This window comes from Lepeophtheirus salmonis, chromosome 3 (genome assembly GCF_016086655.4).
Source record: "Lepeophtheirus salmonis chromosome 3, UVic_Lsal_1.4, whole genome shotgun sequence".
In the NCBI taxonomy this organism is placed as follows: Eukaryota; Metazoa; Arthropoda; class Copepoda; order Siphonostomatoida; family Caligidae; genus Lepeophtheirus; species Lepeophtheirus salmonis.
Genome location: NC_052133.2, coordinates 1,365,443 through 1,437,531, shown reverse-complemented (window position 1 = coordinate 1,437,531; position 72,089 = coordinate 1,365,443). Strand labels below are relative to the sequence as shown.

The 72,089-nt window shown below is 33.0% G+C and overlaps 4 protein-coding genes and 1 long non-coding RNA gene across 8 annotated transcripts; 2 read left to right on the top strand and 3 right to left on the bottom strand.

The window, feature by feature from the left end:
- Nucleotides 1-16,556: 16,556 nt before the first annotated feature.
- On the bottom strand, nucleotides 16,557-18,152 carry LOC121114487 (josephin-like protein). The gene is made up of 2 exons (XM_040708464.2): nucleotides 17,376-18,152; nucleotides 16,557-17,090 (listed from the first exon to the last, which is right to left on the bottom strand). The coding sequence occupies exons 1-2, from the start codon at nucleotides 17,787-17,789 to the stop codon at nucleotides 16,983-16,985; spliced, it is 522 nt and encodes a 173-aa protein (XP_040564398.1). The 5' UTR covers nucleotides 17,790-18,152; the 3' UTR covers nucleotides 16,557-16,982.
- A 2,449-nt stretch (nucleotides 18,153-20,601) lies between these two features.
- LOC121114488 (uncharacterized) lies at nucleotides 20,602-22,098 on the top strand. Its single transcript, XR_011779135.1, has 2 exons — nucleotides 20,602-20,694; nucleotides 21,417-22,098. It is a non-coding gene; the product is annotated as an uncharacterized lncRNA (long non-coding RNA).
- A 1,588-nt stretch (nucleotides 22,099-23,686) lies between these two features.
- Nucleotides 23,687-65,171, top strand: LOC121114490 (protein angel homolog 2). 4 transcript variants are annotated; one of them, XM_040708466.2, is made up of 4 exons: nucleotides 23,691-24,135; nucleotides 24,208-24,911; nucleotides 25,558-26,027; nucleotides 64,780-65,171. In XM_040708466.2, the coding sequence occupies exons 1-3, from the start codon at nucleotides 23,941-23,943 to the stop codon at nucleotides 25,988-25,990; spliced, it is 1,332 nt and encodes a 443-aa protein (XP_040564400.1). In that variant the 5' UTR covers nucleotides 23,691-23,940; the 3' UTR covers nucleotides 25,991-26,027; nucleotides 64,780-65,171. The 4 variants fall into 4 exon arrangements, with proteins under 4 accessions (XP_040564402.1, XP_071742959.1, XP_040564400.1 ...); XM_040708467.2 differs by lacking the exon at nucleotides 64,780-65,171 and adding an exon at nucleotides 46,097-50,671; XM_040708468.2 differs by lacking the exon at nucleotides 64,780-65,171 and having other exon boundaries at nucleotides 23,687-24,118; nucleotides 25,558-27,435.
- On the bottom strand, nucleotides 45,291-46,466 carry LOC121114283 (uncharacterized protein K02A2.6). The gene has a single exon (XM_040708205.1). It carries the CDS (start codon nucleotides 46,464-46,466, stop codon nucleotides 45,291-45,293), a length of 1,176 nt encoding a protein of 391 aa, XP_040564139.1.
- LOC121114489 (uncharacterized) lies at nucleotides 50,494-56,622 on the bottom strand. The gene is made up of 10 exons (XM_040708465.2): nucleotides 56,449-56,622; nucleotides 56,039-56,376; nucleotides 55,658-55,965; nucleotides 55,277-55,580; nucleotides 54,812-55,206; nucleotides 54,313-54,750; nucleotides 54,148-54,230; nucleotides 52,084-52,395; nucleotides 51,971-52,024; nucleotides 50,494-51,899 (listed from the first exon to the last, which is right to left on the bottom strand). Exons 2-10 carry the CDS (start codon nucleotides 56,113-56,115, stop codon nucleotides 51,033-51,035), a joined length of 2,838 nt encoding a protein of 945 aa, XP_040564399.1. The 5' UTR covers nucleotides 56,116-56,376; nucleotides 56,449-56,622; the 3' UTR covers nucleotides 50,494-51,032.
- Nucleotides 65,172-72,089: the final 6,918 nt, after the last annotated feature.

Here is a 72,089-nt window from a genome sequence, read left to right as displayed (position 1 = left end):
GACAGTTACTCACGAAAGTGTCTGCCATTTTGGACATTGTGGGAAATTATTTAATACAGCAATAATTACTATTGCTGACTACCCTCCTCTATGTATTGTGAAGGAATTTATTTCCCTTGACATATCTGGACTACGGGATAAGTTCATAACTCCTCTTCTATTCGTGGTCACATAAAATGTTGCCAAAGCTCCAACAAAAAGACGTGCCTTGGACTTTGCTCTCTCGAGCTGTAAAAGTAGAATAGCTGGAATGTTAAGTGAAGGCGAACCAGTCAGAATGGAAGAACTGAGAGCTATTTTTATTGCAACCACTGCAAGGTATTCGGCATTCATTATCAAAATCCCTCATGGGGATGGTCAATCGTCGAAATGTGCGGAGGATCTTATTCGCTACTACCCTTCAAATTCGAATAACAACAGGAAGTTTCTACGTACCCTGAAACGCAATCATAGACAGTTTAAAAAGTTAGTCGCCTCAAAAGTTCAATAGTTATTTTTTTTTATTACCACTGAAACTATAGTATCTGTTTCTCTTTTTTTATTATTAATATTTTAATGTAAACTTGAAGGATTATTTGAACGTTTGTTTTATACCTATGGACATATTTTATAAATTTTTTAGGGAACATGCATGTAATAATGTACATTATCTGTTCACCATGTTTATAGTAGTCATGTTTTTTTAATTTAGGGATTTAATTATAAACTACAATGTTTATATATATATATTTTGCATATGTAGCTTCCCCTAGACGAATAAAGAGGGGTTGGCGCCGATTAATTACTGTTGTTGAAATTTGGATACAGCATGATATACCTGAAACAATAAAACAGTCCAAACATTGGAATGTAAAGATTTTTGTCAAACAAAGATACAATAGCCTTCATGAGGAATTATTTTGCAGAAAAAAAAAACATGGAGTAATATTTGGAAAGGTTATAGAGATGAAATTATCGCTTGGAGAAGTGTGTAGAGTAACAAAGAGACTATATTGAAAAATACAAATTCAGGGAAAAATATCTTGTATCTTTGTTAGGTCGGAAACTTTTCAGATTACCCTGATAATAATATAATATTTTTACATATTTGTATTGACAAAATATACTATTAATTACTTATATTTAGTATTTACAATACATATATTTAAAATAATATGAGTGTACAATACACGCACAATACACATAGATGCTTAATACAAAAAAATAAGTGGTTGTATTACCATTTTTTTTTTTTTTTTTTTTTTTGAAGTAGGAAAACCCATAGTGGACGAACATTCCTTAAAACTATCTGCCAGATTAAATTTCTCATTATTTATTAATTTTCTCCTCGTTTCCATTTTATGTGGACTCAAGGCATTGTTCACTAGAATTATTTTTCTCCATATATTATATATATGTATTTATTGAAAAAACTTTCCACTAACATAATAAAATAAACTACTAGGGGTCATTCAAAAATTCACGTAGAAAATTATGAGAGGTTCCTGAATAAAACCAAGTCTCTTCTTGACGGAGAGGGTAACTTAAATATACTTAAAAACATCTATAATAACGTGCCAAAATGGCATAAATGATGTCACAAGGAACATGGAACAAAAAATTGAAAAAATAAAAAAAAGATTATACTTTTGTATCAAAAGGTCCTTACAAAAATAGAAAAAAGAAATGATATCTAAAAAAAGGTCATGAAATAAAATATGGAACTGTTTTTCTAAAAAAAGGTCAGTATAAAAGTAAAATAATTATATTATATTTTGTTTAAAAAAAAGCCAAAAAGGGTCCTTATTATATTAAATTTATATCCTAATTTGCAATCTCATGGAGGAATCTAAAAAAAGGGGTTCCAGGTAGGAGGAAAAAGTTAGAATAATGTGAAAAAAAAAAATATGAATATGTAGTATATGAAGGTAAATACTATAATGAGCCTGGGTCTGTTTTTAAGTGATTTTTCTAGATTGATCTACTCGAATATTTTGGTTCAGATAGTCCACTCAAGTGTCCTTTTATGACTAAAACGTTATTTTCCCTCAAATATTTTATTAAAAAAATAAAAGAAATGTTGCAAACCCGTTTCAAGGGCGATTTTTTTTTTTTTTCTAGAAAAATTTTTACTATGAGACCAGTGCAGACCAAAAATAGACGAAACTAATTTACATTATAACGGTCTTTGATCAAACCCCGACACTAGTTAAAACAGTGTGCAGAACTGAACAAGCATAAAAGGTTTAAAATTGAGAATAAAGTGTAGAGTGTCACGTTTGAAATTTATAGGAAGGTTTCGTGATTTTATAAAGAAAATTTGCGAATAAGTTTTTTTTTAAATATTTTGTTTTGATTTCAATCATGGAACCCTTGAGTTTAAATACATACTGTAATAATACCGAGCTATATCAAGGGAAATTATTTGACATTGTGAGAACAGACAAGAAAAAAAAAGATAGTTGACCAAAACATAGTATTTCTTGCTATAAGCTCCAACATTTTTATAATATTGGTATTGTAAAAAATATCGGGTTTTAAGAAAAATAACTAGGTCTTTCAATCTATTATTCTGAATTAAACCATATATTCACACTAATTAAATCTACTGCAAAATGATATGCAACTTTAAAATTATATATATGGGAAAAATTGAAAGTGAGAAGATGCAAGGGACTCAGATCATACTCACAAAGCTTATTGAATTTAAGAATCAATAATTATTTATTCTTAAATTGAATTCTAATCAAAATTATCTTCCAAATGAAAAACCGAATACAATTATGTTCAAATATAAAAAGAAAATGTAAAATAATCTGTTTAAAAAACTTTATTAAACTATTGACATCTCTAAATTCATATAATTATGCTAATAAATTATTATCATTACAATAAACATTTAAAGAAATAAAAATATTTGAAGTGTCATCTATGTTTTTAACATAGCTATTACAATTCAAATGTTTTGGTGTACTATTTCTCCTTTTTAAATGGTGTTAACTATTTTTTCAGATTATCCCTCTATGTATTTTATTCCTATACATGGAACAAATAAAAAGAAAAAAGATGAGACTCTCTGTTCTTATTTCTTAGTATTAAAAATCTGTGCTAATTGGTATGCTATGGTTTTTGCTTTGGATTCTATCGAAATCATTATATTTGTTGTAAATAAAGTTACGCCGGATGCCCCCCCCCCTTCCAAAAAAATGACACATAACGCCCAATCAATAAGAAAAACTGTATATCCTTTAATATAAAAAAAATAATTATTGAATAATAATTTGTTCCATTAATTGTACATACTAGATGGAAATATATTCACTGAAATTAAATTAGTTGATTAAATAAATTGGCAGATAAAAGTAGATCTTAAATAATAGATATAATTGGAATATCATGATTCAATTACAAAATACATGCACATTGCACATATTCCTATTATGTCAGTCGTGACTATACAATAAATAATAATAATAATCTATACAGGTAGGTGTCAGATATTAGATATTACTTATAGTTATAAGATTATTCAAAAAATTGTTGATCGGGGAAAAAATTGAAATATCAAGTATGTAGTTTATATATTAGAGTGGCTCAAAAGTCTGATTTATAAAAATTAGGAACAAAAATATGAGGAAATTTGTGATAACATGAAAGACTATTCCATGCCCAATATAAGGACGTACTTTGGAAGTCCTCCAATTCAGTTGAAACTTTATGGATTAAATAAAGATTTTTTCGGTTATTATTAATTATGAGCAGAAATCTCATTGGATAATAAACCTATAATAATCATATGACTGAATATTTCGTTCTTAAGATGATAACCATATATACTTACAGGGTAAGGCAGCAAAACGTGGACTGTTATATTTTATTTTATCATTACTATGAAAAGGTTTAGATATAATTTTGGATATTTTGTTTCCGACGTTTTATTTACATAAACAAACAATACTAATCATTTTTGTTATTTCATCATCATGAGCGAGCAACAATCAAAAAGGCAGCGCATTTCAGATATCCTAAATGTTGGAGTTGATATGATGAAGACTACAGACATTGTTAAGAGTTCTAGGACCCTGGTTTTTAAGTTGGCCAAGATGAAAAAAAAATGGAAAATACCTCTCCAGGATGTCAGGAAGTGGAGGGCATCATTTAAAAAGGGATACAAAGTTCTTGTTAAGTATGGAGAAGAATAAAAAGGAGAATCCCACTAAATCGATTAATCCGCACGCCAACAACTTCTCAGTGGCTCCTAGGACCATTAAGAAGGCTATAAAGCACAACTTGGGAATAATTTATTTCACAAGTACCCCACACCACCTTTTTACAAAAGGGCATGAGACCCAGGAGGCTTGAGAGGTGCAAGAAAATCCTTATATGGATCAAGGCAAATGGGTCAATTATGAAAATTATGGAATCAGGACAGCGCTCCCTCTCACACGTCCGCCAAGTGCCAACAGTTATGTGCAGATAACACGGCTCTATTCTGGTCTATATGGCCCTCTTCCTCACCATATTTTATAACCCACTGGACTTTTCTATATGGGGCACTTTGGAGAGGGAAACCAACAAGACCTTACACCTAAGTTTGTACTCACATAAGTCCTCTATAATGGTTTCATGGGACAACTTGTATTAGAAGTGTGTTATCAAGTCCTGCATAGCCTTCAGGCGACGTGTAAAGGCTTTGAATGATAATGAAGGTACCCATATTGAGTGAAAAACTTTGGCAAAAACCTGTGTACATGTTTTGTTAACATTATATTTTGACAATTATTGAAAATATAAAAGTATTGATGTATTTCTCGAGTCCACATTTTGCCCCTCTACTCTGTTTATATTATGAGTGTACATGCAGTTAGATTATAAAAACGTTGCATATTATAATCTTCAGCCCTCAACAATTCTCGTTTATAAAATAAAGAGGCTCTATGATTTCAAAATGATCTTGTTTGAGGAAGAGATAATAATATATTAGTTGTTGTTTTTTCCAAATTTTATCTATCATTGTACTTTCACTCATATAAGCATAACCTATTTTCAATCAAAAAATATATAAAAACATTTGGAAATGGAGACTTGAGCTCAGACGATAGATCTAGTTACTCATATGTATTGAAAAAAAAAGTTATATGTCCCACAAGTTACGATAAAGTGAATTTTATAATAACTGTGTTGTGTCTGTCCTCATTTATTCGGTCCAGTCCAGTATTAGGAAAGGGCATTTGGATTGTCAGTACTAGAACTGATTAAAAACAAAGAAATAAAGTTTATGTGATATGCAGGACTGAACTGGACCAGACCGAGACTGAAGTGTTGTCTTCATTCCTAAATAAGAACCAACACAAAAATTATAATCACAAAATAAATTATGTATGTGAAAGTATATCTATTAAAAACGCATCTGTATTGGGGAACCTCTAATTTAATCAAACTATTTTGAGACCAATCCACAACTTTTCCCCAACCCCCATTTTCAAAATTTGAAATACTTGAATTAAACATTCTCAAAACGAAGCACCCTACTATAGATGCATATTTATATATACTCTTAAACCAGACACATGGAATGTTAGTATTTGAAAAAGGTGTGCATATTTCGAAGTGAGTAATTCCTTTGTTTGAAACCTTTAACAGATTCATTTAAATCATATTTGAAAAGGACGAACTCCAGTCATGTGTAATATAGAAAAACAAACGAAAAATACTATTTAAAAAAAAGATTGTTTGACAAAGAGTAAACACGGAATATGTCTTTTAACCCTTTCTTCTCCGAAATATAATGAAAGAAGACCTAAAATTAACTGTCTTCAATTGTTTCACTACTCTCTATTTAATAGTAGGAATATCCATGGCTTAAAGAAAAATATTATGTATTTAACAAACCAACTATCAGAGTATTCAGGGCTGATAAATCTACAGCTGACAAAAAAACATGAGAGTTGTTGATGTTTTGGGATGCACATTAGGTTGCCCCGTTGATGTATTTTTTTGAGCTATGCAAACACAAGGGGCATCAAAATTTGCTTAATTTTACACAAATTATGAAAATAGTAAAAAAAGAGTTCATCGTAGAGAGGACTCTACCGCACTTCAAAGTTTTGTAAAAATTTAATCTTCATAGATTTAAACTGAATGCCTAAAATAATACAAAAATGAATTTTGAGAGTTATTTTTTGGTTGAAAAAAGAATGGGCATTCTGTAGAGAACAAAACCTCCGCCAATGGTAATTTTTTTGGTATGACCTATACCTTGGTTTTTGACTTTGACCTCTCAAAAATGTAATGGTCTTTTACTGTGACCATACATAATCTTAGTACCAAGTGTGATCTGTAACTTTTATTATGATATTTTATTTAATTAAATAATAATCTGCTGCTGCTGTTGCTTTTGCAGTTTTGGCTGATTTTGGCTTAGTTTCTGTCAAAAATTCAACTCTGGTTATTGGTATAAACAAAATTCACAGAGCTTGTGTAGAAGCTTCAAAAGCTTTTTGAAGGATTTGTCATTAGAAGTATTTACTTTGATGGACGAAAAGACAAAACTCAGATAATAGGAAAATAGGGGACCGTCACCATCGCAAAGAGGTTATAGAAGATCACATCTCAGTTTCATCAGAACATGGATCCTTTTGTTTGGGACACACAACGACAAGTCATGTTACAAGTAGGGCTAAGTAGATCACAAGTTTATTAGAGGGACAAGGTTGGAATTTAAATGGCATAATTTCCGTTGGATGTGACGGAACTGCAACTAACACCGGTTGGAAAGGTGGTGTGATTCAATATCAAGAACTATTTAGAGAGACTATTACAATGGTGCATTTGTATGCTTCATGCCAATGAATTACCCCTTCGTCATTTATTTTTGAGTTTAGATAGTGGCACTTTGGATCCTAAAGAATATTCCGGACCAATTGGAAAACGACTGGCTGGCTGTTAAAATGAAAATGTTATTCCTTTTTCTGCCATGACTGGTAATTTGCTTAAATTGCTGAAGAATGTGGTAGATCAATTAAGTACAGATCAAAAATATCTGCATAAAATATGTCAAGCCGTTTCAAATGGTTCCTATACTCCTGAGCTGTAAATGTAAGCCTGAAAAATTGGCACACTAGAGATGGCTTACTACTGCTAATCGTTTACTCAGACTTTACAAAAGTAATCATAATCCATCAAAAAACTTGCAAGTCTTGTAACTACTTTCTTAAAGTCTACACTCCAGTGTGGTTCCTAATCAAGAAAAAAAAGGTATTTAAAAGATGGACTTATGCATCTTTTTGAACTGATTGTTTGCTCTAGATTTTACCAGAAAATCTTAGGTCTGTCGCGAATCCTGTTATTGAAAGAAATGTTGTTGTTTTTTTGTGCACCCAGAAAACCTACTTGTCAGTATGCGATGTCAAGTTACAGCACCCCCCAGTTCTTCCAAATATTTCTAATAAGGATCTCAAAACATGGCCAACAATAAGAAAGTACCTAGAAATGGTTGATTTTCCTTGTCACATACAATCAGTGGAAAGATGTGCTCAACTGGCAACAGATGCGTCACAAATTGTAACTAGTTTGCTAGTTCTAGAGATGGTTTTATAAGAAACATATTGCAATTTCGAGCAGAAATTCCAAATTTTGGACACAAAAATAAGTTTAAATTCTCAGTTTTGTCATGGATTATAATTTCTAATTTACTTATATTATTTTTCTATATTTTGGATAATTGGTTTTAATAATAAAATACCTTTAAATATTCATTTTTGTATTATTTTAGGCAATTAGTTTATTTATGGAAAGACGTACATTTTGACACAAACTCGAACACCGGTACAGACCTCCAAATGACACAAAACTTTAGAATAATTGATTTTAATAATAAAATGAAATATGATAATAAAAGTTATAGACCGATTTTGATGGACCTTTGTACTAAGATTATATATGGTCACAGTAAAAGGCCATTACATTTTGAGTCATAGAGTGTAATATTTGAAAAATAGTCCATAATGCAAAATCGAAAAAAAAATGGTCCACGCCCTGTTGTCGGGTATGCTTTGATGCTTAAAAGAGGAAAACTCTAACTTATAATAATTAATTAATATTTTAGAGGCAGGACGATTTAAAATTTAATTATTTTTTCTTAGAATTAGTCAAATATTTGACTTAATTATATTTTACTTCGAAACATTTTCATGCAACTTTACATTGCTTATTTATTAAATATTTTAATAGTTAAACTTTAAAAAATTCAATCTAAATCGATCTTTTTTTTTTTTTTTTTGCTAAAATATAAAATAATTGAAAAAAATATGAAACCAACATTATTTTCCATGTATGATCCTGTATCTATTGGATTTTTTATGATTGACGCATTTTGTAGGAACTGTATTCAAGATAACATAATAAATAATTACGCTTTTGAATGCTGGAATGTTTTATCAATTGTTATTACCATACATTATCATATATACTATTATTTTTTTTCCTGATATGGGTCTGAATCAAAATTATACTCAAAAATGTGATTGAAAAAGCTCTTTACGGCCAAAGCTACTGTAATTAAAAAATTTAATGGTCATTTTCGTGTTCTATGGCGTCAATAACAATAATAAATGTGACTTTTATCAGGTGGGCAAAAATACTCTTGCCATGTGAATTATCAATTTTTAGGTCAATTTTTTTTAAAATCTAATTTAAAATTCTAGTGCAGGGCTAGCAAGTAATATATATTGTAAGTATCGATACATATATCCATACAGGGAGTGGGGATCAAATTAACGCCAAAATATTTTTCTACAAAAAACAACACAAAATATACATTTTTTAACTTTTTTATTGAAAATCAAAACTATGACCAGCATATAGGTATAGAGTAGCCATTCATTCAATATAATCACCGTTGGCATCCATAATGGCCTCAATACGACCTCTGAACCGGCCGCAGGCTCTTCTGACCATCTCATTGTCCATGTTGCCGAATACCTCCTTGATGAGTCCATCAGGCTGTTGGCATGTCTCTCGACATAGCCCCAGACAAAATAGTCCAAAGGATTAAGGTCGGGAGAGTTAGGAGGCCACAAATCCTTGGTTACAACGTCATAACAGTTCTTGGTTAACCATGGCATGGAGATTTTGGACACATGGTAGGGTGCTGAGTCCTGTTGCCACACCCATGGCCTGTCTCCGGCCACCCCTTGGATCCAGGGCATAACCACCTTCTCCATAACATCCAGGTAGACCTCTGTATTGACCTTTGGACCCGTTTCAAACATGTGGGGAGGCATAACATGACCTTCACTGCTGACGACCCCAAACACCATGACCATTGCAGGGAACTTGGTCTTCATTACCTTCCTCGCATGGCTGGTACAGGTGGCTATCCACCTTTTGTTCTGCTTGTTGACCTTCTGATCTTGACAGAAATTTTTTTCATCAGAGAAAAACCACAGTATTCCGGGCTGCTTTGGGTGCTTGAGCATGTTGAGCAATTTTGTTGACTTCATCAGCCTGTTGTCCTTTGCCTTCTGGGTCAAGATCTGGCCCACCTGCATCTTGTAGCTCCTGCACCTTAAATCCTCAGATACACAGTCCCTTATTGTTTTCTCATGGCAGCCCAGATCCCTCCCCATGGCCTTCATGGACCTGGTAGGGTCATCCTTAACCATCTTCTTCACCTTGTCGACAAAGTCGGTGTCCCTGACCTTCCTGTCGGCGCCCTCCTCCTTGGGTACCCTCTTTATGGTGGCATCAACATCCCAAGTGTCCTCTAGCTTCTTACGGATACGCTGAACAGTCCGTAAATTCACTCCTAAGGTTGAAGCAATCGTTGAATTGGAGATTTCACCTCCATTATTAACCAATGCCATGACTACGGCGGAGCTCGAAAGCTCCTCGTTCCACTTATAGCTCTTTATCTCCTCATATGATGACGACATGATGCTAACTGAACTACATATCGTCAGCTGACGAGAATAGCTTTCCTATTTGGTAACCGGTCTTTTATTTGATAATGTCGTCTTCAAGCTATCAAGGTTTAAAGTAGGCGACAATTTGATCCCCGCTCCCTGTACATGTGGAGTCATCCATTTCCAAGAATTGTTCGAGATTGCGACTCCTTATCTCGCCTATACATGCATCCAAATATCCTCTCTGCTCGTCTAAGGGTAATAGGTGCATGTCTGTTGGCTAAATAATACCGGCAGAATGTTTGTTACCATGCTTTGAAATTAATAAAAGAATAATTATGTTCTACGAGTAAAGGGGCGGGCTTCAGAGATGTACCCACTCGGATTTTTCTCCTCGACTCCGGGGTGCTATTTGTAGCACTTTGAGCACAGATTTAACATTCTCGAACTTGTATCTGAGCTCCACAAATATTCTTTTCAGTTTTATGAGATTATCCTCTACTTTAGAGTATTCCTGTTGGTATGTAAGTTTTTGACAGAAACTAAGCCAAAATCAGCCAAAACTGCAGAACCAACAGTAGCAGCAGAACGCAGATTATTACATTTTAATAAAATAAAATGTAATAGTAAAAGTTACTGACCGATTTTGATCAAACTTTGTACTAAGATTATATATAGTCACAGTAAAAGGCCATTACATTTTTGAGAGGTCAAGTTCAAAGTCCAAGGTCACACCAAAAAATGACCTTGGCGGAGGTTTTGTACTCTACCAAATGCCCATTTTGTTTTCATCATAAAACAACTCTCAAAATTCATTTTTGTATTATTTTAGACATACGTTTAAATATGTGAAGACATAAATTTTTACAAAACTTTGAAGAGCGGTACAGCCCTCCAAACGATGCACAATTGAATTTTTTCATAATTAGTGTAAAATTACGCAAATTTTGATGCTCCTTGTTTTCGCATAGCTCAAAAAATAAATTAGCCAGACACCCAATACAAATATCAGTGACAAAAGGGCACAATTTTCGCAGGGGCGGCCAAGTTTAAATTTGAAGTATGTATTTATTTTTCTTTTCGCAGTATTTTGCTAGTGCATTTATAGATTTAATATATAGGCTTTAGTTATAGAGTAATTAGTGATACCCTCAGCGGCCTTTGTGTACAAAATGAATATCTTTAGCCAATTAAATTTAAAAAAAAAAAAGATTACATGGTTGTCGTCTCACCATCTAGCATTAGCTTTGGTTCGGGGGTAAAATATATCTATGCAGAACAATAAAAAAGGATAAAAAAATGATTGGCTAAAAAGTGGTTTACCCATCCTGTCAGGAGTATATGTTAGCAAAGTTAAAATTTGGTTATCTACCTATTTTGAAAGGCCACAAAAATCACACACGACGCTCATTTTGCGTTCATAATTCTAATAATAAATTAATATTATGTATAGATATTAATGACTTTAATTAAATTGTTAGAATGCCTATTTTAATTGTGATATGCTACGTGGGAGCCTTTCTTGGTATAATTGATTTGATGATAGATAATCAACCCATACAATGAAATTGAAGTCCTAAATGTCATGTTACAACAAGAACTGATCTGAGTACACTTTAGCAAAAAACTTAAGGTGCGGTTCAGAAAAGGGTATCAGCAGTTTTGGTTTCAAAAATAAATCCTTGTCGCTTATCCTACTTTATGTTTATTGCAAAAAGTTTTTGATAGCTTTCACATCTACGTACCTTGTGGAAATAGGCTTCAGTGCAGTTGCTAATCTTCTTACGAAAAAAGTCGATTTCAAATAACAGGTAGAAATGAGATTAAACCTCGCTAATTAGAAGCCAAATGTTGACAAATTGTTATCAGAGCATCAAACACATTAAATCATTATTTTCTGTAATTTTATGTAGGTAATAATCCTTCTATTTTTTTAATTTGATATGTTTTCATCATAATACGTTAACTGTAATTTTTTCTAAGTGTCTTTTTTGTTATAATTTTCCAATTTAAAAATAACTCTACCGAAGTGAGAATTAATTGATAAGTGGTCTATCGGCTAAAAAGGTTGGTGAAACTTTGGGCTAAATGAGCGTTGTTCAAATATTTTTTTCCGTTAATCGTTCAATTTGTTTTCGTTCAGGGGCTCAAAAAGGAACATAAATCATAAACAGCGCTCAATATCTATGTATTTATATGTAAATTAGTTACTAATTTAATAATAATTATTAAGTTATATTATTACATAAATATGACCATCTTGGTGAGGTTCCTCTTGGGAGTTCTTGCAATCCTTGCCTTGAATGTCTTGACGACTCCGAGCGTCCTTTTTGACCTTTGTCTGTCTGATCTTGGTCGGTCCTTGATAGATTGAGTCTCCTTGTATCACTCCGTGGTTCTCTTGATGAGCATGGGGTTGACTTCCAGGCTCTTCAGGTTCCATAAGATGTCTGATCAAGATTTCCCCATCATGTACTCCTTCATTATAGCCTCTCTCTTGGCTTCCATTGTGGTTAAAAAAACTTTTATTTTATTTAAAAATGTTTCTTTTGATCTGATTTCGACGCAACTAGATTTTTAATATAATATCTCGCAACCTTTCATATACAGGGTTCGGAAGCAAAACGTGGTAAATAATTATCAAAAAGTTTGATAAATAATTTTGATTTTTTTTTTTTAATATAACAATGAGACACGACTTTTGTGAACATGTTCACTCAATATGGCCGCCCTCAACAGAAATCACAGCCTCCACACGGCGGTGGAACGCCTTGCAGGAGTGTATGATAAACTTCTCTGACAAGTTGTTCCACTCCTTCACAATGGCGGCCTTCAGGGAATCCACGTTTGTATGAGATGTCCAAGCCAAGATGTTTTGGACGGAACACGCCCATGCCCTCCTTTGGTGATCCTCCTAGCCAACGGTAGTTTCGACAGTTAAGACCTGGCCCACGGTGAAAATCTTCTTGCCAGAGAAAATTTTTACTGTGGATCCCTTTGCCTTGATCCAAGCACGAACTTTCTTCCAACTCTGCAGTCTCCTTTCCATCAGAGTGTCCGTCAACAGGTAGCGTGGAGTTCTTGTGTTAGAAGACAACCCAAGTCCTCCTTCACAGCCCTCCTGATTGCCCCCTCGTCCACGTCAAACTCGTTAGAGAGGCGATTCATGGATTTTGTGGTGTCCTCCTTCATCTTTCTTCTTCAGGTCCCCCAGAAACTCAGAATCCCTTTTCAAGTTGGTTTCTCCCCCTTCCTTCTTTCCTTGAGATGTATTTTCCATCCTTTTTCATCTTTCAATCTCTTCCACCTCAATTTTGGCATCCAGAAGGTCTGAGATCCTCTGCCTTTTTGCTTCTTGCTCACTCATGGTGAAGGATTTGAGAACTGTTTATTATTATTTACTTATGCAGAAAGGACCGGAGATTCGGTCTTACATTGCTTATTTATTAAATATTTTAATAGTTGAACTTTAAAAAATTCCATCTAAATCGAACAATTGAACAATTTTGATGAATGCATTTTTGTCCTTCTGAACAATTAAAACTTGTTGTTTCTTGCAAATACTCTTCACAAACATAACAAGTTTCACTAATTGATAAACCATAATCATTTCTTTTTTATATTTCCAAGATTGTTTCATTCCATTGAAGTAATGTCTATCAATTTTATGTTTTCCTGGAAATTTAACCTATGATGATTATTTTGGCCAGGTCGAAAGGTCTTTAAAATTCGCCTTTTTCAATTATGCATTCATACATGTCAAAATTTCTTCAAAGACCAATTTGTCATAAACTGGTTCAAGATATCATGGAATTCGCTTTGAAAAAGTTTTAGTACGTTTATTTTCATGGTAAAAATATCTACAAAATAATTTTATAAATTAACTAGCACGAACGCGCCATCTTACAGGGCCTAGGATACCAATATCCTCTCAAGAACGTTTCATTTGTTGAGATACGTCCCTTCTTCATAGATGATACGTGATAACATACATAAATTAATAAAAGATTTATTCATACGTTTCAAGGTCGAGGATAAATGCCCAACAACTCGATAGGGTCTTGGTTCTACCAAGCTAATGAAAAATTAAAAAGATTTTATTTATATTTAGCTTGTTTATGTTAAAATTGTAAAATAGAACGATCTACTATGAAGTATAATTATATAATAGGTAAAGTTATATTATAAAACCTCCTTGTATACAAGATTTTTTTGTTGTTTTCTGTCTATTTGATGTAAATATAATCAAATCTTTTGACACTCTTGAAAATTCAACATATAAAATTGACCATGTGAAAATTCTGATTTCAGTAAATATCGAGCAATTTTTTCAAACCTTGTGATTTATTTATTGTCATTGCTAATTTGTCATGTTCCTTCTTCCACCATGAAGATTGAAGATACATATTAAGATTAACTCGCTTATCCTCTTCCTAATTCCCAATTTAAATTTGTATTTAATCATGAATTAGTAGGTATATACAATATAGTAATTCATGATTTAATACACGTTCTCCCTTTTTCTGTTATAAAAATAATTCGCTTTTTTTTTTATTTATAATTTTTTTGGTGCATTTTCGAATCGACAACCCATACCTTAAAAAAACTTTGAGGCACGGAGAATCGATCTTGTTTTATGAAAAAAAAAATCAACTTTTTAGTGAATTTGCCCTCCAGAGCCGCTCAGGAATCTGGCATGATCAGAATTAGCCTTCGTACGTAACTCAAAATTCTGAACAACTTTTATTTAATGTCTAAAGTCTGTATCTGTCTCCGGTTTTCAAATAAATGCGTTTTTATCATTTTTTTTCTAAGTGGGACGTACATCGCATACAAATAAATTATTTTGATACTTAGTAGGATAATCGTAATAGCACTGGTAATTTTTTTTTTTTTTTGAAAACTTAATCTATATTACCGTTATCATTCATTTTAGGCTCATGATTACTACATCTCTCGTTCCAATACAATATAATTTATACATAATTATCACAGTTAAACCTATGCACTTCTTCCTTCCAAAACACACATTTGACCAATAGCTTCCTATATTTCGAATGAAATGACTCCAAACTTGCTGTTTGTATGTTTAATACAAATCTTCTCACATTAAATGATAATTTATAACAGTTCAAAATATCTTGGAGGAACTTATAAGTTTCTGACTTAGCATTTAACAAGAGCTTACTCTTCTTTTCAGCTTTTGTTAATTTTGCATACTGGCAGTTATGGAAGAAGAAAAAACCATTTACAATAGGCATTTTGTGGAGTTCCTTCACTAGTCTCTTAACAACACGAAAAATAAATTATTATCTAAGGAATCCTTAAAGTCAAATATTATTATCAATGTGTAAATTATTTTCACTAAGAAGTTTAAACATGAGAATTTATACAAATAATTTGCTTATGACATTTTAGTCTTTTCGGTTACCATTCCCTATCTATTTTTTAGATAAATGCATAAGTATCTATTGATGGAATAAAATATGTAATGACTTGCTAGAAGGACTTTTTAGGTCAAAATTCCTATTTCCAGATTTGATTTTGGATTCTTCCAATCACCATTCAGTCTACCTGTAATTTAATTATGTAAAGAAATAGACTTTTATTAAAATGTCTTTTAAAATTTATCATAAAACCACTAGCATAACTGAAAACAAAAGTCGGGTTATGACGGTTGACATAATTTTCTAAGATTGTGTCAGACAACCAGTGAGCTTTCAAGAAAATATCTGTCAAAACTTGTAGAAGACATGCGCGAAAAATATGTCGGTCATATAATTCAGGGGTTTAAATGAAAGTGTACCACTAATTTTTGTTCTCAATTGACGATTTCAGATATTTATATCTTTTGGAACTCCTTATAAATATAATAATGCCCTTTAGAAATAGCCTAAATATATACAATATTGTGCATATTATTTGAGACAAGAGAAAAATGCAACAATATTTCCGAAAAATCTACTTTATTGTATAAAAATCAACTTGTTAATGGAAAAATATTACACACTAGTAGCCAATATATCCGTTATTTGCATTCAAATCATTTTAACTCGATTATTCCATTGCATCACCCAGGTTAGAGCAAATTTTATTGAAATCATCATCAGGATACCAGACCTCAATTACTGTCACTATTAGCTTCTCCTTTGTCGAACAATCACATTTTGTTAGAATAGCTTTCATTATTCCCCATATATTTTCTATAGGATGTAAGTCAGGGAAATTACCTGGTCACTCACAAACATTAATTGCAGATTATTCTAAGATTTGTTGTACTTTATTTGATGTATGACAAGATGCCAAATCATGCTAAAATATTCCACCAACGTCTGAAAATGACTTTGAAAAACGGACCGTACCCCAAATATCTTCTTTAAAGTTGTTTTCCTGATAGTGATGGGACCTTTTTTGTGTTACATTTTATCAGAAAGGAAAGAAATCAAATAAGTAACTTTGTTACTCTCAACTCGGAAAATACTGAAACGAGACTTAAATTGATTTTTTTTTGCAAATAAAGGAGATTGTAGGAATATAAATTAGTATTCAGCTCATTTTTTCTAGGATTTTTAGAATATATATGTTGTCTATTGTAGATAACTATACTAATATGTGTGAATCAATATTAAATAATCGCAATAGGAACATATTGGACTCTCAAACTCTCAAATGTCAACATAATAAGAAACTTACTCCTCAATATATTTTGATAAAATTCAAAAAATACATGGTAGACTTTGAAGTCTTCCCAATTTTCGTATAAAATCGAAAATAATATCGCAATTATTAAAAAAAAACCTCAATATATACATTGGACGTAATTATTTAAAATAAATACATTTTGAATCAACAAGGAAATATAGAATTTAATAAGTAGTATAAATCAGTTTTTGGCCGGATTATTTTAATATATCATAAATTAATGTTACTCTATGAAGTATCCATGCCTTAAAAACGGTTTCAAATTATGACAGTCTTTAGAGATAAGCTATTAGTATTACTGTTAATATTGTTATTGTTATTATTTATTTTTTTGTACTTCAGTCCAAACTTATTTAAATAAGTCTGATCTATGTATAGGAGGTATAGGAATTATTGTCATGATCTCCACATTTCCTCTCTGGAGTAAGATGACTTCATGATTAATATTAATTCATTATCTGACTTGAAGAGTTTGTCTGTCAGATATTTTATCATGTCTTCTTCCTGAAAAAAAGAAAGGAAGAAATTACAAATTATGTATCATACAAAATGAATAAATAATAAAAATATTTACTAATTTATACTTTAATCTTTACTATAAAATAAAAAATACTCAAGAGTAAAAATTTTCATATTGTTCCTAATCTAATCACTAATGCATAATGAATTAAATTATAGCAATATTTATCTCTTAGAACACCCTTATTCTCAATCTCAATCATATTTTAAATATTCCCTATTATTTTATATTTAATATGTATTATAAAATGTAATAGATTAATGACTGACTCGACCAATAAGCTCCGGTTTCTTTAAATGGGAATCCAAGTTAAAGTACATTTTTTCATCTTCAAAAAAACGAAGAGCAATCCAATGCCTTTGACTAAATAGTGGTAAATAGCGATAATTGTTGGGCACATTCAGTATGAATCCAAAAATACTATCAAGGTTCAATGAGGCAATATCTCTTCGCTTATCAAACCAAACGGACTCTAAACCTTTATCTTGGAATGCAGCCATCAATACATTAACATCGTAATTACCAAGGCCGAAAAAGGATCTATGAGGATTCAGCCATGACTCAGGAGAAAGACGACTACAAATAATATCCAAATCCTTTTGATCGAAAGCCTTTCCATTTTGAAAAAGATTATTGAGTACGTGTAGTGCACACAACTGACGAGACTGGCGTTCATGATACATTCTTATACTGAATTCATGAGAAGTGAGCTGAGACTCAATTCAAGTGAAGTGTTTACTATTAATTAGTATTTCACAATTCATATTATAAAAAATCATCTAACTATAAAGTTTGACAGACATGAATAAACTATCAACTAGCTGGAACAACGTCATCCCATAGAGAGAAAATACAAGGATTGGTTACGCTGAGCAAAAGCAAGCGAAATTTATTGAAGCCGAAAGTTATTTGACCAAAGCAATGGAAAAAATAGTTATTTAATTATATGTCAATATCTCAAGATCTTGTATGGCATCATCTTATACTTCGATAATTAAATAGAGTTCTATAAAGAAATATAAAATGAAAAATACAATGAGGATTCGGACATAAAAATATTTAAAGCGCCCTCTATGTTGTTACTATTTATATACCTATTCAATATTCATTAATACACTAACAATGAGTTGTAATACTTTCTAGAGGAGCATAAGCTCTAATCACGCAATCTGCTGTGGTGAAAAACATCCTTTTTGATGATAAATTTCATTTGGTAAACTCATATGAACTTTGTACAATTATAAGGCTATAATATTTGTCGTTGTTGTAATCATCCATCAACATCACGTGGTATTTAAAGTAACTCTTTCATTTTGGTATAATATTTGAAATTCTAAGAAATTGTTTTTGAGCAAAAAATTATGGATTTCCTTAATGTATACTACTCAAAATCAAAGTAGATATATGTTTTAAGTTTTTCTAAAGTAAATTTTAAAAACATTATCAAGCTGTTGATTTCAAATGATGAATTTGCACTTCAAAAATAAAGTGTCAATTTGGGTTTGTATAAGAAAATATGGTCAGTTTAATTCAAATAATATGTAATATTATATCTTTGAATAATAATTTAATTAATTCATAAGGATGATTATGTATTTATATGTTAGTTGCCGAACAAAAAGGGGTAGAAAACTTTATACAAAATGTATCATTTACTCATATCCCCAATTCATGAGTTTAGAAGGATCAAAATAATCTAATTTTAAGTAATTACATTTATTTGAGTCGGAGGTTAGGAAAGTCGCATGTATTTACGTACGTAGTTGAATGGATTGAGAATTGAAATAAGTTTTATTGAAATAGTATGAAATATTCCCCCATGAACGTTGCATTGATAATGTAATTAACTCATTGGGATGAACAAGATTCCTATATATGGTTCCAAAATAGAAACAATTGGAAACATCGGTCAGGATGTATTAATTGTCAATATCCCCATTCATGAGCTGAAAAGGATCAAAATAATATAATTTTAGAAACTTCTAACTAAGTACATCTAATTCCCATGAAGTAATAATTATGGCTGATGAGTGAGTCGGGAGTAATTAGAGTCACATGTACACACAGAGAATATGTATATTTATCTATGATTTGGAGCTGCAGATTTTAAAATAGCTGCAGATTCGTAGCTAGGATCTCTAAATAATATAAATATAATCTTAAGAAACTATTCGAATCGTACTCCAGGAATTAAATTTACATTCTCAGTCCTTAAAATAATAATAATAAAATTATTCTTAATGTATAGTTTGGAATAATATTTTTGGATCTTCATCTTGGCTCTAAATCCAACATTTTGAATTATGAGATTCCAAATCTATTTAACTCATTGTCCAAATACACTCAGCTCTACCGATTTTATTAATTAATCATATTAGTATCACAAGATCAATCGAAGAATAATATTTAATAATTATTTTAATCAACCTTACTACACAATGTACAAACACGAATTGAAATTGATACTTTATTTTTGAAGGACTTATTCAGCAGTTGAAATAATTAGTCTAATAATATTTTAAACATTTAAATTAGAAAACCCATCAACATAAATCTACTTTGCTTTTGAATTGTATACATTCAGTGAAACTATCATTTTTTGCTAAAGAACAAATTTTCGGGATTTCAAATATTATCAAAATGAAAGAGGTGCTTAAAATACCACGTGATGTTGATATAGAACTACAACTACGATAATTAATAATTATTATAGCGTTACATATGAATTCACCGAGTCGAATTTACATCAAAATGATACTTTTCACCCCAGGTTGTGTGATTTGAGCTTTAGCTCCTCCAGATAGTATTATACTGGGACTATATAACCTGAGACTACATAGTCTATACAAGGGATTTTGACTCTTAAGGCCCTTTTTTACCCTAGTGTATGCTACTATTAGCCTCATTTATGAGATTTTTCCTAGATATGTTAAAATATTTAAACCCAACTTGAGCAGTATTATCAGCAAAATGATATTGTTTAGATTGGTTTGAGATTCTTCCATAGTAAAATTAGAATTTGAAAAACGGAAAATAAATACATGTATTTGGAACAATTTGATCAGTGCTTACAAATTATATGATATTTTTATTTTCACATTTATGCTTATTATTTGATTTTCATTTAATAATCTTAAGTTTATCGTATAAATTTATTTCTTTATTTATTAAAAATATATATGTAATATTAACATAATGATATATGTTCTCTTAATTAATATAAATGTTTTGAAATTTTTTAATAAATGACTGTATATTTCCCTTCAATGGTACGAAATACCATTCATACTTCTTTCATCTTCTTTTTCTTCTTTACTTACTAAGGTATAGTATGAAAATAAGATGCAAGTTTATATAATCCCAGTATTAGAACTCATTGACTACACATTGAATGTTTTGGTAATGAGTTCTTATACTAAAACAATGGCAAACTATTACTCTTTTTATAATTGGACAAAGATCATATGAGTTTACAAACAGGAATTAGGAATAAGTACTCATTGGTTTTGGTCAACTACTACGTCAATTTCTTCACATCATAATTTTTTTATCTTTATATTCCTAGACGTCATCCTCATTAAATAATAAGTATGAGATATTTCATATTAATGAGTTTTATACTTGTAGAACTCATTGAATTGATATAACGTTTTAAAGAAAATGTAACGTGGCAAGTTCTAATTAAATATTATGTACAATCTATTTTATTCTTCAAAACATAGGTTTAAAAAATAAGTATCTATTTTAATTGATTTATTTTAGATTAAAAGTTTGATGATTTGGTGTGGACTGGTGAAGCACATTATTGATTATTGATATTAAATAAATTTTACATATTAACTGAGGGCTACCACTTTATTTTTTATTGAAATGTTATTTGATCCAACGAAGATGTTGCTCTGTCGATCTGGTGCTCTGCAGATATTTATTGAACTCATTATTAGTACCAAGGAATACTTTGTTTTTACTCATTGGTAATTTAAATCAGTATTAGAGTTTGGAGTATGCAACAATAACGTAAATTGAAATATAAAACACGAAAACTCTTCAAAGCAACCCTTAAAATATTATGCTTGAATATTAAATAGACCTATTGTCATCAATCATCCCATCGGGTATAATTAATAGTGATACAAATTAATTTCTTAAAAAATTGCCATCATGTTTAATGGATCAATATATTAATATTTATTTTTGTTCAAATTACACGACTGCATCAACATCATAATTTACGTCCTTTTTAAATGACAATTATACTATCTTGAATACGATTCTTAAAAACAATTTATTTAATCTCTCTCCCGATTCAGCATGTCTGATGGTGTTGACAACCCTCCTCTGCCTAATCCTAGTCATTGTCTCCTGATCTGAAGGTTGCCAATCAGTGAGAATGATTTCAACGTTTTCAATGTCAACACGTCTAATATCTCTCAGATGTTAATGTCGTTGAATATAGCAAGGGACTTAATTCTGATCTTATTTTCTGCTTCCAGGATTTGCCTAACACTGATGTAATAGTTGGCTCCGCTGAGTTGTTTGTACAACCGAATATGTTTACAATGTTATCGGACTGGGATATCAAAAGTAGACGAAGTCTTCATCTGCTCCATCCTGTAAGTACTTGTCAATATCGGCTACATTGAATGGAGAAGAATGAAAATGAAAGTAAATTTGGCATGCCAAACACTTTCGAGAAGTGTTGCAGATGTTTTCGACATACTCTCAAAAGATCTTCAATATCGGAATATATTAGGAAGCTCAACTAAATCCCCATTAAGAACATCCAACTATGATTATTGGCGCCCTCTCTTGGAATCAAGCTACAAGTATATCAAAGAATTAAAAACTTGCTGTGGTCAAAAAGTTGTTAATACAATCCAAAAAATAGGATATGTTGGATTTTTGATTGCAATTCAGAGTTTTATACAATTATATAATTATTTTATAGAAACAAATTGTCTAAAATATATTCTAATATACAAATTCAGTCAAGATCACTTGGAACTTTTCTTTCAATTCACTTTACCAACGGGCATAATAATAATCCTTCGGTCAGACAGTTTCCCTCCGCTTATAAAAGATTGATTATTCAACATGAAATTAAAGCAGGAACGAGAAGAAATTGCTTAAGTCAAGATATCACAACCTTTTCATCTTATCAGGGAAACAAAGGAAGATGCCAGATAAATATGCATAGCAACGATATGGAATTTATTCATATACATGGCTTAATTGATAAAGGTCCCTTGCAGATCGACCATGGCCACAGCAAAGTCCATAATCCTAATTCTTGCATAGCAATTTTGGACTATAAAAGAGTGGTCATCACTTACATTGCCGGATTTGTAGTGAAAAAAATTGGGAAAAACAATCTTTTCTCAAAAATGCATTGAATCTTTGTGGTGTCGTCACAAAACGAATTCAGGGTCAATTATGGCTTCATAAAGCAAAGATTGGGGAAGATCGTATCAAATATCACTAACCTATCCTTGTGAGGATGTAATTGAAGTTTGTGTAGAAACTGAAAAGATATTTGAAAGACTTTTAAATTCTACCAAACGGATTTTGCCGAGAGATTCCAGCCTGACTCTTAAAATTAGCATTCCAGTTTTGAAAAATATTGGCATTCTTAAAAATGAGGTCTTTCAATGCCTAAGTGATGATATATTTTATTCATTTCCAGAATATAATCATGTATTTTATTAGTATATAATATTTTTCAGAATAAATTATACTTCATTGATCAGATGTTTATTTATCTTAAATATTCTAAAAAATTTTTTATTAAAATTAGTATGTACTAGAACAAACCATAATATTAGGAATTAATAAGAAAAAATCAATTAGGAAAATGTTCTTCATTGTGTTGTTATAGGCTTCATGCGATTCAAGGCGAATTTAAATACCAATCGTAGATATTCCTTTTAGAGATGAATAATTATGATACTTATTTTAAGAATATAGATTTAGTATGAAGTATTTGAATTTTATGATCCTTATGTTGTTTGTCTTCATCAGCTGTCTCTCCCTTCAATTTTTTCAACAAGTAAGCAGTCTATATTTTTATCTCTATGCATCAGCTAGATGATATTTTTTCCAGCTAGATCTAGTTGGAAATCAGCTAGGCTGGTAACTCTAGCTAAATATTCAAGTCACCTTCTGATACCGGCGTGCCTTTCTTATTCTAAGAGAGCAGACCAGACGAATTAAGAACAAGATCAAAGTACGAGGTGACCACGTGATCAATACTTATATAAGGTAATGGTCGTGGTAACACTTTATTTGTGCGCTAGCTCCTAGTTGAATGCTACACCATAATTATGAATTGATTTAACTGCATATTCACCTTTTTAACTGAATTTATCCTAGATACTTAGACACGGGGCATTTCTCTATGTACCTTAGAATTAACAACCTAAGTTCTGCAAGGGAAGAAAAAATTGCATACGAAGATTTTGACGGTATCTAGGGAAAATGATAAATTGACTGTTTTATTAAAAGCGACATCTTTCGTGCGAAAAAGATATGTCTACGCCCAGGTATCTCCTTTAGCAAACATACCCGTTTCACTTCTTAGTTTTAGAGCTTTGTATATATAGAAGCTGACAGCTAGAAGCGAAAGGACAAACTCGAATCTCAGTTTAATTTTAACGTTCATTGGCAACTTCCTTTGATAGTGGACCTGTAGTAGGCTGTATCTAATAGTAATGCCGATTTAATATCTATCATCATAAGGCCTGATGTATTGATTTAAATATTTTTTGTGACTAAAGTTTATACTGTGCTTCTTTTTACTTTGGCTTCTTTCCTTCTCTACCGACCATCATCCATATCATGAAATCAAGTCGCCACAACTTGAAATATCAGGCTACTAGTAGTTCTGGTTCAAGTTATACTAAGGATAGACGAGAGACAAGAGCTCCATGTCACTCCACTTTTTCTACCTCTTCTGATCCAGCATCGGATCTCCATCCAAGTAACAATGAGTCATCATCTAAGGATACGGCGAAAAGTAAATCCAGTTCCAAGGTTAGGAATTCCCTCTCGCCTCTCCCTATGTCTACTATTAAAATAACTTTTTATTATGATTTCTTATTCTAGAAAAGGGTTTTTGATTCACCCAATCGGCGCTACTGGTTTCCAAAGAAAACTACAGAAATGAACGGACCCGGATTCAAATTCACCGTCATGTCTTATAATATTCTCTCTGATTCACTCATGGCATTTCATACAGAACTTTATAGGGGATGTAAAAATGATGATTTGATTTGGATCAATCGGTGGCCTAGGATCTTAAAAGAAATTCGATCCATATCCCCTGATGTTCTGGCACTTCAAGAGGCGCAAAGTGACCACTATGTAACTAATATATATCCTGACTTAAAGACTCTAAACTATGAAGGCTCCTTTAAAAAGCGCACTGGAAATAAATCTGACGGAGTTGCATTATTTTATAAGCCTTCGCGTTTAAAACTTCAAGACATAATTTCGCTAGAGTTCAATCAAAATCGCGTTGGTCTTGATAGAGACAATGTAGCTCTGATAGGTCAGTTTCAAACTAAAGGAAATCAGTCATTTATATTAGCAACAACACACTTATTGTTTAACCCTAAACGATCTGATGTTCGTTTGGCGCAAACTGCCCTTCTTTTGGCCGAACTTCAACGACTCTCCTTTGTCAATTTATCAAAATTTAGCCCCGTCATCATAGCAGGGGATTTCAATTTTACCCCTAATTCAATGGAACACAATTTTTGGATGAATGGAAAAGCAAAATTCAAACAAAATATCTCATTTGGCCTTCGGTAAGTTTATTATAAGTATGTGATAATTTCCCCCTTTGGATCTTATTGATATTATTTCAATAAATATTATCTTCTCTATATGCTATTGAATGTCCTATATCCACAATTATTTTTAGTTTTTCCTTATTTATTTGTTTTTATAGTTTTTTAATTTAAGTTTCAGCTTTGTGTTTTTCAATGATTATTTATAAATCCATTTTTTCTATATTCCCCTAAAATTCTTAAGTTATTTGTTTATGTGCCTCTATTTCTTAACTTGTTGAATTTTGTTTCATATTATATTCCTGTTACTGGACATAAATTGATTGTAAACTCAATATGTTGCATATAATTCTGTATTTTAGAGATTTACTAATTTTAACTTGTAAGTAAAGCTTAAGTAATTGCTTTAACTATATAGTTATTTAATAGAAGAATTTAGAAATACGATAGTTTTGATACAACACATAACTAAATTAACTAAATGCTATTTATTCGATTAATTAATTCTTAAGTAAATAAATAATATTAATAATATAACATGAATGTTGGTAAATCATAACATTTAAATACCAACTACATTTTACTTACATTAATACTATTTATAAAGTTATCTTAATTTATTTATATACATATCATATTTTCATTAAATTCTTTTATTTTCTAGCTCGATTGGCTTGACGTCAAATTGTGTTCATGAACACGTAGAGAAGTATCAACATGAGACTGGATCATCTTTAGCCAATAAAAGTCCACATTTTATTGACAGAAGTGCTCGTCTCTTTAATCCACTAAAAGTTCCATACAATCCTTATGAAGCACCTTTTGAGGAAATTAATCATAATTTTAGCTTTAATTCAATTGAAACATTGGATCAAGGCGTTACTTGTAAGCATGACGATAGATGGCGTAGAGTAGACTATTTGTTTTATTCCAGCAGTAAATCCTCTATGTTATATGGAAAAAATGAAGGGAAGCTAAAATTGGTTCAAGTTTTACGATCTCCAATGTCCAAAGGTTTGAAAGGGTTACGTATTCCCTCTAAGATGTTCCCTTCCGATCATATAAGCCAAGCAGCCAAATTCATACTTCTAAAATAATATCGGACTCATCTATAAAATAATGTATAATAATTAGGTAAGGCATTAAGACCCAAATCAATTAATGTATTTTTGAAATTAGATTTTATATGGCATGTAATCTCTTAATATATTTTTTATGTCTCCGTATATTTGTATTACTCTATATTTATATATATATATATATTGTAAATCCCGTCTGATGAGCTGGTATATGTTCCTATTTCTAAATTATTAAAATGTTCATTTGATAGAAAGATTAACTAATTCTAATAGATACTCTCATCTTTCTAACAGTCTTGGAGTAAAAATGATGAAATATTTCGTTAATAAAAAACTATTATTGGTTGTTATTGAGCTCGCCAATACATTAATTTTATAATTAGTGGACAGTAAAACATAATCAGTAAATACACCTTGATAATGTACGTATACCTAATAGAGAATGTAATACATAGAGACGACAAGTTGGGAAATATCTTTATCTAAATTTCAGCTTTTAACCATCATTTATGAAGGAGAGAAAAAAGTAGAAAGTTGTAAAATAGTAGTCTTCTTCCTTTTAAAATATTGCTTATGGCCAATTAAATTTACTTGACTGATTTAGAAAAACCAATGAATATGCATAACGTTGAATAGTTCAAACTTGTATTTCAAACCAAGAACATTCCTACGCAATCTATTTTTATAGCAGCTGAATTCTTTAACCCCACATGTAACCTCAAAAATACGTAGCATCACAATGGCAAACTACTACCACAAATAACTTGTCCTCTCTTTATATTTATTCCTCTATGGATTTGTGAGATTATCACAAGAAATAAATGTACGGTTGTATTTCCTGAAATTGTAATAAATCCAGTTTACTGATCAGTTAGCTAAGTATTTCGGAAAATTATATTCAACTTTAACATTAGTAATAAGATTAATTGAATAGTTGACATGTTAGGTTTATATTTACAAAATTCTATCTCATGAACTAATGAAAATATATGTATGAAATGATGATCTCCAACCATTTTTTAGTATGGTAATATAATCGATTTTTATCAACTCTCGAGGTATCAAACTAAATTGTCCTAGATTAAATATTAAATAATTGCTACTAATTCACATATCTGTATCGGCATATTCTTCCATTACAACAAATGGCACATAAATCTAAAAATAGACAAGAAAAAATCAACAACAAATAAATTATATACATTACCTAGGCCAAGGACTCATGTAAGCAGGACAGGACACTGCGCTCACGTGTTTCCAATATGGGTCTTTGTTGATTCTATATGGAATGTCTCTCCTTCAAGTGTAACTCTACAAAATAAAGAGTTTTTAAAAGTATTTTGCTTGGGGAAATCATCAAAATAAAAAAAATGAGGCTATATATTTTTAATAGAAGTGGTATTTTATTAAAACTTTAATCAAAATACATTACATCAAACATTAAAAAGATATAAAAAAGAAAAGGCACTATCAGAAAGTACGAAGTAGGTCCAAGTCTACAAGTCAGAAGATTTTGATTGAAATTTATCTTTTTTTCTATTAGCTTCTGAATTCTTAGCTGCCATTCTCTTTTTTGTTAAAAATCGGATGTCATCATTCAGTTTAGTACTTATATTTTTACCCATGGCATTAAACAAAGCGAATGAAATTATTTGAAGAAAAGCTGACCAGGAGTGTCCTTCCTCGCACTTTACTCCCACAACGGCGATAATGTCAGAGTTTAAATTGTCCTGCATCCTGTCAATGAATGTGGCAAAAAATGAAGCTCTAGGATTTGAGGTGCCAAGTAAACTGTCCTTCTCTTTAGAAGTAGCTGTGATGTTAGAGAACATGGAGTGACCATAAAGTCAGGAGAGGTAGAGAAGGTCGGATGGGGTCGACAACCCCCCTCTGCTCATTATGTCGATGACCTCTTTCAGGTCTACATGCTGATTGGTTGGGCTATCGAAGGGTATTGAGTCCGGAGGTGTGTCTCTGATGACTCAACACTGACTGGAGTAGCAACTCTTTTCAGGTGTCTTGGGGTTGGCAGAGAACGACCAGTCTGACTCTTGTAAAGCCTCCGCAGACGGAGAAGCCGTATGTACATTCGGATTCTGTCGAGAGCATTTTTTATACTAACTCGCTGAATTGAACAATAAAATACTGGGCAAATTCAAGAAGCTACTCTAGAGCTTTCTAGAAGGCCTATTATTATTATTATTTTTTTTTTTGACGTTTTTCAGAGACAATTTGTCTAGTTTTCTGAGAGACAAACACAAAGATTTTATCTTAGTTAATTTTTCCTTGGTTATTCGGAATACATAGTTCTCAGTATCCCAAACAATTCCTAAGTGTTCTAAAATTTTAGTGGGGATTAAGTTACTTTTCTGTCCATTTACATTAAAGGCAAGTGAAGGTAGACTTACAATTGTACGGCAAGCGTCTTGGATTACTGAATCTCTGGAAACGCTTTGTATTATAATATCATCTAGATAAATACTACATGATATATTCAAATTTGATCTTAGGAATTGAGTTATCCTTCTCATTAGTTTAGTGAAAATTCTAGGGGCACTGCTTAGGCCGAAACAAAGAACGTTAAATTTAAAAAAGTTATCTCCCCATTTAAAGATAAGAAACCTTCTATGATCGCTATGAATCAGAAAAGAATGATAAGCGTCTGTTAGATCAATGGAACATAGGAAATAATCGCTTTTTATCGAAAGTTTTAATTTTTGAGGTGTTTCAATTTTGAACTTTGAGTGGACTACAAAACGATTTAGAGGTTTAAGATTAATAATCACTCTCCGTCTTATATTTTGTAATTTCGTAATCCCGTTTTGTATTGTATTTTGTTTGAATTTTGCTTTTCCATTCATCCAAAATTTAGGATTAGAGAAAAACTTCTTCGTCTTTGCATCACCTTCGTGGTGGTATTACACTCGATTCTTTTGAGGATGACGACCTTTTAAATCCGGTTTCTCATGTGCTCACTTTAACTAACACAAGACTTAGTATTAGGGGCCAATCTGAATATTTATTAAATACTTTTCAAGGACCATCCAAACCCACTAGCACCCCCACTTTAAGTCGCTGCCTTCGATCATTGATGCAAGCGGTAGTAATTAATATCCTACCATTTAAACCCCATAGCACCCGGGCGGCTATGGTGGCCTTTAAACGTAATGAAGATAGCTCATTGGCAGAAATAGTTAAGCAGGGTTTTTGGCCTGAGGACTCAATTGCTTTCCAACGTTTTTATAACGTGCCTCTATTTTCTTGAAATTTCAGGAAGATATTAATCTCAGAATCATGGGTTTGGGTCTCCCATGTTATAATTTTTTTAAATCTTCAATTCAAAGTTGAAAAACACTTCTAGAAAATAAACCACATCAAGATATTACTTCTATCTGGGTGAAGGGCTAATAACTATTTGAAAAAAATTGTTATATATGTGTGTGTGTTAATATTATAGTTCTTATATGTTGAACGTTATCGAATTTCACTTTACTTATAAGAATATCTAAATATGTCTACGAAAATGAAAATACACATTTTGTAAATTGTATTAAACTCAGTAAATTAATGCACTTAATTAATTAAAACTACGAAATCGGGAAGCGCGATCACGGTCTTCTCGCTGTGTCTTAATTCATTAGGGTTTTTCACCCGCTGGAAACCATGTAACTCCCTTGCATTATACAAAGTGTTTAACGCAGCAATGATAAGAAATTTTATACATTACCTAGGTTTGTCCGTAGTAATGTACAATTTCATTAATTGCGTAGTTCTACAATTATTGTGTCCCCCTTCCATGGTTTTTTTCTTTCCTTCTATCTAGGTTTTTTGCAAGGACTGCAAAAGAGGACAGTCACTAACATTTATTTTTCAAGAGCGCGTCCAACAGAGGGAATAAGAATTTAAGCCAAATAAGTTGATATCATCTAAGTTTGAACTTTACTTAGAAAGAATAGCATAATTTTCATTTAATAAATTATTATGATTGTGTTTAAAATTGGTTACTATGTATTGCCACATATATTTATAATTATATAAATAATCTTTTGAACTTCATGTAATGAAAGGAAACGTGAATTCATTAATTGTTTACTCCAGTTTTTAACTTTTGACTGTTTGTCTGGTGGGAGAATGACCTGACTTTCAGCGGTATCCCGTATAAAGCCCAAATGTTCAATTTATTTGGATGGCAAAAGATTACTTTTGTTAAAATGGATACGAAGACCTAGATAAGACGACAGAACTGCTACGGTACAAGTATCTAGCAGAGCGGAGTCGTAATCCGAAGCCTGAATAATAAAATCGACCAGATAAATATTGCAAACGATGTTCAATTCACCTCTTAGATAAATAATAACAGGTTTTAGTAAATTTTAAATTTGCTAATTACGATGAATTTATTCAAGGCTTTAACATTAATAATAATTCGCCAGCCTCCAGTCTTCTTGGTAATGGCAAAAATACTAGATGTATACTTCTGGATTTGTAGCAGAGGTAACTATTGATATATCCCTACGTTTAAGCATGTCATCAATTTCTTGTTGAATAGCCTGATAACTCTCCTTTGAATATGCAGGATTATGAAAACACATGCTAGGAAGGCCTTGAGAGATAAATTGCAGTTAGTTACCCGATTTAACTGCATTCGTAATGGATAAACTATTTGATAAAAGGGCCCAATTTGACGAAAAAAATGATGTTTTGCCTGCACGCGAAGAGGCGGCAATGTCGTCATCAACAAAAGAAAGTCCAGCAATCAACAGCCGGGTGTATGAATTCGTAATAACGGTACTTACGAATAATTCCTCCAATATTCAAATATTGCAGTCCGCAAAAGCATGAATAATTGTATTGAACAATTTTCCTGGGTCCTTGCAAGGAGCATTGAAGAATATACATCCTGAAGATATTTGAAATTGCGAAGTAATCGCTTTCCATCTTTTACTTTAGAAATTGAACCCATGATTCTCTTCTTCCATAATATGGCAGGCCCAATATTTTTAAGAACTTGTCGCAGATTTTCTGCGGCTCTCCTTAGTGGATAAAATGTTTTCCCACAGTTGAACATTGAGTCTTAGCTCAAATCATGAAAGGAGATAATACCCCTCGATAAGGCTAACCATTCTAATTGTTTTGGTTCCACGAGGTTTTTAAAATAAAACTTCTTCTTACAGTTCTGTCGCACCACATCAATGGTGGAGGGGGATGAAAATGAGGGTGTTCCTTTCCAAATAATCCTATGTGCTGCCGCTAAAGATGGAGATAATTCCACCAAGTGATCATTTATAAAATCTGGTCCCAGCATAACCCATGTGTACATCGGGTGAGAGGACATATTGGCTCGCCACTCAGTCTCTGGATGTATTGAAAGGTCAATTATAACTTTTTGATAGACTTTGGGCAGTATTCTTGAGAGCAGAGATAATCCTCCACCCACAAGAGATATAGGTCGTTTGATTGAGGGTAAATAGCTCCTATGAAAAAACATATTAAGCCAGGATTCTTCTTCTTCAATTGCTCTCTCAGTGAGCCAGGGAATAGCTGTTGCCTTATATAGTATATTAGGAATAATTAAGAAATTATATAGGTCAATCCTCTTCTGAAGATTGAAACTTCTCCATTGGTAAATGGAAGAACACACATACTTTTTTAGGAATGTCCAGTTAGAATAAGAGGCACCTTTTGAATCCCATAGAATTCCCAATATTTCCACTGTGTCCTTAATAGAACATTCGGCAATTTGAATAGCCTTACATGGGCTCCATTTACCAATAGGAAGAACAACGGTCTTTTTATAGTTGATTTTCAAACCGGACCTCATTTCATACTTTTTGAAGTAGTTCAAAATCATTTCAATTCGTCTAGTTAATTGAGCCTCTGACTTAGCTTCTAACAACAATGTGACGTCGTCGGCGTACATATCGATTATATGTCTCGAGGTCCCAAAATCCACTCCAAACCCCTTAAATTTCTTTATAATGTAATCTCCTAGATCTTTTAATGCAGCAACGAATAATAGGGGACTGAAGGGCAACCTTGACGGCAACTCTTTCTTAAGGTAATTGGGCCGCTTTCTCCCTCCCCCATCGAAATAGTTGATGTGCCATTAAATAGAAGAGCTCTAACGGGATTAAATAATTCTTTTAATTGCTTTCAAAATATGACTGTGTAGGACAGAATCAAATGCTTTGCTAAAGTCCACAGCTATAATTGCACCTAAAAACTCCATTTTTACGTATAATTTCAACAGCAGACTGTACATTTCTTGAAATGTCTGAAATCTTCCTTCCCTTTAGGAAACCTTTTTGTTCTTTCCCAAGTTTGGAGTTCAAAATGGGTTCTATTTTACTGGCAAGACCACCCGAAAGAATGCGATAGATCTCATTGAGTATCGTGATTGGTCTCCAATTGTTGATATGGTTAGCCGCCCCCTTTTTTGGGATCATACACCCCCAACAAGCTTTTGGAAGCGCCTATGAAAGAGTTTCAAAATTTCCTGTGTGTCAGTGATAGTTTGGCCCTCGTCAATGATTTTCTTGATTAAGGTAGTTGATCGGCCTTTCCGGAACAATTTTTTTAATCTTTTAGAAGCGTTTGTTTCTGAAACAATTTTTTCCTTAAACTCCATCTCAACAATCTCCGAAGTACGATATAAATTGGCAGTATCTGCTGTAATTGAGCGTAAAAAGAGAGATCCGTTATTCAAAACATCTTCAAGATCCTTTTCAAATGATACTGCTCTCTTCGTTTTTCTTCTAATAAATCGTATTGTTGTGAATTTAACAGTAGAGGTCAACAAATTAGCCATTTTCATTGCATTAAAAGTAGAATTAAAACCATGAGTCAAATTTGACTTTAGTTCTTTGATAAAAATTTTATCCAACACTACCCACCTTGGGGTCTTAAAACGTTTCCTTGAATGATATTGTTGAATATCAATTTCAATCATTTTATGATCAGATCCAGGATGAGGGCGATAGAGTGCATTAGTTGTTTTTGACCGGATAGAAGAAGAAGCAAGAGTTAAATCGATCCGTGAGGACTTCTTCCCACTTCTCCAAGACACACTATCCTTTGGGTTAAAAAATCCAATGATATCACATACGTCAAGTTCCATGATAAGTTTGGTCAATATTTGAAGATTAGGGTATCGAAAATTTGATTTATATAGATCTACATTAAGATCACTAATTAACAGGAGAGGATACATGTAATTTTTGCAGACGTTAATGATTGCCTGAAAGAAGGCAAAGCATATTCGGTCCATAAGCGTTGACTAAATAGAAACCACCACTCACTGTTGAAATAAATATTTTATGCCATTCCCCCCCACTAGAGAATTCATTTACGCAGATGGGATTATTGATAGTCTTTGAGACCAACGAAAGTATTCCCCGATGTGTCCTGTCTCCTGTGAAAAAGTGATGATAGTTTTTGGAATACAAAATTGGCACTTAAGTGAGCAAGACTTGGAAGTAGGGGACTTCACATCTTGGAGGCAGATAATATCCGGTTTTCCATAGAGTAGACTTTTCATAAGAGAATGTCGAGAAATTCGATCTCTTCCCCCCTCGTATTCAGTGACAGTATTTTACCGATTCCCATATTAATATTTTGATCCCTAGAAATAGGTGGCTTGAAGAAATCATCGATTTTGGTTTGCTTCTTAAAATACATTATTATTATTATTTTTTTTTATGAAAATAAGGTAAAATTAATTTTTTAGCAGCTTATTTGGAGTTTGTTCTTTCTGTGGGGAGAGACCGGAAGTTGAAGAAGATCTTTTTGAAACCGAACCAGACCTTGTCCTAGAAAGTAAAATGAGGTCAGGATTTAGTTGTGGTTTTTTTGGCTTGCATGCAATGGTTGATGAGTCCATATTATTTTTCTTTGAATTTTTTATTCTGTCTTCCTTTTGAACACCCGAAGGTGCTATAATTTCTTCAATTGTATTCGCTGAGGCGGAGTCAATTGAGGCAATATTCTCTACCATTACCTCCGAGGGAACAATGTTATTTTCATTAAGTAAAGGACGATTTTCTTCAACAGTTGATCCTTTTTTAGGGTCCTCTTTAGTTTCTCCACTATTATCCTCCTCGCATATCATTTTCGGTACCTCAGAGGGAACAACGTTATTTTCCTCAAGCCCAATATCTTCCTCACATGTCATTTCTGGGACATTATCAGAGTTTTCAATATACGTTTGTACTACTTTTTCGAGACATGATGATTCTTCTCTTGATTCTAATCCAACAGTTGCTTCAGAAATAATCTCCTCTTGAGGAACTTCTTCATCCGGAATTGGTGGTGAACTTAACAGGGAGTATTTTGCCTTGCTTCTGGCAATAGTATGTTTTAGCACATTAGCGTACTCTTGAACATTTACACGATCAGAAAGTACGAAGTAGGTCCAAGTCTACAAGTCAGAAGATTTTGATTGAAATTTATCTTTTTTTCTATTAGCTTCTGAATTCTTAGCTGCCATTCTCTTTTTTGTTAAAAATCGGATGTCATCATTCAGTTTAGCACTTATATTTTTACCCATGGCATTAAACAAAGCGAATGAAATTATTTGGAGAAAAGCTGCCCAGGAGTGTCCTTCCTCGCACTTTACTCCCACAACGGCGATAATGTCAGAGTTTAAATTGTCCTGCATCCTGTCAATGAATGTGGCAAAAATGAAGCTCTAGGATTTGAGGTGCCAAGTAAACTGTCCTTCTCTTTAGAAGTAGCTGTGATGTTAGAGAACATGGAGTGACCATAAAGTCAGGAGAGGTAGAGAAGGTCGGATGGGGTCGACAACCCCCCCTCTGCTCTTTATGTCGATGAACTCTTTCAGGTCTACATGCTGATTGGTTGGGCTATCGAAGGGTATTGAGTCCGGAGGTGTGTCTCTGATGACTATTAACTCTTGGCATGATGTACAGCTGATCTTCTTCTTCAAAGAAAACCCTATATACCTTACAACAAAGTATAGAGCATTACTCTCTTCCTTAGAAGCTAGTTCCTGGAGGTCATGATATTATAGTATTGTAAAAATAAGTAATACCTAAATAAAGAAGCTTACTATTAACAAATATCTTATTTACCTGAGAATTTGACAAGAATACGAATCTTATTCTCTGTTTCCAGGATCTGTCTCACAGTGATATAGTAGATATCTTCACTTAGTTGTCTGTACCAGCCAAACCTTCTTTTGGTGGGACCGGACTGGAACTTGCCGAGGAGTACATAAGAGAAGTCTTCATCTATGAGATGGTACTCAGCAAGATCTACTGCAGTAAGGCACGTCTGCTTTGTTTCTAGGAAGGTTTCGGAGGGCAGGTGCTTTACTGTTTTGCCACTCGATGAGAAAATCGACAAAATCTCTCAAGAAAGAGAGGGCAAGTTTTTTCTTATCAGAAATTGGTTCTCAAAGCTCATCTCTCTTTTCGCAATCAACTCCAGGTGTCTTGACGTTCAGTAAATTCCACATAGTCCTAAGCTCACATTCTCCCACATGAGTACGGTTGAAAGAAGACAAGGTGAATATTATCTAGCTTTTGGTTTGGTGAAGAGGAGAACCATTTTCTTACGAATGAAATAGAGCTTAGAAGCTTGCTTAGGTTCAATCTCTGAGGAGTTGAGAAACTTCACTAACTTGTTGAAAATGTCTTCTCCGGTCTGTGGTTGATTCAATTCTTCTTTTGCTCCCAGAAAGGAAGCCAAATTGATGGCTTGAATCACAGTGTTGACCTTGCCTTCTGAGGTGATGTGTGACACTACCTTTTTGTCAATCAACACACCAGAGTGGTACATATCTGTCTCAAACGGAATGCTGGCTACTACTTGGGGTTCCAACTTCTCATCATTGGATAGCTTCAAAAGGCCAACACTTGGTTTTGTGATGAGGGTAACGTTTGATGGGAGTGTCTCCTTGGCCAATTTGTCACCAAGTTCTTCAACAGAACTCATTTAATTGAACTATTGAGCCCTACGTGACGTGGTCATAGCTTGAGTTGGCATTGAAGAAGCTTGAGGAGTTGAGAGGTAGTTGGGGCAGTTGGGGCAGTTTGGCCATAGTGATGGTACCTCATCTGGTTTGAGGTACCTGTAAAAGAAGGACAGTTATAAGCATACGTATCAAAAGTGAGCAGCTGTTTTACCTCTTCTTCAGAGGCTTGCCATGAGTCGGACTTCTTTTAGACTCACAGATGAAATCAGATTCGTTGAAATGCAGGGAACACAGATTTGTACTTTTGGATGGTGCCTAATCTGTCTTCTTCAGATCTGTTTCTCTTGGAATGACTCTCAGCAAGGCGGTATCATGTCTGGGGTTTCTTTCTTTGTTTGGCCACAGATGGATCGTAACACCAGACTGTTGTGGCTCCTTGTCATAGCCCGTTCTACACCCTGGAGCACAACACTTAGTGGGCATGAATGGAATTACAAAACACAATAAAGAGGGGGTCCACAAAGTAACTTATAGTTATTACTTATTATCTTACCAAACACGTTGCAATGTTTTTTGTTTTTTGCATTTGAATTCATGTTTGCGCGTGCCCGGTCCTGTTTACAGGAGTCCTTGGCTGAACGGACGTGGGCAACCATTGAGTTCAGTTCATTGAATTGTTCATCACACAATTACATTTGAAATCTTTTGAAGCCATAATTACATGAATAACACTAAATAACACGAAAAAATGCTAGAGAGTACTTGCAAGCGACTACACTGGAAGCGAGAATAGCAAAGATTGAGATAGAACAAAGGAAATATAGGTCTTTGTAGTTGAAGGACGCATGTTCTAGACGGTTCGGTTAAAATTTTGCTATTCTGATGGAGTGTTGGCGCTTGCTGGGTAAGCGAATGGTATTGAATACAAATTGTTTAACGTAGCAATGACATGAAATCAATACTTGGTTTGTTATTGTTAATAACTATATACTTACAATATTTTATAACATAAATATTTAAAAAAAACTTTCTCAATGTTAGCATCACAACTAAAATATGGATGGAAAAAGTAATCGTAGAATTTTTCTTACACACTGGAAAATATTAAGATTATAATAGATTATAGAATAGAGACAAAAATATATAGAGGTGACAAGGCATGCGAAAAGCTTTTTCATTGCCTTTAGCTGTTCACGTTTTCGTATAATATTAAATATAGGAGTATATTCGATATCTTATTTGAACTCTGGGATTTAAAAGAAATGGAGATATAACATTTTGAAAAGAACTCGTATTCGGAGTTTTTAGAGACATAAAAGTCAATTAATTTTGACGTCACTAGGAAAACATTTATTGATTTAAAGAAAAAACTTGTTTTAGTCCTCATTGCAAAAAAAATCATATCAAATTTCAAAAAAATATCTTCAAAGTATGCAAAATAGTCACTTATGCATATCAATTGTTGCGGTACATTTGTTCAGAATTGAAACGAACTTACGAATTCAATATTCTTCCCCTTCTCACTTCGAAATCTAAATGCATCTGCCCTCATAATGGATCCTAAGAATGAAAACGTCTTCTTCTTCAAAGAGAACCCAATATACCCTACATTCATATTCCTATGGGGTGGGATGCAATTCAAATTTAGGTAGTTTGAAGTAAAGGATAATTCCTTTTCCATAAATTCTCAAGGATATCTTAAACAGTTTGATCATACAATGTGATTGACTATCAAACGTTTTGGACACAATGGGAAGCCTTGGAGAGGTATGCCAATAGTTTTTACATTTTTATTTCGAAAATATCGACAAAGAACATAATCACCTCCCATTTACTGATTGCAGCTAAGATATGTTTCAAATGGTTGTGCTAAAGTTCATAAGAACAAATATATCGCATATTTATTTCACCTGACTTTATTAGTTACACAAGATCCCTTAGAAATATATGCAGGCAATTAAGCCTAATGGCCTAGTGTGTCGCCTAGAAGCAATCATTTTAATCCCGTCACTTCTTGTTAAAACTTGATACATATGAATGAATTTTTTGAATATTCCCTACGCTTGAACTATATTAGTTTAAACAATGCTGCTTTTAATTTGTAGCCGTACTTGGATCGACTATTCATAATATCAAAAATATTATCGTGCAAATAATTTCACCTCCATTATTAATCAATGTCATGACTACGACAGACCTCGAAAGCTCTTCGTTCCACTTATAGCTCTTTATCTCCTCATATGATGACGGCATGATGCTAACTGAACTACGTATCGCCAGCTGACAAGAATAGCTTTCCTATTTGGTAACCGGTTTTTTATTTGATAATGTCGTCTTCAAGTTATCAAGGTTTAAAGTAGGCGACAATCTGATCCCTGCTCCCTGTATGTCTTCAATATTCTGAATTTAAAAGAAGGAATCATACTTATATTAGCATTTTCATACTCATTCATAGTTATTTACCTTAGGTATTAGAATTGAAGCCGGGAATATTTAATACCGAGATGTTGTAGCTAGATCCATCCAGTCAAATGATCTACCCATAACACCGGCTGCAAATGCGAATACCATAGCTTGACGAATGATTCCTGCAAGAACAGATGCTGGAATTCCTTTGATTAAGAAATAAGCAATAGGCAATTTCCAAAAAAAAATTAAAGTCAACGAGCATCACAACAAGGCATTTATTTGCTGGTATATCTTCGCCACTGTTGCTTTGACCACCAAAGTCAACATAACCAAAACCAGGTTTAGTGCTCTTATTTGAGCAGCCGTAGGCAAGAACCATGATTATTATGTCAAATGATAATTCAAACCAATGAATACTAAAACAACAAGCAGTTAAGATATTATTGTTGAAACTAATAGCAAAAAACTAATGCAAATACGTTAATTATAATTTATAAGTGCTCAACCCATCGGTGTAAATAGTTCGAATCTTTCTTTGTTTTTTATCTCTCGATTACTTGTTAATGAATTAATAACGCCGCAACAACCATAAATTGAATCAATGAATTCTTAGATATTCATTGCCTAAATAGATCTTCCTGTGAATATAATTATGACGATGTTTCAAGATATTAACGATGTGCTCAAGTACAATCAAGCTCGATTTTTTTCCTTCGGATTATAACATATCAACAATTACACATATTACAACAGCTGGTTACCATTTTTCAAGATCAGAATGTTTGTTTTCTGTCTGCCTAACTAACCCAAGCAGTCAAATAAAATCTTTATCATCTGTATGTATTTCTTTCTGCTGTGCATTGAAGAGAGTTGACGAGTTACCAACTATTGAATAAAGGAGGAATCCAGGCAACCAAGAGTAATGAGGAGAGAAAAGACGTGGAGGAATAAGGGAAGAATTCTTCAATAGGAACAAGTATATTCTTGTTAATACAATACACTACATTACTTATATACAACAATGTCAGGGTATTTATTCTATAAGACACACACAGTACTTACAAATAGACAAAGGATAGATGAAATAATAATAATAACAGGAACAATAAGATGAAAAGGTAGGAAAGGAGTCATTAATAAATACCACTTTCTCTATGGATTATAGTTCATCTTTTATATCAAATGACCTGTAGGGCTCCCAGATAAAGTTAGTAATATATCTTCTATATGTAGGAGAAGAAGTTTTTTTTATGAATTTTAAGAGGACTTTTTTTTTTTTTTTCATCAAGATAACAACGGAAGTCATTGTTGTGTCTTGACGAGGGAGAGACACAAACTTATTTATAATAGGAGAGATCCAGGATGACCGAGAGAAATGAGGAGAAGAAATGACGTGGAGGAATAAAGCTACACAGTTTATATGCTGATGTGTATTCTAACTATACTCTAATATATTTACAAAAGACGAGACTATTTATAATATATAAAACACAGTACTTATAATACATAGACGAATATACAAGAAGATAAAAACATGTAAGGAGATATTAAATACATAACATCACCCCCCAAGCACCAAATCTATGGCGGTGCTTAAACAGGTTCCTCTCCATGAACAGCAGCCTATAGATCCGCTCCATCCATGTCCAGGCGCGGACAAAACATTCTTCCTTGTACTGCAAAACTTTATCTCCATAGACGTGCCGCGCTCTCAGCACGCGCACCGGAGAAAGGAGGACAATACTCCTCATAAAGGTTTTAAGGACCCGAGCACCTGCTCGTCCCTGGGAGAAATAACATTCACCTTGTTGAAATAAAATAACATTCACCCTTGTTGAGGTTCTAAGGACCCGAGCACCCTGCTCGTCCCTGGGAGACATCTTGCTCGATGTACCCTCATCCAACTCGGGATGATCCAGAAGAGAGACAGTTCCACATCCAATAACCAATGATGTGAACGGGAGAGTAGGAACAGTAGAGAACAAAAATTGTACAGGACTAAACCCATTTTTAATTATGTGGCCCCTGACCCGGACACACACTTCACTTCTTGAAAGTGACCAAGGTTCTCTTCCTTCCTCCACGAGGCCCAAACATAGGCACAGTCCATATTGCTCCGCCTTCCACAGACGAACGAGCGTTCTCCCCATCGACGAATAAGGGCTACCCAACTCCAACAGGGCTAGCTTCGCCGACGATCCCACAGCAGGGAGGTCACGTGATCCTGATCCCATCCTCGTCGCCAATGTTGCGTCTTGACGAGGGAGAGCCACAAACTTAGTTATAATAGGAGAGATCCAGGATGACCGAGAGAAATGAGGAAAAGAAATGACGTGGAGGAATAAAGCTACACAGTTTATATGCTCATGTGTATTCTAACTATACTCTAATATATTTACAAAAGACGAGACTATTTATAATATATAAAACACAGTACTTATAATACATAGACGAATATACAAGAAGATAAAAACATGTAAGGAGATATTAAATACATAACAGTCATTCTGTCCTCCAATAAGTTTTCTTTAAAAAAAATTATGTAGCGATTAACTACACTGGTAAATATGACCAGTTCTCCCCTAAATACTTTATCGTTGAATAATAATGTATATAGATTTGACTATAATAAAGTTTTATTAAAAAAATGTTTTATGAGTCTAAGTGAGTAAGACCTCCTATTGAAACATCCAAACTGGTCACCCAGATGAGCTTATGAACGTATTTCCCTTTTTTTGGGATGATTGAGCAGTCGGAATTGCTTTAACTTTGCTTCGACTGAGCGGGTTCCCTTTTCGCTGATAACGTGCCCCAAGAAGTCGATACTTGATTTACAAAATTCACTCTTTTCGAAACTATAAGCCATCTTTCAGCACTTGGTGGATTTGCTTTCCATGGTTTCGGTGTTCCTTCTCTGTGGTTGAAACTATTATAATATCGTCGATATAGGCGAAACCAAAACTTATTTGGTTGAAAAGAGAATAAATTAGGCTATGAAACGTATTTGACGCATTACGTAGACCAAAGGGCATCTTGACAAATTCATAAAGTCCAGCGCATGTAGTAATTGCCGTTTTCTTGGCATCATGGGACATTCGTACTTGGTAATAGGCCCGTTTGAGATCTAATTTAAAGAAAAACTTGCTTCCTCCAATACTCCTCAGTAAATCATGGATATGAGGCATTGCATAACGATCCGGGAGTGTCACAATATTTAATTGTCTGTAATGCCCCACCATACGCCAGGAACCATCCTTCTTCTCGACGAAATGGCTAGGTGACTACCAATTGGACTTTGATCTCCGGATGATTCCTACCGAGAGTAACTTTGATATCCCCTTTCTAACAATCTCTTCCCTCTCAGGGATAAGACGACGTGTACGGGTGAAGCAAGGAGCTCATGTCGTACATATCTCATGGTTGACTCCATGACGGGGTCGTTGGCAAAATTCATCTTCTGACTGAGGAGTAGGGAACTGAGAAAATATCTCCTTAGCAATGCCACAACTCACTCCCATTGAAGAGGATAGTAATGCGCTCCTCTCTAACGAACCGAACTCCATTTTCATACAGAGTTTAAAGTGATATAGAAAATCTGCTCCGATTTACCATAACTGACATCGGCGACAATAAACTCCCAATGTACCTCTTCTACAGGGTCGAGCCTAACACAGAGATTTCTCACCCCACACGTTTCTACTGGAGCACTATTGGCCGCAATGAGTTTAGGGAACACTACTTTATTAGGATCTGGAACAATCAGATGTTGGAATTATAGATGTTTGTGATCCTGTATCAATGAGAAATTTGATTCTGTTACTAGTCACAAAGAGGAGTTTGCTGACAGAATTATAGAGATTTAACGTAGGACGATTGCCCTACGCCATATTAGTTTTTTCGAACGAGGAGTTTGGGACATTTATGTGAAGTCTCACACTTCAATTCCTTCTTTCGCCACTTTTTATGATAGAAATATTCTTCTTTTTTTGTCGGTTCCACGACGCATGGGCTTCGTGTATTAGTATACCCTTAGGGAAAAAATAGAGAATACCTGCTATATTTAATAATTTTACCGGTTTCGTGAGGGGAACTTATCAAAATAACTAAAGCTTATGCTATGAAATTGAAATTTCATTTCGTTTATTTATGGACAAGTGGCAGGATATTTTGCCACAAAAGTTTGCTTTATCATAAGTCAAAAAATAAAAAAACAAATTAAGCAATTTATTGATGTAGTCTCATTTTTATGGTATTCAAGAAAAGAAAAAGCTATGTTATAAGATTTTTTTGTCCAAACAAAGCAAATGCATACCTATATTTACTACTCACATCAAATCAAAACGTATGCGATGGAACTTTTTTATGGAGCTTGAAGGTGTATATACGTTCATCCAGTACAGCCTAGTCGTCTGCTGATATCCATTTACTCAACGAATGATCAATAGCTATAAAAAATGGTGTTCTTTCCCATATAGAGTCTGGTCCATTTTTTACGCTTGCTTTGACAGGTGCTCCCTCAAGTAAAAGTTTCCACTAGTTTAAGTCATTGGGTATAAGCATGGATTCCTCCCAAATAATGTATTCTTTGTTTAAACAGAATTGTAAATAGAAGCTGTTTGAGGTCGAAGTCTGTGTCATGGGAGTTATGTTTAAACGACTGAAGATAAGACTCAATAAAGTTGATTTGAAGCAGTTTGTTGGACCCTTTAATACTAGTCCATTAATTTTGGGTTCTTTTTTGTTTGCTATCGTACATATGTTGGTGTAGAATTCATGTTTATCAATGTTTTGAAGCTTGAAGAAATCTGAGAGCCAGTTGTTTATGATAGTGGAGGGCTGAAATCCAATAAGACTTTCCTTATGATATGTTGCGAGGGGAGGTATTGTTCTATCTTTGATCGATTGTTTAAATTTTGTATGTATGAAGTCTTGAATGTGGCTTTTCCAGCTTAAACCGAAGGTTTCAAAAAACCAAGTATGTTCCTCATCGTCGATTTTGTTAATGACGTCGTCTATTTTATAAGGATATGAACTGATGTTTTTGATGAGGTCTATAGCAGCACTCCTTATATTGGGTCGGTCGGGTGAAGTTTTTTTTCTTTGTTGGGGTTTGGCTTGTATTATGTTGAGGCAGTCCGTAATGGTGAATGTATCTTTATGTTGGAAGTATTGGAGTATAGGTTGCAATTGCTTGCCTACTACATAAACGTTGTCCTCTCCATATTTTCCCAAGTATAGTAAGAAAGTGGCTATGTCCTGAATGGCTATTAGAGTTTTTTTAAGCTTTTTTACTCTGGTTGGAGTGAATATTGGCAAAAAAAAAAATAATCTAAAAGAACTTCAAAATAAATTTATTTCAATGGCCGTTTTTCAAAGAAAATGAAAATACGACAAAGATATATACGTCTATGATTAATCAAAATTTAAAAGACACAAGCGAATACTCTGGTTATTATGCACGGAGAAATAGTTAAGAACAAGGATTTAGTCTTACTTAATGAGATAGTTTATAGATTTTGGAAAATAAGGCGGAGATAAAACTTTATTGAGTTTTAGAATTATATATATTAACTTCAACCTAGGCGTACAACAAATTTATTGTAAGAAAAATTTACAAAGTCGGAGTTATATCTACATGTAGTTGTCATTTTTCTTTCTTCTTTCTGCGCATTTCTTTGTTTTTTTGCTGAGTAAGAGGTAAAAAAATATAAAATATAAAAACCCGTTTATTTGTTCAAAAGAGGCTTGTTAGGACTGAGAGCGATATCTTTGTCGCTCAGAAAAGGTGTATTAGGCTTATCATTACCAGAGTGTTAGTTGTTGAATTTGGTTCTAAGGAGTTCGAAATTAAGCCAACTATTTCCACTGTAAAATCTGAGATACGTTCATTAGTATCACTAGATGCCTGTGTAGCCGGTGTGGATGAAAGTGGATTGCTCTCTGAACAAATAGTTGATCCTTGATTTGAATTATAGTAATGAACCGATTTAGTTTTTTCACCATATGAAGACCTTAAATGACAAAACATAAAACAGTTTCTGCACAGTCGAGATTGGCCAATAAACTCAATTGTTTCAATTTTATCTCCTAATTGAATCAGTGAAGGGACATTTCTAGGATTCTCTGTAACATTTATTAATAAGGCTGATCGCTTTGTGTTCCAATGTTGATATCTCAAATAATTGAAAATAACGATTTATTTCAGAAGATATTTTTGAAATGAAGAAGCGTTCCCTATATGAAAGGAACTGACTTTGCAAAGGCAATGAGGTATATCCCAATCAATACTGTGAACTCCGTTGGGATTTGATTTAAAAATATCTGTAGCAATAAAATTTCTTCACCCCCCCCCCCACCACTGGCTACGTGCCTAGCTGGAGGAACATGAAGCAGTTTCCAATTTTAACTACCTTCCTTGCCTTGAGTGTCCACTCTTTGCCTAGAGTCCTTTTGTCAATATAACAACAACAACGACAAAAGAAGAAGATGAAGAAATTCAAGGCGAGTTTAGTCACCCTGAGTAAATTGCACCATTGAGGGAGAACTCCGGGGATTATAAACAGCTATTAAAATAGACTAGGAAAAAAAATGAGGAAATTTCTTTTACGTGCTATGTGATGAATCCATGACGGTTTTCGACGGGATAGGTGAGGTTTGTGATGTGTATTTACCTATTTAAGAATGATGATAAACCACTAATTAGTTATCTTCCTCGTCGCCGAAAGGGTAAGCCCAAAAAGGCACCAGGCACGCTAGTGACACGAGAAGGAGGATGAGGGATTCCTAAAGGGGAACCACGGGAATACCGAATCAAGGATTTATGATCAATAAATGAACGTCTTAATACTTCAGATACCCATCTAGAACTGATTAGAGGTACTTTATTCCTACTTAATGTCCACAATGTACATACAGGGAACAAGTAAAGATCAGAACGACTACTTAAGTAGTAAAATATATAGCATGACCCCCCAATCAACCCGAACGGCAAGGACGGAGTTGATTGATGTGGCGTATTACTATTTTGCCATCCACTTGCACTTTAAATAGAACGTTTCCTGTCTTGTCCAGAATTTTTCCCTCCAGCCATGTAGGTTTTCTATTATTGAAGTTCTGACACCACACATTTTTGGCCATTGGCGTCTTATTGATATCTTTGACGCACGGCGATTCCTGAGGGAGCATTGTGTCAAGTCGAGTCCGTATTTTATGAGAGAACAAAAGCGCAGATGGTGTCTTTCCACACACCCAGGGAGTAGAGCGATACGAAAATAAAAGCTCATCTAGTGAGAGGCCAGGGTTTTTCTTCACAAGAGACTTGATGATCGGAACGGCTCTCTTGGCGAGACCATTCGACTGGGGTGGTACGGCGGAGAAAGTGTGAGTTTCACCCCCCCACTCTGAAAGCTTTATCCTGAATTTATCATTTGCGAACTGAGGTCCGTTGTCTGAGTGCAGAGTACGAGGGACCCCAAAACAAGTGAACCATAGAAATAGTTGCTTAAGAGTAGGAAGAGTAGAAACATGATTCATTTGTGCAGCTTCTATCCATTTGGATCCTGCATCGATCATCACAAGGACATCTTTACCTTGGACTTTGGCATAGTCAACGTGGACTCGCTCCCATTCACTCGAAGGAGCAAAGGGAACAAACTGAGAAGGCGGATCCCAAGCATTCTCCTGACATGTACGACACTCAGAAACAAAATTTTCAATGTCTTGATCTAAACCAGGCCACCATAATCTACTACGTGCTAACACTTTCATTTTTACCATTGCAGCATGATTGATGTGGAGTTGTTGAAGGAATTGGGCGCGTAATTTCTTTGGGACAGCGAATCTTATCCCCCAAAAGAGAAGACCATTCTTCACGGATAACGCGTTACGTTTGGAACGTAACCCTTCATCTTGGACACACGACCAGTCATCTGACTTAGCTGCAGCGATGACTAAGGGAAGTACAGGATCTTCCATTGTAGCATCCAATAGTTCAGACTCTTTCATTCTGGAGAATTCAATTGAGTTGCACTTCATTTTTTCCACAGGGCCATTACAAATATAAGGATCATCCAGCGGACCACGAGACAGTGGGTCAGCATTGGATATATGCATAGGTTTGACATATTTGATGTTGTAAATAAACATTGACATTCTAATTGCAAAACGTGAAAAACTGGCAGACACTACTGCAGGTAACTCCTTTCTAGGATTAAAAATGTATTGTAGAGGGCGATGATCTGTCTTGATTGTAAATGAACGTCCCATGAGATAACGTTCGAATTTTTGAAGACCATAGATGATTGCAGTGGCTTCTTTATCTATCTAGGAATAGTTCATTTCAGATCCCGAAAGCTTTCTCGAAGAAAATGCAACAGGACGCTCGAAATCTTTATCCAATTGGGATAAAACATCACCAAGACCCAAAGGAGAAGCATCCGTTGACAAGAATAACGGCAAGGAAGGATCGTAATGCATTAAGCATGGAGCATTACGGACAAAATCCTTAATCTTCACGAAGCTATCATTGGCTTGATTAGACCATGAAAAATCCACTCCTTTTTTCAGTAGTTCATGAAGAGGCGCAGCAACCCTCGAAAGGTTTGGAATGAAATGACCATAAAATTGAACAAGTACCAAGAATGAATTGACATCAGAGACATTTGAAGGGACAGGGAAATTCAAAACAGGCTTTACCAATTCAGGGTCCAAAGACCTTCCTTCCTCGGAAGTTTGGAACCCGAGATAAGTGAGTTGCTTTGCAAACCAAGAACATTTACTGGCTTTTAAACGACCACCAACACTTTTGATTCTTGAATAGACGACTCTCAACGTATTCAGGTGCTCTTCTTTAGTTTTAGAAAAGACCAACACGTCGTCAATGTAGATTTTGACTCCACGGATACCTTTAAACAATTTCTCTTGTGTTGCCTGCACAATAGCAGGAGCAGAAGCTAATCCATAAGGCAAAACTGTATATCTTAAGAGACCTAGAGGACTATTTATATTGAGTAGGTCCTTTGATGCGTCATCCAATTTGTATTGTTCATAGCAACGCCTAAAATCGAGCTTTGAAAAATCACGAGAACCAGAAAGGTGGGAAAACAATTCCTCAGGATGAGGCTAGGGATGAAGCTGTTTGTTGATGATTGGGGATACAGTTTGGGTGTAATCAGCACAGATCCGAACACTTTTATCGGGCTTCATCACAGTAACGATAGGGGATGCCAATTCAGATGTATCCACCTTCTCCAAAGTTCCTTGCCGAATCATCGCATTGAGTTTGTTGACCACGGCCTCTCGTAGAGCAAGTGGCACAGCACGTGCACGAATGTAGCGCGGACGAACGCTCTCCTGAATGTGCACAACAGCTTTGGCATGGCTCACCGATTGACCAGGTGAGTCCTTGAAAATACAAGAGAACTCCGAATTCAAGGCGGCTATCTCTGCTCATGATCTTCACCAAACCAAGATCAACACAAGAACGAAATCCCAGTATGGGCTTGTTGACCGCAGTGCAAATAAAGTTTAAAATACGTAACTTCGAGTCATAAAATTTGACATCGAGAGAAACTTCACCATAAGTGGGAACTTTGCCTCCTCCAAAAACCTTTACAAAAGAAGACTTTTTTCGATTGCTTCCATCAGGAACCATAGATAGGGGCACGAGATTCGCATTAGTTCCTAAGTCAGAAGAAATCTGGCTCTCTTCCCATGTATGGACAAATATATGTGTGCTCGATCATCATCATCTCGTTTAGAAAGGCTAAAGACGGTTGAGCAGGAAGGAGTAGGAACACCCTTACAACAGGAACTGAATTGATTCGCTTTCCCGCATTTAAGGCATTGCTTACCCCAAGCAGGACAAGCCCCTTTCACGAATGGATGAGAAGTGTTGCAAAACTACATCTTGATATTCTTTTTTCCCCGTTGCAGGCCCTTAGTGCCTTTGTACTCCGACATTGAAACAGAAGCTGAAGCACGAGTTTCCATCTCAATGTAATGAATATCGGCGGATTCCATAGATCTTCCAAGGGACATTACTTCTTTGAGTTTACGGAGACCTTTCTTGAATGCGGCGTGGCGGAGCTTGGGATATGATGTACCCTTTTGAAGGGAACTGAGCACCATGTCATCCTCATAAGATTCTTCCCATTCACGACACAAAAATTTACAGAAGCGTGACTGCTTCCTAAGGCGAGTAACGAAGTCATCTAGGGACTCACCCTCACATTGCTTGAGTTCAGACTGACGATGACGCTCACCGAGAATTGACTCAACTGGAGAGAAGGCATCGGTAATACACCTTACCAGAGCAGAATAAGAGTCCTCATTTGATTTCTCCACAATTTTTAAGGTCTTCCTCCACTGTTGAACCTCAGGACCGGCACAGTGCAATAGGAGAGCTGACTGCCTATCCTGGGACATCTCGCCCATTAACGACGCATAGTTACAAAACTGGTCGAGCCAGGATACCCATCGATGTCCTCTTTGGGGACCAGACATCTCGAACAAGGGTGGTTGAGACACTACCAATGGCAAACATGACGGTTTGACTGCTTCAATGACTCTGGAGCAGTTCTCAAATTGATAACATTTAGGATCAGAGCCACACTCGATGAGATGATCCTTTATCAAAATAATGAGCTCGGCCTTCTTAAGTTTAAGTAGGTCCTCCTCACTAGAAACGAGCTCCATTGAGGTACATTCCTCTCAATTCCTTCAGCGTCAATCTGGGTAGCGTCTTCATCCTCGTCTCCAGATGATGTGTATTTACCTATTTAAGAATGATGATAAACCACTAATTAGTTATCTTCCTCGTCGCCGAAAGGGTAGGCACCAGGCACGCTAGTGACACGAGAAGGAGGATGAGGGATTCATAAAGGGGAACCACGGGAATACCGAATCAAGGATTTATGATTAATAAATGAACGTCTTAATACTTCAGATACCCATCTAGTACTTATTAGAGATACTTTATGCCTACTTAATATTCACAATGTACATACAGGGAACAAGTAAAGAAGTAAAGATTAGAACGACTACTTAAGTAATAAAATATATAGCAGTTTGTCCGAATAAGATGAGTCAGGAAGACTGAAGAGGGGCCTTCCGTACACACTCATGTATTTTTAACCAAAACAAAGTTTTAAAACCACACACAAAGATACTCACAAAGGATCAAAGAAAAACACTGCTACACTACACAAATACACAAACTCCATCTCTATCTTTTTTTTTTAGAAAGGAAATTTCGGTCTAGATCCGTCAAAAAAAAAAAAATCATTCAAAAACAAAACCACAAATAATTATGTTTTAAACTGAATATCAACACTTATTCTAATGTAGTACTTTTTATAGTGGAGTAAACTTTTACAATTATCAATAGATATCAATGTTCCTAGTACCTTGTTGAGTTATGGTCGTTATTTTCTAACTAGTTGATCAATTTCCTTGAATGAATCCTGGTGTTGTCCTTCAATGTTCTTTTACAAATGACCAACCTATAAGTTTATTTATTGAAGAGCCACAATTAATGAAATATTTATTTGATTTCTAGATTATAATTAATTTATTCCTTATACAAACCTCTGATCTTTCTTATAGTTCATTGAATAACAGTTTGTTTTAAATATATATATAGGTATATAATCCAGCTCATTTCAGACATATTTTTTATAATGATATCATTTCAAAGAGCAAAGTCGGTTTATATGTGTCAATGCTAAAATCCTTTGTGCAAAAATATTAAAATAAAGTACTCCGATCCATTATTTTTTAGGGGTTCAGATCTTACAATTAAAAAATCGAAATTTTAATAATAAAAAAAGAACAATAAACCCCCCGATTTTTTTTAAAAGAAACAAGAATCAAAATTGAGGAAAAAAAAAATCCAATTACAATTCCTGCCCGCCTGAATCACTAGTGTTTACACTTTTGATATTGTGTATAACCTGAGAAAATATCAAGAAGATCTCCACTTAACAACATTATTTTAAACTTTAAAATTTGACCATCTTTTTCTTTTATTTAAGACATACTCACTTGCCATTTTTTTTAAATAAAACCCCATACTCGATCCTTAGTATACCCCAGTTTGAGAACCACTTGCGTTAATTATAGCCTTTGCATATTTTAGAATCGGCACTCACATTTTTTAAATTATTGGTATGATTATATGTTAAGTACTCGTCATCGTTTTATTATTAATTGATTTAATTTAATGTGTATATTGTACATTGAATAAAATTTGGGTCTTAATGCCAGTTAAATTAAATTTGTAAATGTGACATTTTTTGTAACATATTTGTAGCATAATAATATGTATAATTATCGTACAATAAAGGATTGTTACAAAACTTGAATGTAATATAACACATTTCATTGTGTCTTCAGCGGGGGCTTGGTTTTTGGAGAAAAAATAAATATTCAACTTGGAAAAAAAAAAAAAAAAAAATCCACAGCTCTTCAAAAAGTTTTCAAATATTACATTTTTGGAGAAAAATTACAAAAATGCATAGCTATTCACAGAAAATAATTTTTTTGTTGAAAAAATAAATTTTAGGAAAAAAATACCACAATTAAATTTTAAATATTCAAATTTTTGGATAAAAATTTCAAAAATCCGTAGCTATTCACTGAAAATTAAATTTTTTGAAAAAAATTGTAAAGCTAAATTTTGTGGAAATAAATGCATTTAAATTATATTTCAAAGACACTTCAAGGGCTGTATGGATATTTAAAGTCGTAATTTCTATGAGGTTGTGTCTGATATGTTTCGATTAATTCTTTGAACGAAAAAGCCTGGATTTGGCCCATGTTATAATATAGCCTTTTCAGCCCCTCATCGTCATCTTCTTCTTCTACAGTGATCTTAATATGTATAATTTTCAATTTTCTGAAGGTAGGTGAGATTTCCTTTTTATCCATTTGTTTCACTAAACTGATTCGCAATTCCTTTGTGGAGGGCTTGACACGTAGCATGTAAAGACCCTTAACACCTATGGACAACATAATTCTTTGTGCTTCAAATTTATCGATAAATCCTCCATAAAAGTCTGTTTCCTCCAAGTCTTTTTGTATTCGAGAACATAGGCGCCTGGAGCAAGAAGACTCATGTTGAGTATCTCCTACACAGCTAGCGTCAGAGTCCTCTGAGGATGATGAAGACATATCTTCTTCATCCTCTTCTTCATCAGAGGTGTCGATATAGTAATAGTTGGATTTCGAAATTAAATCATTAGAATTTGATGTTTGCTCCTCTTTTGAAGGCTCATCCTCTTTTTGCAAAAGTGGATAGAGTAAATTACAACGATTCTTGTAATATTCAATCAGGCCGGACATGGAATCAAATTGGTGCTTATTCACGAATGTCTTTACGATATATCGAACTTGATTAGGAGTCTCTTCGGGAAATATCACTTCAATAGGAATTCTACCCGGAGTAGAAGTATTTCCTCGAGATACTAAAATAGTGAATGGCCTGCATGGATCTTTAAATTCAGGATACACCAAGTATGTTCCACTTGGTGTTCCCCTTAGAGCCAATTTCCTATCACCAAAGCATAAAAATGAGCGGATGTCCTCCTATCAGAGTTGGAGCGGATAAAGGAAAAAAATCATTAAATCTGGTTAACATTGATCTTTTAAGCAATTACCGGAAAATCTCCACGACTTGAGTGCGATCCTTGTGGATTTCTTCCATCAGAATTCTATGATTATATCAAAATTAATTTAAATTCTGGATATATGACATAGTAAGTAATAATACCTCTTTCGAGTATGAGGTTTGAGACTTGTGAATAAATTTAAAGTTGCAATTGTTTTTCAAATCTCTTATTACGTCTGTAAAAGTGTTAAACTCTTTTGCATCTTGCAAAATGCTTGCTCCCTTGAACTTTTTTGTAGTTGGATCTCGAGATATCACTATTTTCAGAATTTTTGGTTTGTCCGTCTTATTTGGCGCTCTGTATGCTAATTTGTAGATACCGTTTGTTTCATCCCTTGAATATAGAATGCAGGATCCAATTCTATATGCATTGATATTCTCCTTAAATGACTCGAAATCTCCAAAAATATTCGTCTTGAAAAATGAATAATACATACATATATTAGAAAATTCAGTGATTGAAGTCATTTATTTAACTGCGCATATATATTTTCTGTTTGGAGCTTTAAAAAACCTATATACTTGTTCTTCTTCTCTCCCCCCTCATTTCCAGAAAACTTGTCTCCCTTTCTATAGGGTTGGGTAAAAGTATCTGGACATTTTTTTAATTGTTTTATTTTTTTAAATAGTACATTTATCTTGCCAAGCTCTAACTTCTCCCGAAAGTACTTTCCTGAACAAAAACTCATGTTTCTGTACTTAATCAGTTCAGTTTCACAATAAAACAACAAGAAGACAAACGTATAGTCATTTCAGAATTGTTTGAGGCTAGTAATGATTCTTGGCTTGCTGCAGAAAGCAAATTTTCGCATCTAAATGGCTGCTCATGCTTGGAGGAGGTCTATCAGGACGAGGACGGTGGCCAGCGCCATCGAGGACTGCCTTGGCTTGAATTCCTACATCAAGTGAAGGCATCATCTTCTTACTACAAAGATGAATACATTAGGTTACAAAGAGCCAATAAATTCTACTAAATTTGTAAATCAAATTCAGGCATCATAAAGCTATTAGGTGATTAGTCAAACTTCACCATGAATGCTCCCTACAATCTAAAGAATGACCGCTGGCTCGCCGAGATAATGTTCCTCCTGTGATGAATACCAAGTTCTTGTCCAAGATAATGGTGTTTGACTTGAGCACCATTATCAGAAATGTCATTCCAGTTAACATTTTAGACAATTGTCTCAAGTTGATCTCCTCAGTGTACTTGGACCTTCTTAAGAATGTTGTGAGGACATGGCTGTAAGCCATATATCCTCCAGATGAAATGTTCATGTTGATTTAAGACTCGGCGCTTTGTCATGTATCCAAAAATATCATGCATTACTTCGACAGCCAGTTCCGTGTCATTATAAAAGCTGATGAGTGGCCGTCCAACAAGCCGGACCTTAACCTGTGTGATTTTTAGTTGTGTTGAGAGCTGAAGAGAGAACGAAGGTAAACGAACATAAAATAGCTCCTTGAGATCCCTGAAGCTCTAAGTGAAGAGGAACATGTCCCACTTCAACAAGAAATTTCCCCAGTTAGACTTTAATTAATTCCCCTTTGCATTTGGTGATCAGTACTGAGGTTGATCATATTGCATTCAATTGCCTAATTTATTGTTCATATGTAATAAATTTTGTCTTAAAATGCCATCTACTATTACTTAAACTTACTTGAAAATATTGTCCGGATACTTTTACTCACCCCTGTATGTGCATACATATATTTTAGTTCCTTTTTCCCTGATTTTCATTCTCTTTTCGGTTTCTAAACTGCGTTTGAAAAAAAAAAAATAAGAAGAATTTTTACCTATCCACAAAAATTGGCCATTTTTGAAATCCCTAAAACCATAAGACCATTTGATTATTAATTTATAACAACTTAGATAGATCTTTCAAATTATGCTACATTTATTGAGATCATTCTTCTGGTTGTCCCTTCAGATCAGGATGAAGCTGAATTAATTTTATTTACAGATTCAAAAATTCAATTATATGATGTGACCCTATACTAAGATCTATCCGGCTAATACTTTAGTCAAGAGGGAAATAAGTGATATGCTACTAATTGGACAATTATTGGATTTTGGAGTCTTACCCTGATGACTCCAGGGCCCAAAAGGTATTTTTCCCTTATATTTTTACAATATAATTTATGAATTGATTTAATATTTAAGCTTACTAGACATTTTTCATCTATATCTTCTTCATTGTCCGTATCATCATCTGAGTCCAGTCTACTCAAATTACGAATCAAATCAATATCTAGGAAGACAATTAAATATTGTTAGCAGTTACACTAATGTATGCACAAAGTCCCTCTCCTTTGCTTTAGCCATAAATTTACCGTCTTCATATGGAGTTTCTGGTGAATTTGTTACAAAACAGTGGTTGTGATAATATTTTTTGCATGTTTTACAGTACACTCCAACTACAAATTGACCTGACAGAATGCTGCTACATTTTTCGAGACCACACACCCTGGGCTTTTTGAAATCTCCAGTAACTTCATGAATTTCATAGTCATGAGTATGCCTAGGATGGAACTTAGATGAAATCCTTGAGGATTTAAAAAGATTCTCCAATGTTTTTTTGAGTATATCATAACTGGATGTCGTTCGACATTTCAGATTAAAGGAATCTCCAAGCGGACTACGATTATTGTCAGTTATAACTACTGTGAGGGATAAAGATTGATCCCCTGTTGAATCCATAGTTTCTAACACGTTGAATCTTAGCCTTGGATCGTAGAGATGCAATTCTAATTCCCGTATTGGGGTATACACTTAAATTATAAAATAAAAAAGAATCAAAATGTGGGAAAATATGTATATGGAATCACTTACTAATTTTATTTCCTCTTCCGTTATGAATATGACATATCAAAATCAGCTTTTGCATGCATACCATGTATCGATTTGTATACTTTTTATCTTTTTCCCATTTGTGAAGGATTTTCCCCTCGAAAACAAGAGAGCCAAAGTCAGACGCTAAATCTTCGGGGGAAATCTTAAGTTGAGACAATTGAGAGCCCAGATCCCGTATGATTCGTTTGTTGGCATTTTCTCCCACTGAAAAGTTAACATAGTCAAGGACGTCGTCCATTGCAGTTTTTGCTTTCATACAGCGTTGAACAATTTTAATAAGAAGAACATGAGAGTCACTCACATGTTTTGAGGAATTATCCGAGCTTAATTCTTTTTTAGCGCTTTTAATGATGGCACTTAAATGCATTCCATAACTGGTTATTCAAAATAAATAAATAGGTTGACTTCTCATAGTAGATAGATTACAAATTAAGATTAAATTACTTTCCCAAATGCTGCCGAGGTAGATAAAAGAGTTGATCAAACGATGCAGGAAAGGAAGAGTCTCCCAAATTGATTTGTTTTTGCATGTCGGACTTGATCAATTCCAATTCCTGCTTGACTAATGCATTCTTCTCAAATTTTTCAATTAAATTGAGAGCATTAATTAGTAAGATGATAAAGGGAGCATAGATCCAAAAATCCATCTTCAATTCGTTGAATACTGGCCCAGGATTTACGTTCTTCAAAAGTTTATCAAATAATCTTTTGTGAAGTTTTTTTAAAGGCATTAGGATTTCTTCTAGATCTAATTGATTTTTTTTTCCCCGAGCAAAATACATATTGTGAGATGAAAAACCTGTTAATTATTGTATAATTACATACCTCGGAATATATCTCCAAGATTTGATATCTCAGCTGATGCTGTCGTTGAGGAAATAATCTTTTCCAAAGTATTTAAAAACTTTCTTTGATATCCTAGCTCTTTTTGTCTTAGTTGCAATATTTTATTATGGACTGGAGATGATTTATTAAGAAATGCTTCAAGCTTTTGTTCTGGTGTAATATCTTGATCATTATAAGACATATACTTTTCGTAAAATATCTCTGTTTCCTCATTTCGTTGTCGCTTATTGTAGTAATTATTTTGTTGCCGATGGGCTGTTTTATTCATGTAGTAAGTTATTTCAGTACTAATATAAGTTGATTTCAAGGAAAAGTAGAATATACATAAAACATACAAACTAATATTTAAGTATTGCTTACTCAAGTTCATTAACGTTCCTTTCCTCTGTTAAGGGTATAACATCGAATCTCACAATGGAAGGATTTACTTTCTTCATCTTTTTTTTTCGAGTTTCTTTGAAAAGGATTTCAATGTCCTCAACACACCGATTCGATTTACATCCCTCTCTAAATCTTTTAGGGTAAAATATCTTTTAACCCCAAGGAGTGAGCATTTCCTCAAAAAAAAATTAATATTCTTTTCTCGTCGAAAGGTTGCTCCATCGGTCGTAAGAAAGTAGTCACTGGCCGGAGTTATTCTTTCTCCTTCAAGGTTTTCCTCTAGGAATAATCCTACTCGAGCCAAGATTACCCCATCCCTTTTATATGTTTATAAATAATGTTAGGTATAGGATTAAAGACTTTTCAACAAAAATAAAATCCAAGCTAACCTCAGATGCTCAAACAAAGTATCCATTGGATCATGGGACGTCCAAAGAAGAGCCTCAAAGTCTCGATCAATGGCCTTTAATAGTTGTAACCAATTACAAAATTCCGTTAAATTGTTATGTGAATCGGACATAATGATAAGTAGTTAGACAAATCACATATTCAAAGGAGAACTAAAGGAAATTTCTTCAAAATAAGAGTTACAAAAATGATTGCCTTATCAACGAAAAAAGGAAGTCTCATTCGTTTATGTATGAGTTTTGCAATTATATTTTCTCTTTATTCTCTTCATTCAATGAAACGAATCATTCGTGTTTTTTTTGTGTGTAGTTTGAACAATATATTATATAGAAATGTCTTGATTTGAATTTTAACTGTCGTAATTCAGAAATGGCTACAAAAAGATAAATTCTATTTATATTTGGAGAAAATATATACCTACCTATATAATATTTAACACAAAAATATTTACAGGAGAATAATAATTCTTTTAAATCAAGAAATGTACGTCCGCCTTAATTAACGCGATTACATTATCTGAGTTATCACGATCCTAGCTTTAAGTAGTTTTTCCTTCCTTTTGGTCATAAGTAATTTTTTCTACAGCAGTCTGGACCGAATTGTATCAAACCGTTAACCGATGTATTCTACCTACCCTGTATTTTATATATAAATATATATTTCGTAGGACCAAATTTTACAAATAGTTCGATCCTGTCCGATCATAAACCAAATTATTTGGCTTTAAATAATAAATCATAGTGTTCTCAGACAGGTAAAGGAATTATAGACCGAAATCCAATCCTAGTATCAACTTTAACAAAATGAAATAGGCAATTTATTTTCAAATGATTTTGATTTGATATACGAAAGGGAATAAATTTATGTAGCTTGTATCCTTGTTCCCAATGGTGTCCCTAGCCACAGCTCTTGCAGGTGCTCGAAGTAAAAAAACGGCTGCGTGCTATATATATGTTAGACTGTACCGAAATGACAAAAGGTGGGAATTTGTTATCACCGTATATTTTTTATTTTTCATTTTATTCCTCTAAAAAAGAGGAATACATGAGGAAACAGGCCATTAAAAATCCCCCAAAAAAATGATCCTTCATGGACGCTTATTGATTTGAAAATCTGTAAAATTTCGGGGGAAAAAGAAAATTTTGTCGTTTGTGTTTAAATAAAATTATCGGTTTGAATCGAGTTACATAATTTGTAATCTATGAAGTATAATTAATTAAACATATATTTTGCAACAATATTTAAACAATTTTTCTCTAAATTGCCTCATGATATAAGTATTTGAGTTCCATGCATGTTGCTAATGAATGTTTGTTGCATTAATAGGGAAAATTAACAGGAAATTTAATATTGCTCTGATTAAGTCTCTCTTGTGCACAAATTTGAGGGGTAGGGTTAGTTACTTCTTTTACTGCACGTTCACAACTTTGTGTGTGGGATGATATTTTGAAAAGTTGAAGCGGGAAGAGACAAAACTAAGCAGTTGACTTTGAGGAATGACTACTTTGATACAATATCCAGTGGTATTGTTCCAATCCTGGATATTAATAATTTAAGTAGCATCCCAACTGAGGTTAGGTAAACAGTATGGCCGTACTCTGATATCTTCCAAGTCACTCCTATATCTTATGTTTCTTATTTTTGAGATTCTAAATACTCTATCTTCTTGCTTAGAGCTTGATAGTAAAGGTAGTATAACATGCTCAGAGCGAGCACTCCACACACCTTATTCCACAAATTTCATGGCGATACTATTTAAATCTACTTCAATTTTGAACCACATATTGAAGTAAAAAACCTAAAAAAACTCGACTATAAGGTGCAACTTTTTTTATTTTATCTCCACCCAACCAATGATTTGAGATGTAGAGTCGTACGAAACGAATTTTAAATGTGAAACAATGTCGATTTTCATTTTTGAAAAGTTATTAATTTCTAGGATAATCAATTTTGTAATGGAATAAGCATAAAATTGATCATGAGACAAATCAATAATAATTTCAGAAATTTCAGGCAGCCGAGAAACTTGTGCTTATTTTTCTGAATTTATAATAAGTTCAAAATTGTGAACGTTAACACAAATAATTTTCCAAAGTTTCCCTATTTATAATAAATAAACACATAATAATGTTGATACATATATATTATACATAAAATCTATTACACCTAAAAACGAGTTCGCTCAACTTTTGGGACTATTGAGCTCAATTATTATGTAACATAGCGGTAATTTATTGGTATGAAGTTCACACACTATTCGAAAAAGTCTATGAAAATAAAGTTTTCTATTAGTTGCACTCTAAGCATGTTCTACTATCTTTACTATCAAGCTCTAAGCAAGAAGATAGACCATTTGAAAAGAGATGAGGGTGATTTGGGAGATATCAGTCTTCGCCCATACTGTTCCTCTAACCTCAATCAGGATTATACTTCCCTTATTAATATCAAGGATTTGAAATACGCCACTGATTAGTTTTATCGAAAAATAATATATATATATTTAAAATGAATGAAAAATATCAAACTTAGAGAATATAAAAATAAAAATATGCTTAAATGACAACAAATCAACCATAGAAATTAAGGACTAATAAGTAAAAGGTCGTATTTTTAAGAATTTAATTTACAGTTTTTGTAGTCTAAAATTATAAATTGGTAAAATAGGTTGTCTTAGTTGACTTAAATGAACAGTGAAAGTATATTTATTAATAATATATTACACATTTGATATCAAAAAAGGAGATTAGATTAATAAAAATGAAGAGAAACATCAAAATACATGCGTGTAATACGCCGCACCAAAAGAGAATATATATTCATTGCAACATATTTGGAACTGAAATACTTATTCTATGAGTCAAGTTAGAGAAATATTCTAAAAATGTTATTTCAAAATATATGTTTCATCTGTAATACTTAATAAAATATAAATTATGTAACTCGATTCCAATCGATAATTTTAATAAAATAACACCAAAATTTCCTTTTTTTTCGAAATTTTACAGATTTTCAAACCAAAAATGATCCATGAAGGACCATTTTTTTGGATGCTAGATTGTTATTTTCTTGTTTAGAGGAATAAAATACATAATAAAATATATCTGGTGATACCCAATTCCCAACTTTTGTCATTTCAGTACTGTCAAATATATATATAATGATGTAAATCCGGTGCGTTTTTTAGCTCCCCCATTATAGCTAATATAAAAAAGGAACTTTCTTTTCCTTAGAAGTCGCTATTATTATTTAATTCCTGAGTGGTGAACATCCTCTCCTAAATAGATTCAATTATATTCAAAACCTTATGGAACATCAGTTTGTGCTCCACCTGATCTTTTGAAAATTCATAAGCATCTTTCTCTCCTCCAAAACCTTCTTCAAATTGTCAGGGTTACCATGTTGATTTTCGGTTTCTTTTTTTTTACATGCCATACTCATTTTAAACAGGATTTTCATCAATATCTATATAAATAAAAGAGAGATTGGGTTTGTGTGTAGATGTCCTTTATACGTTCCCACACCGTCGAACCTAGGAGGCTGAAATATTGCATGGGTTCCTCTTTTGAGCTTGGACTTGCTAAGACGGGGGTGTCAATTTTGGGAGGTAATATAAGGGGGATTATGCTATGCCCAAAACACAAATCATGGAGACTAGATAGGGGTTTGAGTTATTTATCAAAAAGAGATTGGCATTTCAAACAACAACTATACGAATAACTACGTTTTCTAAATTCATTCAAAATCAAAAAAGTTATGGGGAAAAAAGAAATTGGTGAAAATTTCAATTTCGTTTATTTCAGGTGCTAAAAAATGAACTTCCATCGGAATATGGGATTAACAAAACGAATAAAGTTTGTAGAAATTTGTATGAAGATTGGTTTGCATATAAATTTGCCAAATAAAAATTGATGTTTAACTGGAGTATCTGTCATTTTCTGAAGAATTTCTCAATATTTTAAAAAGAAATGCCATAAAAGGATACATTTTGGACATAAAATTTGAAACTTAAACTTTTAATTGAAATATTTACATTTTTCGGAACATTTTGTTACATATTTTTGCAATATTTGCAAAAAGTAACCAGTTATCGAGGGTTATTTTTTCGTCAACATTATTCTTCATAACTTTTTTGTTTTTGCAAGTACGAAAAAATATTGGTAGGTTTGTGTTTCTTTTACAATTCCAATAAATGCTATGAACTTTTTAATTTTTTTCAAAATCTGTGCATTTTTTTAAAAATTTACTTTGCGAATTTTGTTTTGTTTTTCACCGTTAGATTGTATTTTAGCTCCGACCTTGACCTAGAGTTGAACCTATACTATATACAACTTAATTTTTATTCTTTTCCTTGATTTTTTTTAACATCCCAAATCAAAATGTCATACTATTTTTAAAATAATTTTTCCTTCCAAGATATTTCCGATCAATATATGTTTATTCATAAATACTCTAGTATTTATGAATATTGTATCTCATTTATAGGTTATAAGATAAGTACAACTTAATTTGTGTTACAGCTCTTATTTTATTTTAAATTTTAATAATCAATCAACAAAGAGAGGAAATATGAATTATTTTAGATCACTGGAATGTCGACTTTGTATCTCACAATTCCTAAAATATTTAACACCAATGCGCACTTTCAATTTCAACATTTCATAAATATTATTTATTTATATTATCTTAGACTGACCCAAAGACCGAGCAAATACTATTCATTGTGATAACATTTCGAAAAAGTATAACAAACTTCATATTTACAATAGTTCAAAAATTTAATATTTTTGTGTACCATGACTCGTCTGTGTGGAAGTGTGCAACTTTGACAATTTTAGCAGAATTTGTCATTTAATTTCTTTTATGTAAAAAATATTTTTAATTTCCTTCAAATTTGATTGAAAAAATCAAAATTTTGAGAGCATACTTTCACTTTTTGACAAATAACGTTATCTTTTCGACAAAGAAGTAAACAAGATTTTTCTTCGGGGGAGGAGGAGGGGGGTTAACACACTATCTACTCTCGTAGTTACAGACCTGATTTAATCATTCGCTACTTGCATTTCTATTTCAGAAAACCTAGAGAAGATAAATGGAGTACAATTGGCAGTTGGGCATAATAAGGCTGTATTAGTAGAGTGTATGCTTTTGTAAAGTTGACCTAATCCAGAATTATCATACATCGCAAGATGTGTTTAGGTATTGATAATGCCCTCCAATACTATTTTTTCTGAGCTGGTCAAAGTTCCAGTGAACCAGAAGTACTTTAAAATGAGATCAAGTTTAAAAATAAAAACACTATTATGAATACAAAACAATCTTTAAAATCTGAAAATTGGAAAAGAGGAAGCAAATTGCCATCAAACAAATTCTGAATGAGGGAGAAGGAAAAGGAAAATACTCCAAAATGTCAAAACTTGGACAGTTCTGATAATGAAACCATCGATACAATTGGTGATCGAGCGTCCACAGGGGGTGGCTGGAGGGATTCTAGCCCCCCTCCCTCAATAAAGGAATTTGCTTCTTACTAGAAAATGTAATATTTGAAATTAGGAATTAAGAAGAAACCTTGATCCAGATAAGCTTCTATACGTCTTCAAAGGAACCAACAAGGGACTACGTTTGGCGTCAAAGGTTATATACAAGATCCAGACTCTTATCTTTGCAGTGCGTTTCAGAGGTGTCTGCATTCCCCAAAAATAGCGGAGATGTCTCTCGGCGAGTTTGAATTGACACTAATAAAGCGGGACTTTTAATTCCTTTAATGCATCGGGAATGGTGGGACCGAGATTCCTGGTTTTACTTTATTCGTTTGGATTGTATTAACACTAAACACAAAAAAGAAGAAGAATGTTAACATATGTTTGTATAATTACGCATATACTATTGTGTTGTTAGAAAATTTAGTTTTAATTTAATCACGTGTAAAATAGTATTTATAAATGAAGTTGTCTCTGTAAAAAATAAATTAAAATTTAGTTAAAAAAATTTAGTATTTGAATTTGTTTTCAAAAATTTTAGTTTTTGTAAAAACTTGTCAATTTTTGAAAAAAAATTCCAAAATGTTTTTTTTTCAAAAAAAAACTCTGAAACTCGGACGCCCCTGATCTTTCTGACATAACAGGTCCTGTTAAAACTTTACTGAGCATGCATCCTTTTTTAAACAAAAAGCTACATAATTTCACGCCACCATGAGGCTGATATATATATTTTTAAATTTTTTTCATGCTCTATTGATGTTTACTCCTAAAATGTACTACAAAAATAAAAGAAAAACTAGATATAGGATAATGAAGATCCGTTGAATAAATAGCTCAAAAAGTGTGTTAATAAAAATAATAACAAGGATATGTTTTTGTTTTTGTTTTAAATTATGATTTCGGAGTTCACCAGGAAAGTAACAATGAGTTAAGATTATTCATCCATACGTCAATAGTTAACATTATCATATGACTATTTGATGAGGTAGAGTGGTTTTTCAAAAATTCGACAAATAAAAAAATTTAACTTTTATTTCGAATTTTAATTATGCTTGATGCGTTAAACACGAACCTGTAATGCAGGTATTAAATGTATTAAATCTAGCTTTAGATAAATCCGATTTGAAGTTTTCGAGTAATTTTTTTATAATATTATATTAAAAAGGAAATTTATAAGTTCAAATATATGTACAAAGTAATTAACTGAGTTTTATGTTACTGGGGGTTGTACCTGGTATTGCCTGGGTAATGGGGCGTCGGCTTTAAGACAAAATTTTCCTTAATAATATAGAAAATAATTCCTCCAAAAATGATCATCGTTACTCTCCTTTTTTAATGCGTACACTTCTACGTAACTACTCAATACTTATATTAATTCACATCACGTGTAACATCCTCAAGAATTAAACTAGAATAATAATAGGATATGGATAAGAAGAAGAAAATAAATAAATTTTATGAATACTTTAGTCTTAAGAGCGCTCACTAATGAAAACAAACAAAATGCATTTTAACATTGAAGTGTTTATATTTAATTCAAATCTTAACATATACTGAAAGTTCACCTTCAATATGATATTATATACATAAGAGGAAAATAACATTTGAAGCAATCGCTTTATAATATTTTAAATTAATAAAGTATAGTTTTTAGTTCATAGGTCAAATGTCACAATAAGGTAAAATTTAAAAAAATATTTATATTTTAGGGTGTGTACTAGGCTGTCTTATTTTTGGGAGGATCTGTTAGTTCGATTTACTGTTTTAAAATGATAAAAAAAGTATGTTTAAAAAGTTTCAGTCTACGAAAGTCGTTTTTGTGACCTTTATATCCATTTAAAAATGATCTTTCGTAAAGACGTTCTCTAATTGCAAAGAAATTCAAAGGTTTCAAATTTAGTGATAAAGAACAATAAAATCCTTACTGTTAATTTGATGAAAAAAAATTGTAGACCATCGAACTTCTTCAAATACTCAAACGATCAGAAACACGATACTGACCTCCAAATCGAATCAAAAAAGAAAGGCCTGAAGTATGTTATGTTATGTGGACTATAAAAATCAAATGTACTCTACACACAGCTGGACAACCAATTACGAGGGAAACTGTTAATAAAATATTAAAAGAAATTAAAAATAAATTTCGTAGAAAAGTGAATCAATATTGCTGAAGCAGGTATCAAACTTCCATGCAAATATCATAACGTATATGTTGCGATTGATGTTGCTATGTATAAATTCATTTATCAGATGGTATCCAGATTAATTACACAGAGGAACAATTAGGTGGGAAATTTTGTACAAATGAATTAAAACAAATAAACAAATTTATCTTTGAGTGCAGAGTCCAAAACTGATCTCAGTTTTTTTCTCAGTTGTCTGAATTCTAAAATATCTAGTATTATAGTAATTCAGGACTATTAACGTTCTGAGTCACTTATTACCTTTAAAACAATAACCAAATTAAAAGTAAGATAAAATTTATCCGAGGAAAACTATTAGGCATCGTAATAGAGTAGAATGGACTCTTTTTCTCGGAGGAATTTTTATCCTGTCGTCCCTCGTGAAATACGGAATCCGAACAACTCTTGAGATGGATGATCAAATTAAAAGTATTTTCCTTAGATTCCCTCTATCTTTCTTTGTTCCTAACTTTTGGAGAACATATAAGTCCACTTCTTAGCAATTATAAATTAAAAGCGCATTTATTTATCAAATTTATCTCAGTTAGAATTATTCAATTATTTAAATAAGTTGTTTTTATAAATTTTAATTTTGTAGTAATAACTTCATATTGTCGTATTGGTAATTTACATATCTTTATTTATACTTTAGATCTGGAGCCTTTTATTTTAATGTGAAAGTGGATGGATCCTGTCATAGTTTCGACCCTTTGTTATATATATATATGGATATATTCCTACCCAATGAAGGAGTTGACTCTACTCTCGTATTAAGTTTAGCTTGGTTTGGTTCTCTTCATAGGATAAATCTTTATCCTATCATCATTCCCTTATGTATTGGAATTAGAATAAAAAATTCAGACAGTTGACAGAAAAACTGCGATCAGTTTTAGATTTTGTGCTCAAAGATAAATTTGTTTATTGGCTTTAATTTATTCCTACAAAATTTGTGTTCTCCAGTGTTATGAGTGAAGGTGTACAATGTATGTATATAGGGGGACAGAACCCCCTTTCATAGTATAATAAAATGAATTTTCATATATATTATGCCTATAATTGTTTTTAAATAAAGCCGGATATTTATCATTGGAAATACATTTCTCAATATTGACAGTTTTAAGAAATATAAAATTTAGAATGATTTATTGGTTTCAGTTGATATATAATCAACTTTTAAAGGCCTTTGATAAGGATAGTATAAACAAAAGTTACCATTTCATGAAAAGTTTCAACTTCCGGCCTTCGACTTCCTCTTTAACTTTCTTTATTTATTTCTATGTTTAATGAAATTTCTATTAATTATTATAAGCTCAAGAGAGTTCAAGTATAATAAATCAAATAACATTATATAAAAATTATTTTTTCCTTCTACTTCATATGTAAAAAAGTAACACTATAAATATGTACACATTTCTGTTACAATTCACTATCCTTCTTATACATTACATGGGGAATGAGCAAACTAAAAATATATATGTAATCCGTATTATTTGTAAATATGTGCCATAGAGATAAAATACATCAAATGATGATACTGAGCAACAGAAAGGGGAATTCTTTGATGCCGCGACAGCATGCATAAGAAAAATTGATACTTTACCAAAAGAATTCGAAAACATAGTATTTTTCTCTATAACACTTAACATTGTTATTTACAAATTTATGCCATAACTTGCATCTCATTAGTCATTACATCACATCAAGGTTGAACTACCGACTTGCATCACTACACTTTTTGGATGAATGTCGAGGGGGAAGGCTTGCAGTGTCCGTCCTCCAAACACCAAGGTAATCAAAGCCACTGCCGCCAGCATTTGGTCATGACAGAGGACTACATCCGCAGCGGGTGCCAGGCCTTCCATCGCTGCCTGATAGCTATAATTGTCGCTACATTAATGATTAAGAGACCTCATACACACACATCTATTTATAGTATTAATTTAAATTCTATTGTTAATTAATATAGTATATATTGTTGAGTTTATAATTCAAATTGTTCAGATTTTAATGGACCACTTAGTATCAATATACTTTTTTTATAAGAAATTAATGTGCTGTGTCAATATAGACTACTTTAATCAAACTTACGATATGGTTTTCACACACTCCTTACAATTACTATGGCCATATTAATATAGATTAATCTCTAATTGGGAAGTCTTAAAGTTATTCATTCTTAGTTCTGGAAATTAACCCTTTTGTATGAATTTGCTAGACAACTTTTGAATTATTGATGTCCTTTGCTATGTATTTCTTTCAGTGTTCTCGTTTGACATAGTAATTTACATTTTTTATTGATTTTAAATTATTTTTTCTAGTGTATTAAATACTATATATAAGAAATCACCTCAATTGGGGTGAAAATGGCTACACTTTGCACCCCTGTTTTCTGTGCCTATTAAAATATTAATAAAAATTGGAATTTTTATAATGAATAATATATTATTAATGTAAAATATTGATAAAAATATACAATCCTTCATTAATTCTAAGATTTATTTAACAATAATGTTTCATCTTTGCATCTCAAAAATAATATTTTGTATTGTCGTTTTCTTTGATTCAATATTAAATTATATTGATTCATTTTTTAAATTGAATATTTTTTAACTTTTATAATCTACTTAAGTATTCTACTATGTAACTAAAAAAATATATATTTGAAAACAAAAGCAAGCATTAATGAGGTTTATCATAATTGAGTGATATTTTGTATTCTTTGGCAAACAATCCTCAATTTCCATACACAAATTGCTCTTATTAACACTTTAAAGGCACCAAAAATTGCACTTAAATTATCACAAAATTTATTGGCACAATAAATGAATGAGAAATGGACATATTTTATTTATTTGAAAGGGTCATATCAGGGATTATCAAATAAAGGTTCGAAGTTATAACTAAAATTCATGGTTATCTTAAATTATCCTACAAATTTGAATACAAGTCTTATAATTTACATAATGACAATGAAATATTGGCTTATATGTATATATGAAGTAAAAAAATCAATTGGGATTTTCTCCCTTACTTTATTTTACTGTAGATTTTTTTAATGTAGACGCACCACATATTTTCTTCTGAAGCATGATGTTTAAGCATAAAAAGGAGGGATAACCAAAGCATCATCTACAATAATAAATGTAGAAAAGAGGAAAAGTTAGAACTTCTATGGAAAAATTCAAATTACTGCGTTGCTATCGAATAAATATTAGAAATATTTGCCCCACAAAAATCAGGAGAAAAAGCTACATAAAATAAGTTAATAATTACCTTCAAATCTAATTTTTTAGAATGATTTAACATACATTTTTAACAATAATATTTAAACAAAACAGAATAAGGAGAAACACGAAACCTTTTATATTCATACTACTTCATAGTGTAAAGGAAGTATAAAAAAAATGATTTAGCACTTTTTGCGAAAAAAGTTCGTGTGATAAACTTGTCAGAATAGTGATATATACATCAAATTAATTACTTCTAAGACAATAATGATGGTTTGATGGATCTTTTTGTGGAACATCCGGATGTATGGATCTGAGTCCATTCATAGTTCCATTGATTTCATATGTGCTTATAACAATGGGATATCCATGATATTTAGGGATAATATCTCTATAGAAAATGTTTTTGTGACGTACTCAGTGGATGTTTTAATGGAAGTATCATTCATTGTGCAGATGTCCTTCAACATCCAAATTGCTTAATTCATCATCCAATAGGTAAAAAACACATCCGTCGCTCTATATCTTGTATTGAATCATTGTATACATCTATAAGAAATAAATAATACTGAAATGAAATGTAAAGTGAGGAACAAAGAGACTTATCATCCTTCATCTGCAGCTCTTCCATTGAAACTCCTCCTTCCAAACTCCACTCTATTTCGTATACTAATATTCTTAGAAAACTCTTTCGTTTTCGTCCACGAAATTTGGATTTTTTTCGGGAAATATGGTCATTTTAAGCCATTTTTGACATGGATTTCCTGAAAAAAGCTTCAAATTGCGATGATTTGAGTCCTTAAGTGTCATTGATGTACTTAGCAAACAAAAAATTCATATCTATGACACTGAATCCATTTATAAATAAGGATTTTTTTTATACCCCAAAAAACGTCAACCTCACTTCCGATTCCCTTATTACTTGTGAGTTTCTTCTGTCTCTGGAAGAAATTAGAAGACGATCCTGGACCATAAAATTTATTTTCTCCTCTTTTTTAGATATCTTTATCTAGACAGCCGCAAAAAGATATATAATTATTCTATTACCTACATACATTTATGTATAAATAGTTCCTGGGAACTCTTACGTGATAAATATTTTAATAAATTATCAGTTTCTTATAACTTATAGTAGATTTATATTGCAAAATTGGAAATTTGTTTGATATATTTCAAAAATTAATGAGTCGGGAGTCCTTTTCTGACTTATTAAATCACTTGTCATCATATTTGAATATCACTCTCGTAAGGATTTAGGATCTCCCATCAATACTCGATAAATAAATTACCGATTACAATGTGACGAAACAGTATAGGACACTAATTGATTGTTTATTTGCCTGGACAATTGTTAAGCATATTAATATGACATTAATACTTAAAATTATTTTTTTATTTATCAATTGTAAATAATTGTGTAATGCAGTGGTAGGCAACTTTTGAGACATGGAGAGCCAGCTTCAACATTTCTAATCAATGAGTGTGCCACTATGAACAACAATGGTAAAAACACACAGAAAATACGGGAATAGGTTCTAATTCGCGCGTGCCAGTGAATATGCCTCTGCGTTCCAGCAGGGGCACGCGTGCCATATGTTGCCGACCCCTGGTGTATTGCATCTAGATAATATGTATTTATTTATGTGCTTCATTAATTTCAGTTGTTTTTATTTTCATTTTGTCTTCATTGTTTAGCCTTAAAATATATTTATTACAATCTACACCGATTACAATAATATAAATCTAAATATGTGTAGTAAAAACGTAAAATTTTTGTTAACTCCCAAAATTGGTCTAAGGTTTATTCATAATTGTCTTTGCATTGAAATCTATCGATATGGAGTTCCATGCTTCGTTCCATAAAGCTTTAGTAGTTACAAGACAGCCAAATCTTAAAAAAATCAGTATACTGCTTACTTTTCTTAGTGTGTACGTTTTTTTATTCATTTTTTTCTGAAGCTAAAACCAACATGTCGATATTCAAGAAAATTATACTGCAAGAAAAAAAATCCAAATGAATATTTTCACTATTATTAAATTTAAAAACAAATAGAAGAAAATCTGTACTTCCTTTGCTGTTGAATGTGATAAAGGACATCATTTTGATCGTTTTATAATTCAATCAAATTTTCAACTGCATAGCAAATCAATTAGTTTCTTAACTAAATTATAATATTAAAAGTATGTATAGATACAGGTGTACGTGTCTAAAACTGAACACTCCTTTAAATTTTACCCCATGCACATATTGGTGATTTTATTGAGTTGCAACCGATTTATACTTCGAGGCAAGGGTCTTGACTATTTATAAACAAAACTCCAGCAAAATCTAAATAGCAATAGTGAAACAACAGCCGATAATATGGAGAGACGTCAAGTCGCAATTTTGGAAATTCCCGCGCGGGGAAAAAATCCCACCGAAATTGCCAAGGTTCTAAACTGCAGCCTCACCAACGTTTACAGCGTGGTAGCCAAAGGGACTCCCGAGACGACCACAAGATCTAAGTCAAGGCCTCTCCAGGGAGTTCAATGTCAGCAGAAGGACCATGGACCGGCTAGTTAAAAAATATCTTGGCCTAAAGGTCTACAAGAACACCCCTCGTCAAATCCTCAACCCTATAGACAAGGAAAAACGCCTCGCAAGGTCGAAGTTTCTTCTCAACAAGCTTAAGAAAAAACCGCCTCACTCGCCTGATGGTTCGCCTCTTTACTTTTGGGCGTTTAATGGGGATGCTGTCAGGAGTCCAATACAAGTCCAAGGACCAACTGAAGTATGCCCTCAAGAACGCCTGAGCCAACCTCTATCAGAGCTTCATCGCCAAGTCGTGCAGCAATTTCAGGTCCAGGCTGGAGTTGGTAGTGGAGAACATGCGCGGCCATATTTAATAGACATGTGTCTAAGACTCTCATCTCTCACGTTAAATAAATTAATTCGTCGACCACTTTAAAAATTACAGAATTATTTAACTATTTTAAAAATTTCCGGAGTGTCGCGTTTTAGACGTGCACTCACGTATAATATTACAATTACTCCATCTGACCTAGGATTTGTATTTGAAGTCCATCTAGACAATAATTTCTCCCGAATGCCATTGAGCTACCTCGCTCAATTAATTAAAATTATATAAATCACCAAAAAATAGCTTAGTATTTTTTTGGGTCGGATTGGCTTTCAAAATCTTAAAAAATGGGCCCATGACTTCCAAAAAACTACTTGAACGATATTAAAGATAATCACAAGGATGAAGAACTTGAAAATTGAGAATATATCAGACTGGTTATATATTTAATATAAAGAATAAAAACTTAAATTTCACCGCATAATTTATTTGTCTATAAATTGCAGACAAATAAAAAACAATATATCGGAAATCAGTAATCCAAGTTGTCAAGGTAACAATATTTCTTTCCCCGTTCCAGTACCCAAATTGTTATCGGTACTTTAATATTTTGTAAGGGCAAATTCTTCTTCTTAGGATAAATCTAGAGGGTTGGTATATAATTTTCTCTATTATAACTTAAGTTTTTATTTAAAAAAATATAATCAGATTACATCTTTACATTACTTATTTTACAAGCGGAATTATTAGTTTAATTGCATTAAATTTGATATCATTGCCACTAAACACAGATGACAATACCAAGAAGTTTTCTGAAAAACAAATAGAAGTATAATTCGTAGTCAATAATGGTATATAAATCAATCAATATCCTGCTCAAAAAAAAAAAAAAAAAAATGAATAAAAATGACAAAGCAGTGTTTATATTTCACAGTCTTAAAGAATTTAAAGAATAATGTCGTCGACCCAGCTTCACGTTTTCTGAAATGTACCCTAGTACTGCAGTACACATACAGATGTGCAGTTTTTGCAAAATAAATTTACCTATTTAATTGGATTTGTGTGTAATAAGCAGAGTATTAGTCCGCTCAAGGAATCTTGAACACGCTCCCGCTTAATTGTAATATTCTGAGTGCACTTCTGCTTGTTTTTTTAAGCAATGATCGAGCTCCTACTCAATTAAAAAATCGCACAACTTTTCGCTTGTATAGGTGGATTTAAATTTGAAAACTCAATATGATTGTAATTAAATTCCTGAAATTTATAAATATTATTTATTCAAAAAAAAAAAAAAAAAAAAAATGAGGAAAAATAAGGTACAAGAATAAATAAAACTTAAAGATCTAAAAATATATTTAAAAAAAATCCATAAAATGAGTAATCCAATGTTTTACCTATTAAATATTTTGATTCATTGACAAAAATATTTTTTTCTTCAAATTTTCATCTTTTAAACTTTGGCATCTATCCTTAAATAATTGACCACCTTCCAAAAGCAAGTTACACCAATATATCGACCCTTTGCAGCTGGTTAACAATCTGTCGTCAAACAGATACTGTCAATTCAGACGAATGTATGAGAAAGTAAAATTTGTGTTTGATTAGATCTAACGGCAATTCTACCTATTTTTAATAACACTGATTAAATTGATCAAACTCACATTACAACATACAAATCAGACAAATTTACTTGCTAATAAGCATTGGTCCCAAACTGTGTCTTGAGGGAAGTTCAAGTGTGTCGTACAATTTCAAAATAAATCTGATCAAAATATTTTAGGACTTGAACTAACATTTTAAGGACTTTTTCCCCACTTCTGTTGAATACTATTCAGCTTTCGAAAAGAACTCAAGGAGTGTCTACTTGAGTAACATTAGTTTTCAATTCACCTAAA

What these genes read in the sequence shown, in the direction of transcription:
- LOC121114489 (XM_040708465.2), bottom strand. Translation starts at nt 56,115, where the DNA reads ATGAAGAAAGTAAATCCTTCCATTGTGAGATTCGATGTTATACCCTTA. An exon ending in AGGAACGTTAATGAACTTGA is followed by an intron (nt 55,966 to 56,038) that starts GTAAGCAATACT and finishes AACTTATATTAG; the next exon opens with TACTGAAATAACTTACTACA. An exon ending in CGGAAGAGGAAATAAAATTA is followed by an intron (nt 54,751 to 54,811) that starts GTAAGTGATTCC and finishes TTATAATTTAAG; the next exon opens with TGTATACCCCAATACGGGAA.
- LOC121114283 (XM_040708205.1), bottom strand. Translation starts at nt 46,466, where the DNA reads ATGTCAATGTTTATTTACAACATCAAATATGTCAAACCTATGCATATA.
- LOC121114490 (XM_040708466.2), top strand. Translation starts at nt 23,941, where the DNA reads ATGAAATCAAGTCGCCACAACTTGAAATATCAGGCTACTAGTAGTTCT. An exon ending in AAAGTAAATCCAGTTCCAAG is followed by an intron (nt 24,136 to 24,207) that starts GTTAGGAATTCC and finishes TTCTTATTCTAG; the next exon opens with AAAAGGGTTTTTGATTCACC. An exon ending in AATATCTCATTTGGCCTTCG is followed by an intron (nt 24,912 to 25,557) that starts GTAAGTTTATTA and finishes TTTATTTTCTAG; the next exon opens with CTCGATTGGCTTGACGTCAA.
- LOC121114487 (XM_040708464.2), bottom strand. Translation starts at nt 17,789, where the DNA reads ATGTATCATGAACGCCAGTCTCGTCAGTTGTGTGCACTACACGTACTC. An exon ending in AACCGGAGCTTATTGGTCGA is followed by an intron (nt 17,091 to 17,375) that starts GTCAGTCATTAA and finishes TCTTTTTTTCAG; the next exon opens with GAAGAAGACATGATAAAATA.